The sequence below is a fragment of the Ovis canadensis genome, chromosome 13 (assembly GCF_042477335.2).
Source record: "Ovis canadensis isolate MfBH-ARS-UI-01 breed Bighorn chromosome 13, ARS-UI_OviCan_v2, whole genome shotgun sequence".
Lineage (NCBI taxonomy): Eukaryota > Metazoa > Chordata > Mammalia > Artiodactyla > Bovidae > Ovis > Ovis canadensis.
The window spans coordinates 58,458,126-58,513,086 of record NC_091257.1 but is presented as its reverse complement, the minus strand read 5'-3'; the positions used below and the strand labels follow the sequence as shown (position 1 = coordinate 58,513,086).

The following is a 54,961-nucleotide window of genomic DNA, read 5'->3' as shown; positions in this document are numbered from 1 at the left end:
TCTCTATTTCTCTCACAGTAAAGTCTTTTTAAAACCTATATGACAAGGACCCTCTGCCCCACCAGCTCTCTGACTTGCCTTTAGCTCCTGTCTCCCCACCTCACTAAACTCCACCCACATCAGCAGACTTATTGGCTCTTAAATGTTCCATGAACACTCTTCCTTCCTGGAATAAGCATTTTCTGTTTCAGAGAAATGCAGGGAGCCACTTTCTCTATGTTTCAAGGCTGTTTTGTACAAATGAAAAAGTTGTGTGGAATGAAGTGTAGTTGATACCTCTGTCTAACAGAAGTACAGAAATGGGAGAGATTGTGCTGAATTATCTCAACAGACATTTCTAACAGTTAAATTCTCCTGATTTCATTCACAGAAATGGGAGTACAGAAATGAAAAGTTGTGTGGAATGAAGTGTAGTTGGTAACTCTGTCTAACAGAAGTACAGAAATGGGAAAGATTGTGCTGAATAATCTCAACAGACATTTCTAACAGTTAAATTTTCCTGATTTCATTCACAGTCTCATTCTCCATGAGACTAATGACTCAAGACATTTCTCATTTCACTTATTTACATTTGTTGATATGACAATGTCTTTCTAAAGAATGTTCAGTAAAGTTTTGCTGAATGACCACTGAATAAACTCAAAATATGTAAAGATTCATCAAAATGCTGAGCACAGGCAGACAAATAAAAAATTACATAAATGACTAAGATGTGCTGCTTGCTATACAGGAAGCAAAATATATTGCTAGATTTTTTAAATCATATTTTTAGCTTACCAAGATACTTAGGCTATGTTTGAAAAGAAGCATACAACCTGTAGAATGAAGTTTATTTGTCTTTGTAAATTAAAAAAATGCACATATGTGTCTAGGAAAATTACAAGGTAAATGCACCAAAGGTAAGTATTATCAAATGGGTAAACACGACTGATCTTTATTTCCTATCCTGTCCATTTTCTATCTAAATATTCTGTCATATATATGTATTATTTCAATGACAGGAAAGAAAGAGCATTCTTACTTTAAAGTCTATGCTGTTTCATAAACTGTTTATTTTTAAAAAGAAAGGCATGGTTTCAGAAGTTCAGACACTTTATTTAAACTTCTTCATCAAACACAAAAATATTCACCACCCAGAAGTAAAAAGTTATCGAAGAACCACAGTGAGTTGATCAATATTCTTCAGAGAATGGATACTCAGGGTGACCGACACCACTGGAAGACAAAGAGATGGACTCATTTATGAAATCTGGCTTCATAATAATATAGTTATTATTAATATAATAACTATATTCTTTTTATTCTTATATAATAACTAATTGTTTTTCCTTATGTAAAAAGAATTAAAAATTAAACATGTTCACTGGTCGCTGAAAGAATAGTGGGCTGCAGGCTTTGTGCCCTTTGTGTTTCCTGGCTCCCTGGGCTCTGAGAGGAGGTACACCAGGCACAGAGATTAGGGACACAAAGTAGTGAATCTATTCACCACAATGTCAACTGTGGGAATTTTACTGATGGGCTCTCCTGGTCCCCAATCACATTTCTGTTGATCAAGGATGGAGCCCTGGAGGAAACCTCTGGGCTGAGGTCTGCAGGAAGCACCTGGTTCACCCCTATGCTAGAAATCAGGACTCTTTCTAGACTTAAGCTTTTAAAAAGCTTAGTTCCCCTGCTCATCTCTCTGCTACAAAAAAAAAAAAAAAAAAAAAAGACTGTGTTTGTGAAACAGTCACTTACACAAGAAATTCATAGTATCTTATATTTCTGTTGAGGCCATCGATTGCTTTCATGTCTTCTGGAGTCAGTTCAAAGTCAAACACCTGGAAGGAAGGAACAATCATGTTAACTTCTCCCCCAGGGACCCAGCATCCTCCTGGGGACTGGAGGACTTTCCAGCTGGATGGAGACAAGAGGGGACAAGGAAGACGTGTCTGTTCTCAGCTTCCAGGAGAACAACCTGTGACCCTTGCTGAGTTCTCACCTCTTCTTCCCATACCTTCTCCTACTCTGTCCACCTCACTAACATTACCGTGTATCAATCCCTTATCTTTCTAAGTTAATCACTTGCGACAGGAAACAAACTAAAATCTTCTTTTTCCAAACAAACAGCTGTGGACACTCCTGACTCGATACCTGAACCTGAGCTAACATTAGACTGATTTCCTCCCCCCAGCACGCCCTAAGGGTGATAGCATTCAGCTGAAGCAGTGCGGGTGGAGGCTCCCCCTTGAAAGCCTATTCAAGAATCTGACTTCAAACTTACTCCTTACCTATGAATAAATCTAACAAAACCTATATGTCAGTGCCTTAGTGGAGAAGATCTCTGTATTGGGAAAATTCCCTGGAGAAGGAAATGGTAACCAACTTCAGTATTCTTGCTTGGAGAATCGCATGGACAGAGGAGCCTGATGGACTACAGTCCATGGGGTCGCAAGGAGTCACACACAACTGAAGCAACTAACACTTTAGTGGAGAAAGTTATGAAAAGTGTTTAAAATGTTAAAGAACAGCAACTTATTAAAAATTAACATCACAGTCATGAAAAGAAAAGCTCAATTTTCTAAAGAAATGTATTTCTCCAGAGTGATCTAGTATTTCAGTGCAGCATGATCCAAGGAGTTAAACAAATATTCTTTTGTGGAAATCAGTAAAGTGATACTAAATTTTAAATAAAAGAACCGTCAAGAGCAGTCAAGACATCTTTAAAGACAAATGTACCATTCTGAGAAAGAACACTTATTTTCCATTTTAAGAACACAGTACAAAGAACTGAATTAATAGAAGAGAAGGGCCAAGGCAGCCCTAAGATGGCAGAGGAATAGGATGGGGAGACCACTTTCTTCCCCACAATCATCAAAAGATCATTTGAATGCTGAGCAACTTCCACAAAACAACTTCTGAATACTGGTGGAGGACATCAGGCACCCTGAAAGGCAGCCCATTCTCTTTGCAGGGGGATAGGACAAAATATAAAAGACAAAAAGAGAGACAAAAGAGTTAGGGATGGAGACCCATCCTGCAGAGGGAGTCTTGAAGGAGAGGTCTCCAAACACCAGGAAACCCTCTCATCAGCAGGTCTGTGGGGAGTTTTGGAATCTCAGAAGGCAACATAACTAGGAGGAAAAGAATAATCCACAGAATACATGCCTTAACTGCAATTCCCAGCAAAGAATAGCCCAGATGCTCATGTCTGCCACCAGTGCGTGGGGGCTGAACAGGGAGGCGGGGGTTACATTCTTAAGGTAAGGACTGGGCCTGAATGCTCTGAGGACAATCTGAGGGAACTAACCTGAGATAGCAACCCAAACCGTGGGTTAGCCAGAGAGAAAAACAAGAGAGAGTGAGGGAGAGAACTTTCCTGCAAAAAGCTCTAACCAAAGGTACAGCCTGGCCTACTCCCAGAACAAAGGACTGAGCAAATACCAAAGGAAAGCTAGCTGGCTGTGGATAGACCCATCCCCCTGCCAGAGGAAGATTGGCTGGCAGGCAACAGCCAGAGCCAGAAAGTGAGGGGCAATCTCAGCCCCAGAGATGGCATCCTCCACCAAATTGTGTGCAGGCTTCCAGTTGCTAACAAAGTCTTCCTGGGTTCCTGGAAGGTTGACATCTGCCAGGAGGGTTGCAGCCTGAGATCAGCTCCCCAGAAGAGACACAAGGCACACATGAGAGGCGCTTTCACTGTGTACCCTGGAAACCGAGCAGCTGGGACCAGGGAGGTGATTAAGATGCACAGCCCCCCTGGGACAGTGCACTCACCATGCACCTGGTCACTTGAGCTCCTTGGACCTGGGAAGGGCATAAAACGAAGGCCCAACCAAGTCTGTGCCTTTGCTAAGTACACAAGAACCTGAACCTGAGCAGCTTAGACCCAGGAAGTGCATGCAACCCCAGGCCCTCTTTGGACAGTTCCCCTGCACAGCAACCTGGAGCCTGAGCAGTGTAGACTGGGAAAGCATGCACCGCCGTGAGCTGGGGCAAACCCAGTGTAGCCCAGACACTGCAAGCACTCCCCATACATACCAGTGATATTTGTTTGCAGTGTTCCGCCCTCCCCACAGCGCAACTGAGCAAGTGAGCCTAAATAAGTGACCACTTTCACGCCCTTGTGTCAGGGCAGAAATTAGACACTGAAGAGACTTGCAAACAGAGGAAGCCAATAAACAAAGAAGAGGGAACCGCTCTGGAAGTGAGAGGTGCAACAGATTAAAACCCTGTAGTTAGCATTGACTGGCCATTGGAAGGTGCCTATAGACCTTGAGAAGAAGTATAAGTTGGAACAAGGAACTATCTGAAACTGAACTGACCCCACACTGCCCTCAAGCGCTCCAGAGAAATTCTTAGATATATTTTTAATATTATCATTTTTTAGTTTATTTTTATTTTTTATTTTTAAGTTCTTTATTACTCCTTTAATTTTCATTTTTATAACCTACTATTACCTTGCACAAAAAAAGACCCTATTTTTAAAGCAAATTTCACATTTTTTAATAGTTTTTGTGATTGCTTTTGTTTTGTATTTTTGATATTGTGTTTTTGAGAGTCTAACCTCTACTCTAGATTTTTAATCTTTGCTTTTGGGTATTTGTTATCAATTTTGTACCTTAAGAATCTAATCTTCAGTATCCATTTTCACTTAGGGGTGTGATTACTGGCTTATTCGCTCTCCTCCTTTTTGACTCTTCCTTTTCTCCCCCAGGTCACCTCTATTTCCTCCCTCCCCTTTCTCTTCTCTGCTGAACTCTGTGAATCTCTCTGGGTGTTCCAGGCTATGGAGAACACTTAGGGAACAGATTACTGGCTAGATTGTTCTCTCCCCTTTTGACTGCCCCCTCTTCGCCTCATTTTTACCTCTATCTCCCTTCTCCCTCTTCTCTTCTCTCCTCTCCTCTATGTAACTCCATGAACCTCTCTGGGTGTTCCAGACTGTGAAGAACACATAGGGAATTGATTACTGGCCAGATTGTTCTCTCCCCTTTTGATTTTCCCTCTTCTCCTTTTGATCACCTCTACCTCCCTCCTCCCTCTTCTCATCTCCACGTAACTCTAAGAAGTTCTCTGGGTGTCCCTCACTGTGGAGAATCTTTTCACCATTAACCTAGATGTTTTATCATCTATGCTGTATGGATGGAGAAGTCTTGAGGCTACTATAAGAATAAGACTGAAAGCCAGAGGCGGGAGGCTTCAATCCAAAACTTGAGAACACCAGAGAACTCCTGACTGCAGGGAACATTAATCGATGAGAGCTCATCCAAAAACCTCCATACTTACACTGAAACCAAGCTCCACCCAAGAGCCAACAAGTTCCAGAGCAAGACCTACAATGCTAATTCTCCAGCAATGCAGAAACATAGCCCTGAGCATTAAAATGCAGGCTGCCCAAAGTCACACCAAACACACAGACATCTCAAAACTCACTACCAGACACTTCATTGCACTCCAGAGAGAAGAGATCCAGCTCCACCCACCAGAACACTGGTTCAAGCTTCCCTTTCTCCCCTTGTCAAGGAAACTTTGACAAACCACTAGTCCAACCCCACCCACAGGGAGCAACCTCCACAATAAAGAGGAACCATAAACTTCCAGGATACAGAAAGGTCACTCCAAACAGAGCAATCTAAACAAAATGAAAAGGCTTAGAAATATTCAGCAGGTAAAGGAATATGATAAATGCCCACCGTACCAAACAGAAGATGAAGAGACAGGGAGTGTACCTGAAAAAGAATTCAGAATAATGATAGTAAAGATGGTTCAAAATCTTGAAAACAAAATAGAGTTGCAGATAAATAGACTAAAGACAAGGATTGAGAAGATGCAAGAAATATTTAACAAGGAGCTAGACAAAATAAAGAGTCAATCAATAATGAATAATGCAAAACTGAGATCAAAAGCACTCTGGAGGGAACAACAGTAGAATAACTGAGGTGAAGATAAGATAAGTGAGGTGGAAGATAACTGAGGTGAAGATAAGATAAGTGAGGTGGAAGATAGAATGGTGGAAATAAATGAAGCAGAGAGGAAAAAAGAATTAAAAGAAATGAGGACAATCTCAGAGACCCCTGGGACCATGCTAAATGCCCCAACATTCGAATCATAGGTGTCCCAGAAGAAAAGGACAAAAATAAAAGCCATGAGAAATTACTTGAGGAGATAATAGTTGAAAACTTCCCCAAAATGGGGAAGGAAATAGCCACCCAAGTCCAAGAAACCCAGAGAGTCCCAAACAGGATAAACCCAAGGTAAAATACCCCAAGATCCATACTAATCAAATTAACAAAGATCAAACACAAAGAGCAAATATTAAAAGCAGCAAGGGAAAAGAAACAACACACAAGGGGATTCCCATAAGGATAACAGCTGATTTTTCAATAGAACCTCTTCAGGCCAGAAGGAAATGGCAGGACATACTTAAAGTGATGAAAGAGAAGAACCTACAACTCAGATTACTATACCCAGCAAGGATCTCATTCAAATATGAAGGAGAAATTAAAGGCTTTACAGACAAGCAAAAGCTGAGAGAATTCAGCACCACCAAACCAGCACTTCAACAAATGCTAAAGGATCTTCTCTAGACAGGAAAGACAGTTTATAAACTCAAACCCAAAACAATAAAGTAAATGGCAACAGGACCATACTTATCAATAATTACCTTAAAAGTAAATGGGATGAATGCCCCAACCAAAAGACAAAGACTGGCTGAATGCATATAAAAACAAGATCACTATATATGCTGTCTACAAGACACCCACCTCAAAACAAGGGACACATACAGACTGAAAGTTAAGGGCTGGAAAAAGATATTTCACAAAATTGGAGACCAAAAGAAAGCAGGAATAGCAATACTCATATCAGATAAAATAGACTTTGATAAAGGCAGTGAAAAGAGATAAAAAAGGACACTACATAATGATTAAAGGATCAATCCAAGAAGAAGATATAACAATTATAAATATATATGCACCCAACATAGGAGCACCACAATATGTAAGGCAAATGTTAACAGGTATGAAAGGGGAAATTAACAGTAACACAATAATAGTGGAAGACTCTAATACCCCCCTCACACCTATGGATAGATCAACTAAACAGAAAATTAACAAGGAAACACAAACTTTAAGTGATGCAATGGAACAGTTAGACCTAATTGATATCTATAGGACAATTCATCCCAAAACAATGAATTTCACCTTTTTCTCAAGTGCATACGGAACCTTCTCCAGGATAGATCACATCCTGGGCCATAAATCTATCCTTGGTAAAATCAAAAACATTTGAATCATTTCAAGCATCTTTTCTAATCACAATGCAGTAAGATTAGATGTCAACTACTGGAAAAAGCTATTAAAAATACAAACTATTGAAGGCTAAACAACACGCTTCTGGATAACCAACAAATCACAGAAGAAATCACAATATGCATAGAAACAAAATATGCAGAGAAAATGAAAACACAACCACCCAAAACCTATGGGATTCAGTAAAAGCAGTGCTAAGGGAAAGGTTCATAGCAATATAAGCTTACCTCAAGAAACAAGAGAAAAATCAAATAAATAACCTAACTTTACACCTAAAGCAACTAGAAATTAAGCACCCCAGGGTTAGTAGAAGGAAAGAAATCATAAAAATTAGGGCAGAAATAAATGAAAAAGAAACAAAGAAGACTATAGCAAAAATCAACAAAACTGAAAGTTGGTTCTCTGAGAAGATAAAATAGACCAACCATTAGCCAGACTCATCAAGGGGAAAAAAAAAAAAAGGAGAAGAATCAAATCAACAAAATTAGAAATGAAAATGAAGAAATCACAATAGACAAAACAGAAATACAAAGGATCATAAGAGACTACTATCAGCAACTATATGTCAATAAAATGGATAACTTGCAAGAAATGGACGAATTCTTAGAAAAGTATAACCTTTCAAAAACTGAGCCAGGAAGAAATAGAAAATCTTAACAGACCCATCACAAGCATGGAAATCGAAACTGTAATAAAAAATTTTCCAACAAACAAAAGTCCAGGACCAGATGGCTTCACAGGTGAATCCTACGAAAAATTTAGAGAAGAGCTAACACCCATCCTACTCAAACTGAAGAGGAAATTGAAGAAGAAGGTAAACTGCCAAATTCATTCTATGAGGCCACCATCACCCTAATACCAAAACCAGAAAAAGATGCCACAAAGAAAGAAAACTACAGGCCAATATCACTGATGAACATAGATGCAAAAATGCTTAACAAAATTCTAGTAAACAGAATCCAACAACATATTAAAAAGATCATACATCATGACCAAGTGGACTTTATCCCAGGGATGCAAGGATTCTTTAATATTTGCAAATCAATCAATGTGATACACCATATTAACAAATTGAAAAATAAAAAAACATGATTATCTCAATAGATGTAGAGAAAGCCTTTGACAAAGTTCAACATCCATTTATGATTAAAAAAAAACCCTCCAGAAAGTAGGCATAGAAGGAACGTATGTCAACATAATTAAAGCCATATATGATAACCTACAGCAAAGATTATCCTCATGGTGAAATATCCTCATGGTGAAAAATTGAAAGCATTTCCCCTAATGTCAGGAACAAGACAAGGGTGCCCACTCTCACCACTACTATTCAACATAATTTTGGAAGTTTTGGCCACAGCAATGAGAGAAGAAAAAGAAATAAAAGGAATCCAGATTGGAAAAGAAGAAGTAAAACTCTCACTGTTTGCAGATGACATGATCCTCTACATAAAAAAACCTAAAGACAACACCAGAAAATTACTAGAGATAATCAATACATTAGATTAAGTCAAGGCTATGGTTTTTCTAGTAGTCATGTATAGACGTGAGAGTTGGACTATCAAGAAAGCTGAGCACTGAAGGATTGATGCTTTTGCACTATGCTGTTGGAGAAGACTCTTGAGAATCCCTTGGACTGCAAGGAGATCTAACCAGTCCATCCTAAAGGCAATCAGTCCTGAATATTCATTGGAAGGACTGATGCTGAAGCTGAAACTCCAATACTTAGCCACCTGATGCGAGGTGCTGACTCATTGGAAAAGACCCTGCTGCTGGGAAAGACTGAAGGTGGGAGGAGAAGGGGATGACAGAGGATGAGATGGTTGGATGGCATCACTGACTCAATGGACATGAGTTTGGGTAAACTCCAGGAGTTGGTGATGGACAGGGATGCCTGTCATGCTGCCTCCTTGGGGTTGCAAAGAGTCGGACACAACTGAGAGACTGAACTGAACTGAACTGAATCAATGGATATAGTAAAGTTGCAGGATATAAAATTAACACAGAGAAATCCCTTGCATCCCTATACACTAACAATGAGAAAACAAAAAGAGAAAGTAAGGAAACAATTTCAATTCACCATTATGAAGAAAAGAATAAAATACTTAGGAATATATCTACTTAAAGTATCAGAAGACCTATATATAGAAAACTATAAAACATTGATGAAAGAAATCAAAAATAACACAAATAGATGGAGAAATATACCATGTTCATGGATCAGAAGAATCAATATAGTGAAAATGAGTATATTATCCAAAGCAATCTATAGGTTCAATGTAATCCCTATCAAGCTACCAACGGTATTTTCCACAGAACTAGAACAAATAATTTCACAATTTGTATAGAAATACAAAAAACCTCGAATAGCCAAAGCAATCTTGAGAAAGAAGAATGGAACTACAGGAATCAATCTGCCTGACTTCAGACTATAGTACAAAGCTAGTCATTAAGACAGTATAGTACTGGCACAAAGACAGAAATATAGATCAATGGAACTAAATAGAAAGCCCAGAGATAAATCCATGCACCTATGGACAACTTATCTTTGACAAAGGAGGCAAGAATATACAATGGAGAAAAGACAATCTCTTTAACAAGTGATGCTGGGAAAACTGGTCAACCACCTGTAAAAGAATGAATAGAACACTTTCTAACACCATACACAAAAATAAACTCAAAATGGATTAAAGATCTACACATAAGAACAGAAAAAATAAAACTCCTAGAGGAAAACAAAAGCAAAACACTCTCTGACATAAATCACAGCAGGGTCCTCTAGGACCCACCTCCCAGAGTAATGAAAATAAAAGCAAAAATAAACAAATGAGACCTAATTAAACTTAAAAGCTTTTGCACAATGAAGGAAACTATAAGCAAGGTGAAAAGACAGCTTTCAGAATGGGAGAAAATAATAACAAATGAAGCAACTGACAAAGAATCATTCGCAAAAATATAAAAGCAGCTCATGCAGCTCAATTCCAGATAAATAAACGACCCAATCAAAAAATGGGCCAAAGAATTAGACAGAAATTTCACCAAAGAAGACATACAGATGGGTAACAAACACAGGAAAAGATGCTAAACATCACTCATTATCAGAATAAATGCAAATCAAAACCACAGTGAGGTACCATTGGTTCCTCATTGGTACTGCTATCTCACGCCAGTCAGAATGGCTGCTATCACAAGTCTACAAACAATAAATGCTGGAGATGGTGTGCAGAAAAGGGAACCCTCTTACACTAAATTGGTGGGAATACAAGCTAGTACAGCCACTCTAGAGAACAGTGTGGAGATTCCTTTAAAAACTGGAAATAGAACTGTCATACAAGCCAGCAATCCCACTGCTGGGCATATACACCGAGGAAACCAGAATTGAAACAGACACATGTACCCCTATGTTCATTGCAGCACTACTTACAATAGCTAGGACATGGAAGCAACCTAGATGTCCATCAACAGAAGAATGGATAAGAAAGCTGTGGTACATATACATGATGGAATATTACTCAGCTATTAAAAAGAATGTATTTGAATCAGTTCTAATGATGTGGATAAAACTGGAGCCTATTATACAGAGTGATGTAAGTCAGAAAGAAAATCACCAATACACTATGTTAACACATATATATGGAATTTAGAAAGATGGTAACAATGACCCTATATGTGAAACAGCAAAAGAGACACAGATATAAGAACAGACTTTTGGACTCTGTGAGAGAAGGCAAGGGTAGGATGATTTGAAAGAATAGCATTGTATCATGTATATTATCATCTGTTAAATGGATTGCCAGTCCAGGTTCGATGCATGAGACAGGGTGTTCAGGGCTTGTGCACTAGGATGACCCTGAGGGATGGGATGGGGAGGGAGGTGGGAGGTGGGTTCAGGATGGGGGACACATGTACACCCATGGCTGATTCATGTCAATGTATGGCAAAAACCACTACAATATAGTAAAGTAATTCGCCTCCAATTAAAGTAAATTAATTAATTTTTTAAAAAGAGAGAAGAGCCAAAAATGTACTTATGGACACTTATTATATGACAGACTTGAAAATGAAAATTGATGAAATATAGAGACACTTAGATTTCCATTTAAATAAACATATAGGCAATCATTTATATCATGCCAGAAAATTCATTTTAGGTGCATTTCAGAGCCAAATTTGAATGGAAACAGGAAAACAATTCTTCAGGGGACCATATCCCTGACCCTTGACATAGCCTGACCTGAAACTTGCATTGGACAGTAAAATTTGCCAGAAGTGGTGACTTAGTTCTGAGCTGAGACAATGACATGGATTTTTTTCCCACTCCCTGGCTTGAAATTACAGTGTTGTCCTGAGATGAAAACCAAGTTAGTTGACCAGATTCTAGCCAAATATATATGAAAAACTGCATGGAGAAGCATGCAGTCTCCTCTGACAAGAGTCATATCCACCTGCTAAAGCAGAACTGCCCAGCTGCTCTGCACTGAACAGCAAATGCATGAGAGAGCCCAACCAAGAGGACAACAGTTGAGCTGACTGTAGGCAGGATCTCAAACCACAGAATCAAGAGACACATAACTGTTCTCTGCATTAAATCTTAAAACTGGAGAGAGTTTTCAGTACAGTTATGTCTAAGGGTACAATAATGGTCTCTTACACAGAAAACTAAAGACAGACACCTTGCAAAAGTGGACTTCACAAAGACAGAAACTCAAGAAGATTAAATATATGAAGGTGAAACCTTATGAATATTCAGGGAAAGGCAAAATAAAACCACTATGGTTTGGAGCTGAAAGATCACTGCCATAATTTTGTGCCCCCAAATTCACATATGGATGGTGTTAGAAATGGAGCCTTTGAGGGGTAATTAGGTCATGATGGTGAAGCCTTCATGAATGAGATTTCAACAATATCATATTCATATAAGATATTGGGAGAGCTCTGTTGGCCCCTCCACATTGTAAAGATACACAGAGAAGCCTGTGACCTGGAGGAGGGCCCTCACCTGACCAAGAGTGCACCCTGACCTCAGACCTCCAGCCTCAGAAATGTGACAAACAAATTTTCATTGTTTCCAAGATACACAATGTGGGGTGTTTACAGTCCAAACAGCGTAAAATAATCACATAATGCAATTTCATCCATCAGAAAGAAGGTAATAAGGCATCATCTGTACAAGGTGAGAGGATAAATTGCAGACATGAGCACTGGAACTAAAATCTTTTTTTTTTTTTTTTTGTCCAACTTTATTTTCTTGGGTTCCAAAATCACTACAGATGGTGACTGCAGCCATGAAATTAAAATACCCTTGCTCCTTCTATGAAAAGCTATGACAAACCTGCAAAGCATATTATAAAGCAGAGATATTACTTTACTAACAAAGGTTCATATAGTCAAGCTATGTTTTTTCCGATAGCCATGTATGGATGTGAAAGGTGGACCATAAAGAAAACTGAGTGCCAAAGAACTGATGCTTTTGAACTGTGGTGTTGGAGAAGACTCTTTTGAGAGTCCCTTGGACTGCAAGGAGATCAAACCAGTCAATTGTAAATGAAATCAGTCCTGAATATTCATTGGAAGGACTGATGCTGCAGGTGAAGCTCCAATATTTTGGCCACCTGATGCAAAGGGCTGACTCATTGGAAAAGACCCTGATATTGGGAAAGATGGAAGGCAGGAGGAAAGGAGGATGACAGAGGATGAGATGTTTGGACAGCATCACCGACTTAATTGACATGAGTTTCAGCAAGCTCCAGGAGATGGTAATGGACAGGGAAGCCTGACGTGCTGAAATCCATAGGCCATAAACGGTCAGACATGACTGGGCGACTTAATTGAACAGAACTGAACCCTCTCCAGGGAGGCCACCTCTCCTGCTGCTGCAGCAGGAAGAGAAAACCATCAGGAATACACACAAGGCATTCATGCACAAGGAAGAACAGGTAATTCATCTTGTCTCAAGGAAAGTCTTGAGATACAAAAAATGACCCTCATAAAGGATATTCCATAGGAGCCCTGTGCCGAGAGCCCCACTCATCACCTGTATGTTCTCTTTGATCCGCTTCTTGTTGTAACTCTTGGCCAGTACCACAACCCCACGTTGTATCTGGTAGCGAAGGGCAACCAGAGCTGGGGTTTGCTTATGTTTTTTGGCAATGGCAGAGAGAACCGGGTCCTCCAAGAGAACGGGGTGGTTCAAGTTCACCCTAGAAAAAAATTCAGACATCCACAGGAGCTGAGACTAAGTATGTAGATTGTGAGTAGTTTTCCCAAACAGATTAAGTAGGTCCACTCTATACCAGTGCTTCTCAAAGTGTATCAGCATCATCAGGATCACCTGTGATCTTGTCAGATATAAAAATTACATGGCTAGCTGAAGACAAACTCAATCAGAATTTCAACTGTGTTACATCCCATTCTGTGTTTACAAAGCTCTTCAGATTATTTGGATGCGTTATTGACCTGAGACCAGGATTGCTAAAGTCGTGGGTTTTTAAAAAAATTCTCAGAGGTTGTTTTGCATCTATAATCAAGGGCATGAACAGAGAACAGAAGGAAAAAAAAAAAACAGGGATTTTTTTAAAATTTCACTTTCCTAAGTGAATATTCCTAAGTGATAAATATTGAGTACTCTCAAAATCAGAGAAATCTGTTCTATCATTACTCTTCTTTAGATATATACCAAAATGGTTCAAGTTTAGTTTTTTCTATCATAATAGACCTTAGAATTGCATATTATTATGTCAATTTTAGAGATAAGGTAAGTGAGGCTTGGAATTTCTATTTTTAGAAATGTTTTATTAGTTAATATCTATATAAATCATGACATAAACTTGTGTTTCTGGTTTCAACTGGGGGATTATATATAGATTTTAATGCAGATATCTGTTAATGATGAGTCTACATGCTAATACAATGTAGATAAATGGCTGGGTGATAGGAAGATAGAAGAAAATATTCCATCTGTCCCCTCACTCCCCTTTGCTTATGAGAGTTATCTGAGTACTGTATTTTAAAATCTCATCAAAAATTGAATTTTAAGGAAACTCCCAGTTGTCTTCAGTAGTATTCAATACCATTCTTTTACTCGTTGGGATCCCAGAGCACCATAGGCAACAAGGACAATATCATGTGACTTGCAGAAATCCAACAGTTTGCTCTGGTTGAGATAAGGGTGACATTCCACCTGTAGAATGTCAACAGAGAAGAGTGTTAGATTATTTGAAAAGGTAATATTAATATGACAGAGGCAGATTAAAAGTTTTAAGTGCTTAAAGGAAAGGTTACAACATTAAATGTAAATGGAAATATCAACATCTAGAGAGCAATAGAGAAAAATGTGTTTATACAGTTAATTTTATGACAGAACCAGTCCAAGTTGAGTAATAAAAAGATGATGTACTCTATATTTGAGTAGATATTCCCAGGTAAATGTTTTATCTTCTGTTAGCATCACCTTGAACCTTTAACTTCACCCTCTAACCTGGATGACTTTCATCATCTCCAGCACATTATTCTGTTCTGTGCTCCCTGTTGAGACTCATAAATGTTGAGACACCAAGACTAAGGATTCAGCCATCAGAACCCCACACAAACCCTTACCACCCATTTCAGTTGATTGGTTACTTTATAAATTTACTTCCCATTCAATGTTTTCATGGCTTCCTTCGTACACAAAGTTCATTCCAGGGCACTTTTCCATCCAATCTTTTTCATCCTTTAATCTCAGGAAAACACATCCTACCTCTAATTGAAGGTTCTACCCACAATTTAGCAGGATGCCCTCCCTACCTTTTCCATCCAGACTACATCAGATAGAGATACCATTTGGGGTTCTATTCATACTACCCAGACAGCGACTCTACTCTCTAGAATCCTCTGTCCCACAAAGGTTGGATGAACAGGAGGGGAGCACAGACATTCATCAGGCTCCAGTGCAAGAAGGAGGTTGTGAAGAGCAGGAGGGAGAGGAGCCAAGCTGCTCACCTGATTGCAGACAGGCTTGTACTTGAGCCCTGGCTTGTTCAGGATCTTCTCCAGCTGCTTGTGGTTGAAGTTGGACACCCCAATGGACTTGGTCAGCCCTGCGTCCTTACACTTCTCCAGGGCCTGGGAGGGAGGGGTGGTGAGCAGTCATTTGAAATGAGTGATAGATCAAGAATAAATGCTGGAAAAAAATCTTAAGAAGTGTCTCATGTCAAGAATTTACATTGATTTTAAGAAATGAAAAAGGAAAAGAAGGTCATGATATAAGAAGAACAATTACCAACTCCTCCTTAGAAAACCCTGGAGAAGACATATCACAAGGAAGGAAAGAGATGCCTGTCTACACTGTCCCATATTCCCCTCCTCCGTTCTTTTCTATGAACATTTCAGCAATGGTTTCCTCACCACAAACCCAGCATCCCAGCCCTTAGATTCATGAACTGCTGAGTCTGATGGTCCACAGCCCATTCTCACAGGTAGAAGAAATGAAGGAGTTTCCCCCTCTCCTGGATCCTCCTCTGGTTCTCTCCTCTCTGGACTCACCTCCCATGTGTGACAGAGATCCACCGAATCACCTATCAGTTTTCCATTTTCATCTTTTGGAAGCAATTCCTCCCCTGGCTGGAATGGAGGCAGATATATTAGAGATGTGACAAAATGATTTCTCCACATTTAGCCAGGCTGCCAGGCACTAGGAATTAAACCTCCATGAGGTAGGTTTATAACTTTCTACATACTAATATTTGCAAAGTGATTTGTGTATGGAGTTGTAAGCAATGTCTTTTGAGGTAGGCTTATTCTAATCTCTTACGCTTATTATATGTTGCAATAAATATAATTTTTCTATGTCCTAAAAGGGACTTCCAGTAACTTCTGTTAATTTTTTGTGTTCCCTGTACTTGGTTCTTTTGAAATATCTCTGATCTGAGAATGGCAGTAAGTTATGTGCCATAATTTCCAGAATAAAAATTATAAACTAGACCTGGGCTAGATAATCAAATTTCCTTTACCCTTCTAGCATTAGATGCCCTGGGACAGGCATGTGAACCAGCAAGGCTCTCATTAAGTTTATATGGAATGTGAAAGATCCAGACGTGCTCTCAAATGTTTATGACCCTGAGCTTTGAAATGCCCCCAAGGTCATATTTCCCACCAATGGAAAATGTTCATTAAAAATAAAGTAATTCTCTTATAAGGGATAGAAAAAAGAGATTTCTGAGGAGCCCTGCAAATCCTCAAAACTCTCTGTGTCTGGGACTTGCCACCTACATACTCCACTAAGTTTGCATTAGATGGCTTGAGTTGATTTCTATAACTAGAAATCAAGATTTCTAAGTAAACCATTCTTAATGACTAAGTGCAGTCTACAAAGCTCTTCATAAAGTCAAGCAAGACTGTAGACAATATCTCCCAACTCCTTATAAAGGTACAAAGTTTAGACGCACCCAGAGGGAGCAGCACCAAATCTGCTAACCTTGAAAGGGTGAAAGACAAGATTAACTCATCATGTTCAATATGAGGCAGTCCCAGGTTCACCACGGCTCCACCAAACTCTTGGTCCACGAAATCCCCAGACACTCAGGAGTCATAATCAAGACTGTGTGCAGAACTTGCCTATTTCTACTTCCTCAAGTTTTTCTGGCAGAGAGTCTCAGATTGTTAACTCATTTGTCTGGGGGGCATGTAACAGATTCAAAGAAGCTCAGTAAAAGGCTGATCACAAATTATTATTTTGGGGATTCTACTCTGGTATAATCATCCCTTCAATCTACTAAGAAAAATCTTAATTCAACCATCCATTCCAATTGATGCACATTCTAACACAAGATTTAAAATTGATGTGATCACACATATATCCAACCTTCGTAGCCAGTGGAAAATGAATAATATAGAGATCGACATAGTCCAGTTGAAGATTTTTCAGTGACTTTTCCAAGGCTGGTCTGACCAACTCTGGTCGAAGGAAAGTGCACCAAAGCTGAAAATATTAAAGAATAGAAATTTTATTAATAATAATTTAGGAAATTTTCTTTTGGTCTTACTGCATGGCTTGTGGGATATTACTTCCCTGACCTATGATGGAACTGGGGCCCATGATAGTGATGTGCCAAGTCTTAAACACTGAACACCAGGGATTTCTAATACCTAAAGAATATACCAAGAAGCATAGTTCACCAATCAATTCTTTTTTTGTGTGTATTATTATTTTATTTTATTATTATTTTTTTAATTTTTATTTTTACTTTATTTTACTTTACAATACTGTATTGGTTTCACCAAACATGATCCTATTATATAATAGTGATCTGGGCACACTCACTAGTACACATGTTCAACATACAACATGCAGCACCTTTGAAGTGTAGAATATGTCTTCTCTCTTCACAGTGCCATCTGAAATCTTGCTTTGAATGGCCTGGCCAACCTGTTCTTCATTTTGGTACACATAAGCGCAGTCAATATGGCGGAACCCAACCTCTATAGCGAATTTGGTGACTTCCAGAGCTTCACTCTTAGCAGCCTACATAAGCAACAAAGGTAGATGAATACCCACATGATTAAGAGAGTGCTAGCACAACCTTTGATCTTCCAAAACTTTTCTTCATATCTTTGATTAGTTCTCTATGTCTAGTGCTGAACACATGATAGTTTCCCTGAACATTCCTGGTCAGATTTTAAATACACACCCAGTAACCCTTACATCCCAAATGATCTGTGGTCGATCACAGTCATCGGAGGACCCCAAGACCACCTCCAGGTTCAGTGGACCCAAAGGACTCAGCATTAAGTTGTAGTCATGAATATGATTTGTACTACAAGATTCTTGAATCAAAATCAAAAACGTATAAGGTATATGGTAAAGACATTAAACAACAGGAGACAGTGAGAGACAGGGAGCTTGGCCTGTTGTGATCCATAGTGAGAGGGTAACAGGCAGGAAGGCCAGGGGTCTGCAAACGGAGGAAATAGCCTGCAAGTGTCAGACATTTTTATCTCTCTTAAGCAGCAGGAGGAAACAAACTAGAGATATTTTTCCCTTCTCTATACAAATTTAAAAGAAGGTTTCTCTTAAAATACTGTGTTGCCATGACACCTGGTTTCACCTGAAGTTAACTATACTCAAACCTGGAGATAATCAATGCCTTTTTCTTATGGAAATGTTTGTCTTAAGCTATGCTAACCCCAAACTCTGTCTTCAAGTTGGTTCCACCTCTTGGCTCAGAATCCACTTGACAAACCAGTATGTTATACTCAGATATTGTTCCCCTAATCTATGTAAATAAAACTATTTGTATGGTGATCTGCCCTTCTTCAAGATTCAAGTTAATCATTTTATGGCCCATGATGAACCGTTTGGTGCCAAGATTATCCCAAAATGCATTTTATGGGTGAGAGGCCTGGTGCCAGTCTGAGTTTTAAGACATTCCTTTCTTTCATTAACAGACTGCTAGTGACTATATAACTTCCAGCTGAAGACTAGCAGGGGGTACTCTTTCTGCCCCCTTCTGATTCCTATGTCAAAAGCTTTCTCTATCTCCTTTATACTTTAATAAAACGTTATTACACAAAAGCTCTGAGTGATCAAGCCTCGTCTCTGGCCCCGGATTGAATTCTTCTCCTCTGGGGGCCAAGAATCCTGGCATCTTTGCGTGATTCAACAACAATCTTTCAATAGGATCACAAAGAGTCAGACATGAATTAGTGACTGAAAAACAACAATAACAAAAAGCATCAAGAAGCAAGGTGAAAGCTTCTAAGACCCCTGTCTACCAGTGAAGCTACTTGGAATACACCAAATATAAACTGTATCTATTCAAGGTGTAAAAAGTGATGTTCTCATATAAGGATCCATTGTTGATGATCACCAAAATCAAGCTATTTAGCAGACCCCTTATTTCACTTACTTTACTTTAGGGGTTTTGTAAGAAAACTTCAGATCTAATCTCTACAAAATCTCAGGGTATCACCCATTATTTATAACTATAGGCACGGTGCTGTGCATCAGGTCACCAACTTATTCTTCATATCACTGAAGGTCTAGACTGTTGACAAACATCTTTCCATTTTTCACAGATTTATCTCCAGCTTCTGGTCTTCATTTCTCTACTCTTGGTTTCTATAAGTTCCACTATTTTAGATTCCACCAACAAAGAGACTTCCTTGGTGGTTCAGACAGTAAAGCATCTGCCTAAAATGAGGGAGACCCAGGTTTGATCCCTGGGGCAAGAAGATCTCCTGGAGAAGGAAATGGCAACCCACTCCAGTGTTCTTGCCTGGAAAATCCCATGGACAGAGGAGCCTGGTAGGCTACAATCCACTGGGTCACAAAGAGCTGGACACGACTGAGTGACTTCACTTTCACAAAGACATCATGTAGTATTTGTCTTTTTATTTCTGGCTTACTTCACCTAGCTAAACTTCTCCCGGTTCACCTGTGTAATTTCAAATGGCAGTATTAACTTTGTTTTAAACGCTGAATAATATTCTATTTCTTTTTCATGTGTCAGAATCTTTTCTATTTCAAGGAGGTAGATAATTAGGGTAACTGTTCTTTGTTGGGTTCTGTCCTGGTCTTTCTTAAACACTTTGGCATTCAGGGATGTACTAGGAATGGGCCAGTGAACTTTAGTACTAGCCTGGTCACTTTACTTCCTGCACCCTACTTTGTGAAGTGCTGTCTTCTCTTTCCAAAATGCCTCTGAATATTTCCTTCTGTTCTCCAAATGATAAAAGTGAGACCCAAAGTTTCAGGACCAGAACTTGTCACAACTGCATTCTCTAAAGACAAGATGGACAGCAAACTTTCTGGCTTCAGGTCTAGAGATTTGTCCGCTAGTCCCTTTTCTGTCCAAGCACTGAAAACTACACTTTAATAAAATGACATTACAACACCCAAGGATACATTACACAACATGGCCTGTGAGATGGTAGCTTATCCCCTCAAGTGACACCATATTTTCCATTGGAAGAAGTTTCCAAGGAGCAGCTGAAGTACAAGGCAAAACACAGCTGGAGTGTCTTGCCTGGCATCTACGAGGCACCCCATGGTAGAGAACCATTTCTATCCCATTAGTTCATATTCACCTCATCCTTAAGAACTTCCACCTCAAATACTTCTCTGGGTCACATCATTTTTGAAAGAGTTAACAGTTCTGGAACTAATGAAATACACAGAGAAACCAGCCATTGCAATCGCCCTCAAAGCAAAGCAGTTTACAGTCAGTGATCTTGACAGCCAAGTCTCACCTCTTGTGCCAAGCTGGGAAAGAGACAGAAACTGGAGGGGAACCCAGAGTAATCTGCAGGTGAGCACAGCCTCAGACCCTGATGCAGAGTGAAGACTGGATACTCTCTCCCTTTTCACAGGACATGGTTCTAGCCTGGTTAGTGGCTAAAGGAGCTAGGCAGAAGCTCAGTGCTTGACAACCCAAGTCCCTTTCACTCATGTTACATCCACTACTATTTATATCTCAACTCCAAACCACCTCTGTTACCTCTTTAACTTCAGCGGTGCCAAATCCTAGGACAGGAATGAAGTGGCCGTCATTAAGCTTCGCTCTCTGGCCTTTGGGATCCATTGCCTGTTTTACCTCTGAATAAGCAGATTGATCTTTTCCTCTGCCTTCACAGGTTATAAATAACAGGAAGTTAACACCCTAGCTGACTGTCCAATGTTAGCAGATACATTGGAGGAGGAGAGGATTAAACCAGTGCCCATAGGGTAAGAAGAGAAATTAAGCCAATTACATTGGTAGTTTTTTTTTTTTTAATCAGAATAACTTCAGTTATATAATGATGAAATGTGCCAACAATTATTGACCAAATGTTACACAGAAACCTCCACATACCAGTCATTTCACTTTTCTAATTATGAAGCCCACTTTTGATCAAACATCAATTGAAACAACTACTTCATAGTATAGGAAGGCACACTTATCACACAATTAAGAAGTGTTGATTATTAAGCATTTTCCAAAATGTAATCTCTTAATAGAGAATCAAAATGTGAAACAAAGCAAATTTGCCTTTTAAATTTTCCAGCAGCAAAATTATTTTGCTGTACATACCTATGGTGGTAGAGGTATTGTCAGTAAGTCATGGCTGACTCTTTTACAACCCCATGGACTACACCCTGCCAGGCTCCGCAGTTCATGGAATTTCCCGGCTAGAATACTGGAGTGGGTTGCCACTTCCTACACCACAGTTTCTTCCTGATCCAAGGATCAACCCTAAATCTCTTGTGTCATTATTTAGCAGGTGAATTCTTACCACTGGGCCACCTGAGAAGCCTTTACAGACCTGACTAGGGTGAAATTCTGAAAAGGATACCAAAACCAGACATTTTGGCAAAGTGTTTATTGATGTCAATTATTAACAATTTGTGGATACCATGTGCAGGTTCAAACAGACTCTTGAGTGTTTATACCTTGAACTAAGTTACATAACTTTTTAGATTACTCTTATTATATAACCAACACATATTTTACACAGTTTGTTATCGTGCTAAACATTATTCATAAAAGAAAAACCAATAAACAACTGAAATTGCAACACATTTAGGAAGAGTAAGGGAAACCATGATGCACTGGTACAAGCAGATGTTGTTAGAGTGATGTCAGCAAAATAATGAGCTAGGAGGAGTGAAGTCTCCCTCGAAAAGGGAAGTATGGAAAAAGAAAGCAGCTGAAAAATGTCGTCGGAGTTCTGGGAACCAGTCAAAAAAACATCTACAGCAACAAAGTGAACGCAAAACTAGGGAAGATCCAAAAGACTGGAAGGACATTTCCGTATGTTTTATTTACACTCATCTCTCCCCTGACTTGAACAGAGCCATCTTGATCTGTAAAGGTCAGCGGGTCAGCACCCTGCTGCCTCCCTCAAAGGAGACTCATTGCAGAAATCCTTATATGCGATATTCTCCACTACTTGGAGCTTGCCAGGAAAATGGTGTCCATTTCACTTAAGTCTGAGCTTGAACTGAAGAGCAGCTGGAGTGGCTCATTACACCTGCAGGGGGAATAGATATGTATGGGACCAGGGCCAGGGACTAAGGGTAGGGACAGACACAGACCATGTAAATCCATGATAGAACTGGGGTGTGGATTTGGGGGGTAATAAGACGTTCATAAACAATCATTAATTTCCCAGAATCAGAAAGCCACTCATGGGCCAGTAAGTTGTTGACTCAGAAATGACTTGAGTTTCCCTTAGATTCCTGTTGGGCTGACCCCAGAACAGGGACATGCCACGTCAACTAGCAAAGGACAAACTGGATGTGGTACAAATCCGCAAACAGTGGGTATGCTGTTCTTGTCCAAGTACCCAGTTAGGAACACACAGAAGGAGAGAGAGAAAAGGCATACAATAAAGAAAGGTGAAACAACAAATCTGAAAAAAGAGAGAGGGAAAAAAGAGAGAAAAACATGAACCATGAAACTATTTTTGCTACTGTTTAGTTGCAAAGTCAAGACCCCTCTATTGTGACCCCCATGAACACCACAGTTTTCTCTGTCCATGGTATTCTCCAGGCAAGAATACTGGAGTGGGCTGCCATTTCCTTTTCCAGCGGATCTTCCTGGATCAGAGATGCAACTCATATCTCCTGCACTGTCAGGCAGATTCTTTACCACTGCCCTACCTGGGAAGCCTGATCCATGAAAGGAAGAAAAGAAATCAGCACGTACTCTTCCTGAACAATCACAGGAGCCACACTTGGAGCACAGTGAGTGTCACACACTGACTGTCCTGGGGAGGAGCTCCAGGTGGGCAAGAGGATGCTGAGCTCAGCTCCCCCAGAAGCACATTAGGGGGTCCCATCTCTTGAAAACACACGGCACAAGCAGGAAGACTCCTCCACACCAAGGCTGTAAAGAACCATCCCTATTGAGCTGGGTGGGAAGGGAAGAGAAGCTGGCAGATCAGGACTGAGCCCACAAGAGGGCCCCAGATGAGAAGGGGGGACAGGGCCTCAGAAGTCCTCCCTAGAGAGACCTGTGCATACCACACACTGGGCACTGCAGCCCTGGGATTACCCCGGGAGGTCGCAGCCCCGCAGCTACTGTGAACCCAGCTAGACCCAGGCGGTCCGGGAACCTGACTCCTCTCCTGAGACATGCACCCGCTTATGCTCCTGGAACAGGCTGAGAAGGTGGCTGGACATTGTCCAGAACTTGGCCAGTTTACTGGGCAGCTTGTGTGCCCCCCAGCCCACAGACACCCCTTCAGTGCCTCTGGATCCAGTTTACTCCCCCCAGGGCGAGGGCTGCCCATGCTGGGCAGAGTGGGCAGTGTAGGGTACAGAGCCAGCTTAGACAGGCAGGATGTCTGGACGGGCCAGTGTGGCCATCGGCTATCAGAGAGTAGCCCAAAGAGCAGTGTTCTGGAAGTATCCTTCTCCATTTCCCTCACAGCAAAGTCCTTTAAAAGCCTAGGTGACAAGGACCCCCTGCCCCACTGGCTCTCTGACTTGTCTCCAGCTCCTGTCTCTCCACCTCACTAAATTCCACCCACATCAGCCAACTTGCTGGCCCTAAAATGTTCCATGAACACTCTTCCTTCCTGGAATAAGCGTTTTCTGTTCCAGAGAAATGCAGGAATCACTGTCTCTATCTTCAAGGCTGTTTTGTAGAAATGAAAAGTTGTGTGGGATCAAGGGTAGTTGGTGTCTCTGCTGAATAGATGTACAGAAATGCAAGACATTATGCAGAACTATCTCAACAGACACATAACCATTTCTAACAGCTAAATTCGCCTGATACCATTCACAGTCTCATTCTCCACGAGACTAAAGACTCAAGAATTTATTTCACTTATTGACATTTTTTGATGAAACAATGTCTTTCTAAAGAATGTTCAATAAAGGTTTGCTGAATGACCAATGAACGAACTCAAAATATGTAATGATTCATCAAAATTGTAAGCATGGGCAGACAATTAAGAAATTATATAAATGAGCAAAATGTGCTGCTTTACAGGAAGTAAAATACAACACCCGATTTTTAAAAATCATTCTTTTAGCTTACCAAGATACTTATGCTAAGTTTCAAAAGAAGCATACATTCTGTCGATTGAAGTTTATTTGTCTTTGTAAGTAAACAAATGCACATATTTGTGTAGGAAAATCACAAGGTAAATATACCAAAGGTAAGTATTTTTAAATGGGTAAACACAACTGATCTTTATTTTCTATCTGGTCCCTTCTATTTTCCAAATTTTCTACAATTTGGAGGTATTATTTTAATGATCAGAAACAAGAATCTTACTTGAAGTGTTTATTGCTCATTGTTTCATGAACTTTTTATTTTTATTTTTTTTCTTCTTATTTTTTTTTCTTTTTTTTTTAATTTTAAGTTTTTTTATTTTTAAAATTTTAAAATCTTTAATTCTTACATGCATTCCCAAACATGAACCCCCCCTCCCATCTCCCTTCCCATAACATCTTTCTGGGTCATCCCCATGCACCAGCCCCAAGCATGCTGCATCCTGCGTCAGACATAGACTGGCGATTCAATTCACATGATAGTATACATGTTAGAATGTCATTCTCCCAAATCATCCCACCCTCTCCCTCTCCCTCTGAGTCCAAAAGTCCGTTATACACATCTGTGTCTCTTTCCCTGTCTTGCATACAGGGTCGTCATTGCCATCTTCCTAAATTCCATATATATGTGTTAGTATACTGTATTGGTGTTTTTCTTTCTGGCTTACTTCACTCTGTATAATTGGCTCCAGTTTCATCCATCTCATCAGAACTGATTCAAATGAATTCTTTTTAACGGCTGAATAATACTCCATTGTGTATATGTACCACAGCTTTCTTATCCATTCATCTGCTGATGGACATCTAGGTTGTTTCCATGTCCTGGCTATTATAAACAGTGCTGCGATGAACATTGGGGTACATGTGTCTCTTTCAATTCTGGTTTCCTCGGTGTGTATGCCCAGCAGTGGGATTGCTGGGTCATAAGGTAGTTCTATTTGCAATTTTTTAAGGAATCTCCACACTGTTCTCCATAGTGGCTGTACTAGTTTGCATTCCCACCAACAGTGTAAGAGGGTTCCCTTTTCTCCACACCCTCTCCAGCATTTATTGCTTGCAGATTTTTGGATCGCAGCCATTCTGACTGGTGTGAAGTGGTACCTCATTGTGGTTTTGATTTGCATTTCTCTAATAATGAGTGATGTTGAGCATCTTTTCATGTGTTTGTTAGCCATCCGTATGTCTTCTTTGGAGAAATGTCTATTTAGTTCTTTGGCCCATTTTTTGATTGGGTCGTTTATTTTTCTGGAATTGAGCTGCATAAGTTGCTTGTATATTTTTGAGATTAGTTGTTTGTCAGTTGCTTCATTTGCTATTATTTTCTCCCATTCAGAAGGCTGTCTTTTCACCTTGCTTATATTTTCCTTTGTTGTGCAGAAGCTTTTAACTTTAATTAGATCCCATTTGTTTATTTTTGCTTTTATTTCCAGAATTCTGGGAGGTGGATCATAGAGGATCCTGCTCTGATTTATGTCTGAGAGTGTTTTGCCTATGTTCTCCTCTAGGAGTTTTATAGTTTCTGATCTTACATTTAGATCTTTAATCCATTTTGAGTTTATTTTTGTGTGCGGTGTTAGAAAGTGATCTAGTTTCATTCTTTTACAAGTGGTTGACCAGTTTTCCCAGCACCACTTGTTAAAGAGATTGTCTTTACTCCATTGTATATTCTTGCCTCCTTTGTCAAAGATAAGGTGTCCATATGTGTGTGGATTTATCTCTGGGCTTTCTATTTTGTTCCATTGATCTATATGTCTGTCTTTGTGCCAGTACCATACTGTCTTGATGACTGTGGCTTTGTATGATTATCTCAATAGATGCAGAGAAGGCCTTTGACAAAATTCAACATCCATTTATGATAAAAACTCTCCAGAAAGCAGGAATAGAAGGAACATACCTCAACATAATAAAAGCTATCTATGACAAACCCACAGCAAACATTATCCTCAATGGTGAAAAATTGAAAGCATTTCCCCTAAAGTCAGGAACAAGACAAGGGTGTCCACTTTCACCGCTACTATTCAACATAGTTCTGGAAGTTTTGGCCACAGCAATCAGAGCAGAAAAAGAAATAAAAGGAATCCAAATTGGAAAAGAAGAAGTAAAACTCTCACTGTTTGCAGATGACATGATCCTCTACATGGAAAACCCTAAAGACTCTACCAGAAAATTACTAGAGCTAATCAATGAATATAGTAAAGTTGCAGGATATAAAATCAACACACAGAAATCCCTTGCATTCCTATACACAAATAATGAGGAAGTAGAAAAAGAAATTAAGGAAACAATTCCATTCACCATTGCAACGAAAAGAATAAAATACTTAGGAATATATCTACCTAAAGAAACTAAAGACCTATATATAGAAAACTATAAAACACTGATGAAAGAAATCAAAGAGGACACTAATAGATGGAGAAATATACCATGTTCATGGATTGGAAGAATCAATATAGTGAAAATGAGTATACTACCCAAAGCAATTTACAAATTCAATGCAATCCCTATCAAGCTACCAGCCACATTTTTCACAGAACTAGAACAAATCATTTCAAGATTTGTATGGAAATACAAAAAACCTCGAATAGCCAAAGCAATCTTGAGAAAGAAGAATGGAACTGGAGGAATCAACTTGCCTGACTTCAGGCTCTACTACAAAACTTTTTATTTTTAAAAAAGGAAAGGCAAGCTTTCAAAAGTTCAGACACTTCATTTGAGTACCTCCACCAAGTACAAAAGTGACAAAAGAAAATCTTGAAGAATCTCAGTGAGAGTTGAGAGTCAATATTCTTCAGAGAATGGATACTCAGGGTGACCAACACCACTGAAAGAGAAGGAGGAGGATTCATTTATTAAATCAGTCATGTCATTAAATCAGTATTACTCTATGATGCAGTCAGGATGGGCTAAAACTCTAAATCTACAAACACGTCCCTCCTTCTCCCCCGACAAGCACACATGCGGTGTCTGCTCCATGTGCACACGGCACCTGCACATCCAGTCCCAACATCCACATGTGACATTCACTCCACAGTGACAGGTAGTTTGACTTGTTATAATTTATATAAGAGCACAAGACCTGGCAGTATAACTGTAGTGATCATCTCAGACACAGGTGTAACTTCTGCTCCTAGATGATGAAAAGGTGCCCAGTGAATAAATTAGCTGCCCTTTTTCATACACCCATGGATAAGCTAGTGAACACTCCATAAATGCAGAGTGCCTGCATTAAGGAACTTGTCATCTATTGAAGAGCTACCACAAGCACTTGAATAATCACACAGCTCAAAGAGGGAATATTCCTTTCTTAATTTATAATACATTAAAACACTTGTTACTCAGAAATTAGTATTACTGCTGTTTTCCTTTTTTTCCATCTTTTTACTTTTCTTTCTGAATTTGTCCTTTTCGATTAATTAAAAAGTGCACTCTGAGCGATTCCAAGTGCCAGGAGCTGTGCCATTGACCCAAGCCCACAAAGAGGAGTAAGTCTAGGCATTCACAGCCTAATGAAGAACATAGAATTATACTTAAAAGCTCCTAAGTACAGAAAAATAACCTTTCACATTTTTTTTCTTTCATCATGGCTTTCCTCAGAAGCATGATACAGCTTACAAGCAATAGGGAGAGTTTTGAGATCCTTTGTTGGAAACAAAAGCTTCATTTCACCAATAATTTGTATTCCCTTCTCTCTAAACTCCCTTCCAGCTTCTCCCTGTTTGATCAGTCATCTGTCTCTTGAGTCTTGACATCCTCCTGCAGTAATTAGGCAGCTGGAATCCCATGTTAGTGACTAAGTCAAAGTACGGGAGGTAGGGACCCCACAGTGGATGAATCACTGATGAACAGATGCAACACAGGTGTGAGTCTTTACTCAAGAAAGCAGAAGACCCGGATGATCTTACCTGGGTGTGTCCTGCTAAGGACACAGCAGTCACTCACAGGAGGGTCAGTTAAGCTCATGATCTACAGGTAATTCAGCTTTGTGAGATAACAAGGGTGAGGATGTAGGAGTTGCAACAGGGGAAAAAAAGGCCAATGAGGAAACCAATTTGAAAGAAGTGGATGATGTGTTGGAGAAAAAAAATGCCCATTAGGAAGAAAATCCACCAGACACTTAGGGGACAGGGTAGAAGCAGGCCCCCTGTGACTTCGTAGCACAGATGCACATTGGGTTTCATGGGACCATCCTTCATAAAAAATATCAACAATACATTTTGTAATTTTGTTAGGCTTAATACGAATGCCTTCTTCCCAGGTGGCTCAGTGGTTAAGGATCCACCTACCAAGCAGGAAACCTGGGTTCAATCCCTAGGGTAGCAAGATCCATTGGAGAATGAAATGACAATCCACTCCAATATTATTGCCTGGGAAATGTCAAGTGCAGAGGAGCCTGTTGGGCTGTAGCACATGGGATGGTAGACAGTCATACAGGACTTAGAGATTAAACAAAAACAACAAAACAAGAATGCAATGCATGATGGAGTCATTATTATATAGTTATTATTAATATAATTATTTTCCCCTGATGTAAAAAGAATTAAAGATGAAACATGTTCACAAGTCCTTGAATGAACACTGGGCTGCAGACACTGTGCCCTCTGTTTCCTGAGTCTCTCAGCCCTGAGAGGAGGTACACCAGGCACAGGAATCAAGGGCACGAAGTAGTGAATTCACTATGATGTGAAGTCGGGATTTTATTGATGCGCTGTTCTGGGCTCCAATCACATTTTGGTTGGTCTGAGATGAAGTCCTAGAGGAAACCTCTGGTGTGAGGTCTGCAGAAAGCCCCTGGTTTATTCCTATACTGGAAATCAGGACTGTCTTCCAAGAATTAAGCTTTAAAAAACTTAGTTCCCCTACTGAACTGCCTGCTACAGAAAATAACATATGTGTGAAACATCTGCAAGTCACTTATGGTAGAAATTCATAGTATCTTCTATTTCAGTTGAGGCCATCAATTGCTTTCATATCTTCCAGAGTCAGTTAAAAGTTAAACACCTGGAAGAAAGGAAAGAACCATGTTTACTCCCCCAAGAACTGGCGTCCCCCTGGGGACTGGAGGAGTTTCCAGCTGGATGCAGACAAGAAGAGGGGACAGGGAAGCCGTATCTGTGCTCAGCTTCCAGGTGAACAAGCCTAGGAACCTCTGCTGAGTTCTCACCTCTCCTTCCCACACCTTTTCTTTCACTGTCCACCTCACAAACATTACAGTGCATCAGTCCCTTATCTAAGTGAATCACTTAAAAAAACAAATTAAAATCTTTTACCAAGCATGGTCATTGGACACTCCTGACTCGATATTGAATCTGAGCTAACATTAGACTAATTAACTCCCCCCAACACACCCTAAGGGTGACAGCATTCAGCTGAAGCAGAGTCAGAAGGAGGCTCCTCCATGAAAGCCTATTTAAGAATCTGATATCAAACATACTCATTACCTATCAGTTCAGTTCAGTTGCTCAGTTGTATCCGACTCTTTGCAACCCCATGAATTGCAGCCTTTGCAACCCCATGAATTGCAGCACGCCAGGCCTCCCTGTCCATCACCAACTCTCAGAGTTCACTCAAACTCACGTCCATAGAGTTGGTGATGCCATCCAGCCATCTCATACTCTATTATCCCCATCTCTTCCTGCCCCCAATCCCTCCCAGCATCAGAGTCTTTTCCAATGAGTCAACTCGCCGCATGAGGTGGCCAAAGTACTGGAGTTTCAGCTTTAGCATCATTCCTTCCAAAGAACACCCAGGACCGATCTCCTTTATTTATTTATTTATTTTTCTCAGCCCATGCTGCTTTATTGCCAAAATATATATGTACACAGGTGCAGAGTTTCTAACTCTTACAGCAGTTCCTTTTTACAGCAAAGAATAAAATTTAATCTATAATCCCAAAGATGCATAGATTAGAAAGTAAGTGGCCTTTTGTAAAACTCCAGTCAATGAAAGTCTTTTAACATTATCTTGTATACCATGGGAAGGAGAAGATGCTGAACAGTAAAAACAAGCTACTGAAGTAAGTCTCTGTGAAGGTTATTCTAATATGAATCTTTTAAAATTACCAGTGATAGGTGGTTTTAAGGTAAGGGTGAAAACATTACTGTTGCTTAAGGACTGATGATAATTTATTGCCAGAATACTTATCCCTGGGAGAAAAACATTTTAATCTATGGTGTGGCATACCATCACCAAAGGAGACAAAATCTTCTGAAAATTCTAACCTTTACATATCTATTCTGACTTAAAGGTTGGAGAAGTATGAGTTCCTGGAGAAATATGTGAGTTCCTGGAGAAATCTGTGATGTTTGGATTTCTAATATTAACATTTTAATATGCCCTAGTGGAATAATGGAAGCAGAGATTAGAGAAACTCTGTCCTTCAATCTTTACTGGTTTGTTTGGCAGACATGTTATTATTAAGTACCAAAGAGAAACTTTACATATGGGATATGACATTTCACTTCCTGAACTGAGTCAAATGACTATTAGTAATTCAATTTTTAACTACTGGAAAGTTATCCAAAGGTATTTGGAATCAAATCCCACAGCAAAGATTAAAGTCAGGTAGAAATAATTTTCAATCACTGAATGTGAAACTGGATGGTGCCTAGTGAAAACCAGTCTAATTCTAAATTCTCTTCTACTTAGGCCTCTTTCAGATACAATGAATCCCATTTGTACATTTGTCATGATCACATGTTCTTTCATGGGTTATTTCAAAATCAGAAATCATCTCAAAAAATTGTAAGCTATCACAATAAACTGGTCTATTTTCTACATCAAGAAAATAAATGACAAGGTTTTTCTTCAAAATGGGAAAAGCTGCTCCTTTTTACCTGGCATAAAAAACTTTAAGCAACAAATTATAAAACTCTGGCTATAAAACTTTTCTTTGAAAATTTGAATACAGGAACAACAGAGAAACCAAACTACAGGTGTGTGAGTATTTTAAGGACTATCTCCATAAAATGTAAAGGGCTCCTTTGCTGGAAGGAACTCTTACGGCTGGTTAATAGCAGTACCATCCAAAGAGCTGCCCAGTTACCTGAAAATCCTGGAACATCTGAAGTACGTGCATTATTGTCTCTCTTCACTTTCAAGATTCTAGTCTTAAAGAGATCCAAAGTTAAGCCACATAAACTTTATCAGACAAATCCCATTCCTGGTTACATCTTCCACACTGGCACTCCATACCCTTTCTGAAACTCTGCACTTGATTATTAGAGCCACAATGAAGCAGCATTGTGATAGATGTGGAGCAGCTGCCTGCATTTCTAAGCAATCACTTTATCAACCTATATTTTCAGTGGAAACTGCATGTATCCTTGTAATTTCCCCTAATTCCTTAGTCAAAGAGTTTACTCTGCATGTTTATTAAAACTGGGTCTGAATGAAAGTACGAGCAATAGTGGCAGGCCCATAACTCTTTACAGTATAATATTCCTAATGCATGGTTGAAAATGTACAGTGTTAATGTGGTTACTAGTAATTATATATATCCATTTATTAGTAATGAAGCAATAGAGACTTAAACCACTATCTTGAATTTATTGTTTGGATCATTAGTTTTCATTTTCTAAGTAAAGACTCTTTCTTCCGTTGAAAATGGGAGCTAGAACAGGGGCAACCACAAGACATTCAGACTGTCAAGAAGAGAGCATAACAGTGCTCACCCTCTAACTTCTTGCCTGGTTCCATTAGTCCCCAAACATGTTTAAAAACAAAGCACAAACTAAGCATGTTGAATAAAAAGCTGTTGTGGCTCCGATCTCCTTTAAAATGGACTGGTTGGATCTTCTTGCAGTCCAAGGGACTCACAAGAATCTTCTCCAACACCACAGTTTAAAAGCATCAATTCTTCGGCACTCAGCTTTCTTCACAGTCCAACTCTCACATCCATACATGACCACTGGAAAAACCATAGCCTTGACTAGACGGAACTTTGTTGGCAAAGTAATTACCTATAATTGAACCTAAAAAACTTTATGTAAATGCCTTTGTGGAGAAAGTTATGAAGTGTTTAAGACATTAGAGAACACCTAAATAATTAAAAATTCATATCATAATTTTGAAATGGAAAGCTTAATTTTATCAAGAAATTCATTTTCTCCAAAGTGATGTAGTGTTTCAGTGCAATATGAACCAAAGACTTAAACACGTATTATTTTGTGAAATTCAGTGAAGTGATACTAAGTTTGAAATAAGAAATAGCTAATCAAGAGCAATCAAGATATCCTTAAAGAAGAAAAATATGCCATCCTGAAAAGCAAGACTTATTTTATACTTTTGTAACAGAGTACAGAAAACTGAATAGTTAAATATAAGGGAGAGACCAGAAATGTATTTATGAACATTTGATATATGAGACAGTTGGCAGTGAAAATCTGTGGAAAAATGTAGACACTTAGATTTCCATTTAAATAAAAAAAATAGGTAATCATTTTAGATCGTATTAGAAAATCAGTTCCAGTTGTATTTCAGAGCCAAATTTGAATGCAAACACAAAAACAATTTTTCAGGGGACTATATAATTGACCCTTGACTTGGCCTGACCCATAACTTGCATTGGGCAGTGAAATTTGCCAGAAGAAATGGTGAGTTAGTTTTGAGCCTAGACATGAAGAGGATTTTTTCCTACTCCCTAGCTTGGGATCATAATTGGGAAATTAAAAGACACTTGCTCCTTGAAAGAAAAGCTATGACAAACCTAGGCAGCATATTAAAAAGCAGAGACGTCACTTTTCTGACGAAGGTCCATCTAGTCAAAGCTATGGTTTTTCCAGTAGTCATGTATGGATGTGAGGGTTGAACTATAAAGAAAGCTGAGTGCTGAAGAATTGATGCTTTTGAAATGTGGTGTTGGAGAACACTCTTGAGTCCCTTGGACAGCAAGGAGATCAAACCAGTCAATCATAAAGGAAATTATTCCTGAGTATTCCTTGGAAGGACTGATGCTGAAGCTGGAACTCCAATACTTTGGCCACCTGATGCAAAGAACTGACTCATTGAAAAAGACCCTGATACTGGGAAAGATTGAAGGCAAGAGCATAAGGGGACAACAGAGGATGAGATGGTTGAATGGCATCACTGACTCGATGGACATGAGTTTGAGTAAACTCCAGGAGTTGGTAATGGACAGGGAAGTCTGGCGTGCTGCAGTCCATGGGGTTGCAAAGAGTCGAACATGACTGACTAACTCAACTGACTGACTGACTAGGGATCATAGGGCTGTGCTGAGATAGTTGTCACAGTCTAGCTAAATATATATGAAAAAATATACAGAGAAGCATGCAGGCTCCTCTGACAAGAGTCACATCCAGCTGGTAAAGCCCTGAACTGCAAATGCCCAAGAGAGCCCAGCCTAGAGGACAACCACTTAGCTGAGTGCTGGCTGATTGTCAAAGTACAGAATCGAGAGATGCAGAAATGATCTCTGCATTAAATAGTAAAACTGGGGAGAGTTTCCTGTACAGCTACACCAAGGGTACAATAATGGTCTCCTAGACAGAAATTAAAACACAGACAGCTTAGCAATAATAGGCACAGTCTTGAACAGGAACTTTGCAATAGCAGAAACTCAAGGAGATTAAATATGTGAAGTAAAACCTTATAGTATTCATGGAAATACAAGATAAAACCACAATTAGGAGGTTAAAGATCACTGCCATAATTTTTGTACCCCCAAATTCACATCTTGATGGTGTTAGAAAAGGAGTTTTTGACAGGTTATTAGGACATAATCGTAGAGCCCTCATGCATGAGATTTAAACAATATCATATAAGAGACTTGGGACAGCTCTGGTGGCCCCTCCAACATGTTAAGATACAAGGAGAAGCCAGTGACCTGGAGGAGGGCCATCACCCAACCACATGGGCACCCTGACCTCAGAACTCCAGCTTCAGAACTGTGAAAAACAAATTTCATTTTTTTCTCAGTCCCTCAGTGTGTAGCATTTTGTTAAAACACACAAAATGGCCTAAAAAGAATCACATAATGCAATTTCATCAATTGAGAAAAAGACAATAAGATATCATTTGTACAATGTGACATAATAAATTGGAGACATAGCATTGGAGCTAAAATCTCTGTTTTCTGTTCAACTTTAGCGAAAGTGAAAGAGGAGAGTGAAAAAGTTGGCTTAAAGCTCAACATTCAGAAAACTAAGATCATGGCATCTGGTCCCATCACTTCATGGCAAATAGATGGGGAAACAGTGGATGACTTTATTTTGGGGGGCTCCAAAATCACTGAAGATGGTGATTACAGCCATGAAATTAAAATACTTTTACTCTTTGGAAGGAAAGTTATTACCAACTTAGACAGCATATTCAAAAGCAGAGACATTACTTTGCCAACAAAGGTCCATCTAGTCAAGGCCATGGTTTTTCCAGTGGTCATGTATGGGTGTGAGAGTTGGACTGTGAAGAAAACTGAGCACTGAAGAATTGATGCTTTTGAACTGTGGTGTTGGAGAAAACTCTTGAGAGTCCCTTGGACTGCAAGGAGATCCAATCAGTTCAACCAAAAGGAGATCAGTCTTGGGTGTTCATTGGCAGGACTGATGTTGAAGCTGAAACTCCAATACTTTGGCACCCTGATGTGAAGAGCTGACTCACGAAAAGACCCTGATACTGGGAAAGATTGAGGGCAGGAGGAGAAGGGAACAACAGAGGATGAGATGGTTGGATGGCATCACCGACTCAATGGACATAGGTTTGGATGGACTCCAGGAGTTGGTGAATGACAGGGAGGCCTGGCGTGCTGCAGTTCATGGGGTTGCAAAGAGTCAGACATGACTGAGAGACTGAACTGAACTGAACTGAACTGTAAACCTCTCTGGTCATGCCAACTCTCCTGTTGCCACATCAGGTGGAGAAAACCACGAGGAATACGCACAAGGCTTTCATGCACAGGAAAGAACAGTTAACTCATCTTGACTCAAGGCAAGCCTTGAGAGACAGACAAAGGATGACCCTTGTGAAGGATATTCCCTAGGAGCCCTCTGCCCATAGACCCACTTATCATCACCTGCATGTTATCTTTGACCCACTTCTTGTTGAAACTCTTAGTCAGAACCACAACCCCATGTTGTATGTGGTAGCAAAGGGCAACCAGAGCTGGAGTTTGCTTGTGCTTTTGGGAAATGGCAGAGAGAACTAGGTCCTCCAAGAGAACAGGGTGGTTCAGGTTCACACTTGAAGGATATTCAGAAATGATGAGGACCTGAGACTCATTTGAGAAGAGACTTCCTAAATAGACCAAGAAGGTCCACTGTAGACAGTGCTTCTCAAAGTGTGGTCCATGGACCAACAGCATCGGCATCACTTGGGATCTTGTAAGAAATACAAGTTCCATGGCTGAGCTCAAGACAAGCTGAATCAGAACCTCAACTGTGTAACCTCCCATTCTGTGTTTACAGAGCTCTGCAGGTGATTCAAATGCATTATTGAGTTGAGACCAGGACTGCCAAACTCGTGGATTGTTCTTTAATTCTGAGAGGTTGTTTTTCTTCTATTATCAAGAGCATGAATAGAGAAACAGAAGGAAAAAAAAAAAAAAACAGGGATCGTTTTTAAATTTCACATTTCTGAGAACAGCATAAAGATGGCAGAGGAATAGGACGGGAAGACCACTTTCTCCTTCACAAATTCCTCAAAAGAACATTGCAACGCTGAGCAAACTCCACAAAACAACTTCTGTAGGCTGGCAGAGGACATCAGGCAACCAGAAAAGCAGACCATTGTCTTCAAAAACAGAGAGAAGAAACCCAGCTCCACCCACCAGAACTCCAACACAAGCCTCCCTAACCAGGAAACCTTGACAAGCCACTGATAGAACCCCACCCAAAGTGAGGAAGCTCCATAATAAAGAGAACTCCACAAATTACCAGAATATAAAAAGGCCACCCCAAACGCATCAATAAAACCAAGATGAAGAGACAGAGGAATACTCAGCAGGTAAAGGAACAGGAGAGTTGCCCACCAAACCAAACAAAAGAGGAAGAAGTAGGGAATCTACCTGAGAAGGAATTCCGACTATTGATAGTGAAAATGATCCAAAATCTTGAAATCAAAATGGAATCACAGATAAATAGCCTAGAGACAAGGATTGAGAAGATGCAAGAAAGGTTTAACAAGGACCTAGAAGAAATAAAAAAGAGTCAAAATATAATGAATAACGCAATAAATGAGCTCAGAAACACTCTGGAGGCAACAAATAGTAGAATAACGGAGGCAGAAGATAGGATTAGTGAAATAGAAGATAGAATGGTAGAAATAAATGAATCAGAGAGGAAACAAGAAAAACGAATTAAAAGAAACCAGGACAATCTCAGAGACCTCCAGGACAATATGAAACGCTCCAACATTCGAATTATAGGAGTCCCAGAAGAAGAAGACAGAAAGAAAGATCATGAGAAAATCCTTGAGGAGATAATAGTTGAAAACTTCCCTAAAATGGGGAAGGAAATAATCACCCAAGTCCAAGAAACACAGAGAGTTCCAAACAGGATAAACCCAAGGCGAACACCCCAAGATACATATTAATCAAATTAACAAAGATCAAACACAAAGAACAAATATTAAAAGCAGCAAGGGAAAAACAACAAATAACACACAAGGGGATTCCCATAAGGATAACAGCTGATCTTTCAATAGAAACTCTTCAGGCCAGGAGGGAATGGCAAGACATACTTAAAGTGATGAAAGACAATAACCTACAGCCCAGATTACTGTACCCAGCAAGGATCTCATTCAAATACAAAGGAGAAATCAAAAGCTTTACGGACAAGCAAAAGCTGAGAGAATTCAGCACCACCAAACCAGCTCTCCAACAAATTCTAAAGTTTTGGCCACAGCAATCAGAGCAGAAAAAGAAATAAAAGGAATCCAAATTGGAAAAGAAGAAGTAAAACTCTCACTGTTTGCAGATGACATGATCCTCTACATGGAAAACCCTAAAGACTCCACCAGAAAATTACTAGAGCTAATCAATGAATATAGTAAAGTTGCAGGATATAAAATCAACACTCCGAAATCCCTTGCATTCCTATACACTAATAATGAGAAAGTAGAAAAAGAAATTAAGGAAACAATTCCATTCACCATTGCAACGAAAAGAATAAAATACTTAGGAATATATCTACCTAAAGAAACTAAAGACCTATATATAGAAAACTATAAAACACTGGTGAAAGAAATCAAAGAGGACACTAATAGATGGAGAAATATACCATCTTCATGGATTGGAACAATCAATATAGTGAAAATGAGTATACTACCCAAAGCAATTTACAAATTCAATGCAATCCCTATCAAGCTACCAGCCACATTTTTCACAGAACTAGAACAAATCATTTCAAGATTTGTATGGAAATACAAAAAACCTCGAATAGCCAAAGCAATCTTGAGAAAGAAGAATGGAACTGGAGGAATCAACTTGCCTGACTTCAGGCTCTACTACAAAGCCACAGTCATCAAAACAGTGTGGTACTGGCACAAAGACAGAAATATAGATCAATGGAACAAAATAGAAAGCCCAGAGATAAATCCACACACATATGGACACCTTATCTTTGACAAAGGAGGCAAGAATATACAATGGAGTAAAGACAATCTCTTTAACAAGTGGTGCTGGGAAAACTGGTCAACCACTTGTAAAAGAATGAAACTAGATCACTTTCTAACACCATACACAAAAATAAACTCAAAATGGATTAAAGATCTAAATGTAAGATCAGAAACTATAAAACTCCTAGAGGAGAATATAGGCAAAACACTCTCAGACATAAATCAGAGCAGGATCCTCTATGATCCACCTCCCAGAATTCTGGAAATAAAAGCAAAAATAAACAAATGGGATCTAATTAAAATTAAAAGCTTCTGCACAACAAAGGAAAATACAAGCAAGGTGAAAAGACAGCCTTCTGAATGAGAGAAAATAATAGCAAATGAAGCAACTGACAAACAACTAATCTCAAAAATATACAAGCAACTTATGCAGCTCAATTCCAGAAAAATAAACGACCCAATCAAAAAATGGGCCAAAGAACTAAATAGACATTTCTCCAAAGAAGACATACGGATGGCTAACAAACACATGAAAAGATGCTCAACATCACTCACTATCAGAGAAATGCAAATCAAAACCACAATGAGGTACCACTTCACACCAGTCAGAATGGCTGCGATCCAAAAATCTGCAAGCAATAAATGCTGGAGAGGGTGTGGAGAAAAGGGAACCCTCTTACACTGTTGGTGGGAATGCAAACTAGTACAGCCACTATGGAGAACAGTGTGGAGATTCCTTAAAAAATTGCAAATAGAACTCCCTTATGACCCAGCAATCCCACTGCTGGGCATACACACCGAGGAAACCAGAATTGAAAGAGACACATGTACCCCAATGTTCATCGCAGCACTGTTTATAATAGCGAGGACATGGAAACAACCTAGATGTCCATCAGCAGATGAATGGATAAGAAAGCTGTGGTACATATACACAATGGAGTATTATTCAGCCGTTAAAAAGAATTCATTTGAATCAGTTCTGATGAGATGGACGAAACTGGAGCCGATTATACAGAGTGAAGTAAGCCAGAAAGAAAAACACCAATACAGTATACTAACACATACATATGGAATTTAGAAAGATGGCAATGACGACCCTGTATGCAAGACAGGGAAAGAGACACAGATGTGTATAACGGACTTTTGGACTCAGAGGGAGAGGGAGAGGGTGGGATGATTTGGGAGAATGGCATTCTATCATGTATACTATCATGTAAGAATTGAATCGCCAGTCTATGTCTGACGCAGCATACAGCATGCTGGGGGCTGGTGCATGGGGATGACCCACAGAGATGTTGTGGGGAGGGAGGTGGGAGGGGGGTTCATGTTTGGGAACACATGTAAGAATTAAAGATTTTAAAATTAAAAAAAAAATAACCTACCACCTAAAACAATTAGAAAAAGAAGAACAAACAAAATCTAAAGTCAGAAGAAGGAAGGAAATAATAAAGATTGTGTGTGAAAGTTGAAAAATAAATAAAATAAATTTCACTTTCCTAAGGTACTAATGAAAATTGAGAAGTCTCAAAGTAAGAGACATTTATTTCATTATTATTCTACTATCAGTTCAGTTCAGTTGCTCAGTCGTGTCCAACTCTTTGTGACCCCATCAACTGCAGCACGCCAGGCCTATAGATGTTTACAAAAATGGTTCATTGAAATTTTTTCTATCATGATTGATCTATGAGTTATATATTATTATCCTAATTTTAGACATAAGATAAGAGGCTTGGAACATCTATTTTTAGAAATGTGTTCCATGGTTAATAAATAAGTAAATCATGACATAATGTTGTGTCTCTGGTCTCAATTAGGGGACTATATGTAGATCTTAACACAGACATTTATTACTTGTGAGTTGACAAGCTAATACAATGTGGAAAACAGACTGGGTGATGGGGAAATAGAAGAATTCATTCCATCCCTCCCCGCTCTCCCCACTGCCTAGCAGAGCTATCTGAGTACCATACAATGTAAACTATTCCATCAAAATTTGAATTTTAGGGAAACTTCCAGTTATCTTCAATAGGATTCAGTACCATTCTTTTACTCGTTGGGATCCCAGAGCACCAAAGGCAACAAGAACGATATCATGTGACTTGCAGAAATCCAACAGTTTGCTCTGATTGCGATAAGGATGGCATTCCACCTGTAGAAAGCCAACAAGAAGAGTGTCAGATCAGGTGCATCCCAAACTATAGGTTAACTGTACCTAATACAACCAAGGTGATGTTAGTCAGACCACTGATGACCAATGTGAAGATGACTGTTAGAGACGACTATGCTGTTTCTGCATGTAACCACACACACACACACACACACTCTCTCTCTCTCTCTATAAATGGTCTCACCTACTCCTGGTCAAGCGTGCAGGGGAGTTGGCCTTTGGGCAGGTGTCTGCCACCCTCCCCTCCAGTTGCTGGCACCTGAAATAAAGCAAACTTTCTTTTCCAAAAAAAAAAAAAAGATTATATGAAAAGGTAATATTAACAGGACAGAGAATGATTAAAAAGTGAAAAATATGTTGAGGGAAAAACTGTAACATTAACCAGAAACTTGAAATATCAACAGCAAGAGTGAAATAGAGAAAAGTGTGTTTATATAGTTAATTTTATGATGGAAATGGATGGGAGAACCAGTCCAAGATTGAGTAGTCAAAATATGGGCTCTAGATCTGAGTAAAAATTTCAGAGTAAATATTTTATCTCCTGTTAGTTTCTCATGCATTGGAGAAGGAAATGGCAACCCACTCCAGTGTTCTTGCCTTGAGAATCCCAGGGAAAGGGGAGTCTGGTGGGCTGCCATCTATGGGGTTGCACAGAGTCGGACACGACTGAAGCGACTTAGCAGCAGCAGCAGCAGTTTTACCGTGAGCCTTTAACTTCATCCTCTAACCTGGACAGTTTTTATCATCTCCAGCACTTTTTATTTTTCTGTGCCCCCTGTTGAAGGCCCATAGAGGATGAGACCTCCAAGAATAAGGATTTAGTCATCAACATTCCACACTAATTCTTAAGCCAGTCTTACATGATTTGTATTTTTTATTTACTTCCCATTCCATCTTTTCATGGTTTTCCTACCCATACACAGTTTGCTACAAGGCACTTTCCAGTCTAATTTCTGGTCATGTTTTCATCTCAGAAAAATGCCTTCTCCTTATTCTAAGTTCTGGGTTCTATCCTCAATTTACTTGGAAGCTTTCCCCACCTTTCCACCCAAATTTATCAGACAAGGATACCATTCTGGGTTCTATGCACACCATCCAGACAGAGGCTCTGCACTCTAGAATCTTCTGTCCACAAAGGTCAGATGAACGGGAGGGGAGGAAAGATAGACATCAGGCTCCAGCGCAAGAAGGAGGTTGTGAAGAGCAGGACGGAGAGGAGCCGAGCTGCTCACCTGGTTGCAGACAGGCTTGTACTTGAGCCCTGGCTTGTTCAGGATCTTCTCTAGCTGCTTGTGGTTGAAGTTGGACACCCTGATGGACTTAGTCAGCCCTGCATCCTTACACTTCTCCAGGGCCTGGGAGGGAGGGGTGGTGAACAATTACATGGAATGATAGAGCAAAAATAAATGCTGAAACGGTAATCACCGTTATCCATCAAGAATTAATTAGCATTGATTATCAAGAAGAAAAAGGGAAATATCGTGACACAAGAATTACTGTCTCCTCCTGAGAAAAACTCTAGAGAAGACATATCACATGGAAGGAAAGAGATGCCTGCCTTACTGCCCCATATTCTCCTCCTTCGTTCCTCTCTGAGGAGCATTTTAGCAACGGTTTCCTCCCCACAACCTCAGCATCATAACCCTTAGATTCATGAACTGCTGAGTCTGATGGTCCATAGTCCATTCTCACAGGCGGAAGAGATGAAGGAGGTTCCCCCTCTCCTGGCTCCTCCCCTGATTCTCTCTTCCCTGGACTCACCTCCCACGTAAGACAGAGATCCACTGAGTCAAATATCAGTTTTCCATTTTCATCTTTTGGAAATAATTCCTTCCCTGGTTGGAAAAGAAGCCGGCATTTTAGAGATGTCACAAAATAATTTCCCAACATTTATCCAGGCTGATAGGCATCAGGAATTAAACATCCATGAGATAGGTTTACAACTTTCTAGATACTAATATCTGCAAAGTGATTTGTGTATGGAGTTGTAAGCAGCGTCTCTAGGAGGAACGTTTATTTTAATCTCTAATACTTAATATATGTTGTAAAAAATACAATTTTTCTAGGTCCTAAAAGTGACTCAGTGATTTCTGTGAATTTTGTCTTTTCTTTGTACTTGTCTATTTTCAAATGCCTCTCTTGAGTTAGAATTGGTAGTAAGTTCAGTTCAGATCAGTTCAATCACTCAGTTGCATCTCTTTGTGACTCCATGAACTGCAGCACGTCAGGCCTCCCTGTCCATCACCAACTCCCGCAGTTTACCCAAACTCAGGTGGCTCAGAGGTTAAAGCCTCTGCCCCCAATGCAGGAGACCTGGGTTCGATCCCTGAGTCGGGAAGATCCCCTGGAGAAGGAAAGGTAACCCACTCCAGTATTCTTGCCTGGAGAATCCCATGGATGGAGAAGCCTGGTAGGCTACAATCCACGGGGTCGCAAAGAGTCAGACACGACTGAGCAATTTCACCTCACCTCATGTCCATTTAGTCCGTGATGCCATCCAACCATCTCATCCTCTGTCGTCCTCTTCTCTTCCTGCCCTCAATCTTTCCCAGCAGCAGGGTCTTTTCAAATGAGTCAGCTCTTCACATTAGGTGGCCAAAGTACTGGAGTTTCAGCTTCAACATCAGTCCTTCCAATGACACCCAGGACTGATCTCCTTTAGGATGGATTAATTCGATCTCCTTGCAGTCCAAGGGACTCTCAAGAGTCTTCTCCAACACCACAGTTCAAAAGCAACAATTCTGCACTCAGCTTTCTTTATAATCCAACTCTCACATCCCTATATGACTACTGGAAAAAACCATAACATTGACTAGATGGACCTCACATGGGTTTTATTTCCAGCATAAATATTGCAATCACTTCCTTTTCCCTCTTGAGGATCTGATGCCTTAGGGCAGGCATATGAACCAGCAAAGCTCAAGTTAGGTAGATATGGAATGTGGAAGATCCAGACAAGCTCTCATATTCGTGACCATGAGCTTTGAACTGCCCCAAGGCCATATTTGCCACCAATGGAAATATTCAGTAAACATAAAACATACCATGAGTAGAGCCATGATAAATCATAGAAATTAGGAGACATTTCTGAAGAGTACTGCAACTCCTAAAATCTGTCTGTGATGGGACTTGCCATCTACATAGTCCATCAAGCGATTTTGCATCAGATGACTTGAGCTGATTTCTATAACTTGAAATCAAGAATTCTAAGTAAACTGTTCTTATTGGCTAAGTGCAATCTACAAATGTCATCTTGAAGACAGGCAAGAGTGTAGGCAAGGTCTATAAAGGTATGAGATTTAGACGCACCCAGAGGGAGCACCACCAAATATGCTCAACTTGAAAGGGTGAAAGACAAGGTAAACACATCATGTTCAATGTAAGACAGTGTCATGCTCACCACAACTACACCAAAATCTTGGTTCATGAAATCTCCAGAGACTCAGGAGTCATAACCAGGACTATGTGCAGAACTGGCTTATTTCTCAAGCTTTTCAGGTAGAAAAACTCATGTTATTTAATACTTTCCCTAAGAGTCATGTAAGGGATTCAAAGAAACTCAGTAAAAAGAGGATCACAAATGATTACTTAAGGGACTCTACTCTAGAGTAATCATCCATTAATTCAACCATCCATGCAAGTTGATGCGCATTCTAACACAAGATATAAAGTTGATGTGATCACACAAAGTTCTAACCTTCAGAGCCACTGGAATATGAATAACATGGAGATCAACATAGTCCAGTTGAAGATTTTTCGGTGATTTTTCCAAGGCTGGTTGGACCAACTCTGGTCAAAGGGAAGTTAACCAAAGCTGCAGAGGTTAAAGAATGAAAGTTGTATTAATAACACATTATGTAACTTTTTCCTTACCACTTGCCTTGTGAGATATCACTTCCTTGACCAACGATAGATCCGAGCACATGGTATTAAAGTACCAAGCCTTAACCACTGAATCACCAGGGAACTCTAATACTTCAGGAATGTATGTAAGAATACTTCACCAATCATTCACCAAACAATGATCCTATTATATAACTGTCACCTGGGCAAAATCACTTGCACACATCTGTACACACTCAACACACAGCACCTTTGAGGTGTAGAATATGTCTTCTCTCTTCACAGTACCATCTGCAATCTTGCTTCGAATGGCCTGGCCAACTTGCTCTTCATTTTGGTACACATGAGCACAGTCAATATGGCGGAACCCAACCTCTATAGCGAATTTGGTGATTTCCAGAGCTTCCCTCTTAGCCGCCTACATAAACAACAAGGTAGAAGTTGAATAGCTACATGATCAAGAGATTGCTAAGGCACAAGATTGATCTTCCCAAGAATCAACATTTCTTTGTGCTTTTAGTTCATTTTGCAACTGTTGTGATGAACTCATGACAGTTTCTCTGAATGTTCTGGCCAGAGATTAAATGGGCACTAAGGAAGCCTTCAATCCCAGATGGCCAGTGGCTGATCACAGGCCTCAGAGGACCCCAAGACAACCTCCAGGTTCAATGATTTGCTGGAAGACCCACAGGACTCAGCATAAAGTTGTAGTCATGGATAAGATTTATACTGTGAGATGTTTGAGGCAAAATCAACAAAGGTGTAAAATGCCTGGTAAAAGCATCAAGAAACATGTGAAAGCTACTAAGACTTCAGTCTTCAGTGAAGCCACACAGAATACACCAATTAAAAAGCATATATATTTAATAAAGTGATGTTTTCATATAAGTATACATTGCTAATGATTACCACAATCAACCTAGGCAACAGATCCATCACCTCACATACTTAAATTTATGGCATGTTTGTAAGAAAATTTAAGGTCTAGTCTCTACAAAATCTCAAGATATAGCCCATTATCTTTAACTATAGTCACTGTGCTATACAACAGGTGTTCAGATTTATTCACCTTAGGACTGAAAGTCTGTACCCTTGACCAAAATCTTTTCATTTTTCCTAGACTTGTCCCCAGCTTCTGGTCACCATACCTTATTCTTTCTTCTATGAGTTCCACTGTTTTAGATTCCACCTATAAGGAAATTATACAGTAATTGTCTTTCTGTTTATGGCTTACTACACTTAGCTTAAAGTTAGTTCATCTGTGTGGTTCAAAATGACAGGATTAATTTCATTTATAATATTGAATAATATTCCACTTCTTTTTATGTGATTCAGACTCGTTCCTATTTCAAGGAGGTAGATAGTTGGTGTAGCTTCTCTCTGTTAGGGTTGGTCCTGGATTTTCTTAAATGCTCCAGTATTTGTGTGTATACCAAGGAATGAACCCAATGAGCTTCAGTAACAGCCTGGACTCTTCCCTCCCCTCACCCCAATTTGTACTACAAAGTTCTGTCTTATGTTTCCAAAATGTATCTAATTATTTCCATCGGTTTTATAGATGAAAAAGTTGAGGCTTAAAGTTTAACGACCAGTCCATTGTCTCAACTACATACTATAAACACAAGATGGATAGCAAATTTTCTGGCTTACAGTATAGAGACTTGTCCACTAGCTCCTCTTTTATAACCCAGCACTGAAAACAATACTTAAATGAAAACGCATTACAAAACACAAAGATACATTACAAAACCTAGCCTGTAAGATTGCATCTCATTACATCAAATGATACTATAGTTCCCATCAGAAGTTTCCAAGCAGAAACAGAAGCACAGGGCAAAATACAGCTGGAGTGTTTCTGCCCTGGCACCTACCAGGCACCCCACAGTAGAAAAACGATTTTCTGCAATTATTTTTCAGTCACTTCATCTTCAAGACCTTCCACCTAAAAGCTTCTCTGGGTCATGTGTTTTTGGAAGGAGGAAAGAGTTCTTGAAATAATAAAATCTACAGCGAAACCCCACCATTGCAATCACACTTAAAGCAAAGCAGCTAACAGTCAGTGTTCTCTACAGCCAAGTCTCACCTCTTCTGCCAAGCTGGGAAAGAGATGGAAACTGGAGGGGAACCCAGAGTAACCTGCAGGTGAGCACAGCTTCAGACCCTGATGCAGAGTGGAGATTGGATGCTCTTTCTCCTTTCACAGGGCATGGTTCTAACCTCGTTAGTGGAATCACGTGACCCTCCCAGAGTCACACAGGAGCTCAGTGCTTGACAACCCAAGTCCCTTTTGCTCATGTCACATCCACTACTATTTATATCTCAACCCCAAACCACTACTGTTACCTCTGGGGGTGCATAGGTTCCAAATCCAAGGACAGGAATGAAGCGGCCATCATTAAGCTTCACCTTCTGGCTTTGGGGATCCATGGCCTGTTGTTCCCCTGAGTAAGCAGATTGATTTTTCCTTCTGCCTTCAGAGGTTAGAAATAACAGGAAGGTAACACCCCATCTGCACTGTCCACTGTTAGCAGATGCATTGCAGGAGAAGTGTGATTAACCTAATGCCCATGGAGTCAGAGAGTTAACTTGTTTGATTTTTTTTATCAGTATAACCTGAAGTTTTATATAAAGTGAGATTGGCTGAGCAATTAATGACCATTAGTTAAACTAGAAATTTCCACACTCCAACCTTTTATATTTTCTATTATAGGCCCAATCTCAATCAAACATAAACTGAGACAATTGTCTTACAGTACAAACAGCACACATACACATATCACAAAATGTAAAGTGATAACAGCATTTTTGAAAATGTTATCCCTTAATAAAGAATCAAAACTTCAAGTGAAAGTGAATTTTCCATTTTACATTTCCCACCAGCAAAATTATTTTGCTTTACAGACCTGACTGTGGTGAAATCCTGAACAGGATACCTAAACCAGACATTATGGAAAAGTATTTATTGGAGGTTAATTATTAATAGCTTTAGGATACCACTTGCAGTGTGCAAAGAGAACGTTGTACTTAGTTATATAACTTTTACAGTATGCTTGCTTTCCAGGTGGCCCTAGTGGTAAAGAACCTGGCTGCCAATGCAGGAGATGTACAGTTTCGATCACTGGGTTCAATCCCTGGGTTGGGAAGATCCCCTGAAGGAGGGCATGGCAACCCACTCCAGTATTCTTGCCTGGGGAATCCCATGAACAGAGGAGTCTGGCGGGCTGCAGTCCATGGGGTTGCAAAAAGTCGGATGGAACTAAAACAGCTTAGCACACACCCAGAGTACTTTCATAATGTAACTGATACATACTTTACATAATTTACTAACTTGTTGAACATTATTCATAAAAGAAAATGTAAGAAACTACATGTATATTAGTAGCTCAGTTGTGTCTGAATCTTTACGACCCCATGGGGTGTAGCCCACCAGGCTCCTCAAGCCATGGGATTTTCCAGGTAAAAATTCTGGAGTAGTTTGCTATTTCCTTCACCAGAGGATCTTCCTGACCCAGGGATAGATCCGAGTCTCCTGCATAAGTTACACAAATTATAACAAATTTGGAAAGAGTAAGGGAAATTGTGATGCACTGATATATGGGGGTGAGGTGAAGTTAAATAAAATTTAACATATATAGTGATGTCAGCAAAATGGTGAAGTAAGATGACTGAATTCTCCCTTGGAAAGGCTAGAAAAGAAAGAGAAAGCGGCTGAAAAACCTAGTCAGATCTCTGGAAAACACTCAAAGATCTACAGCAACAAAGTGAACACACAATTAGGAAAAATCCAGAACAGAATGGTAGGAAATTTCATCGTGTATTACTCACCTGTACCCTCCTCCTGCCTGGGACAGTGCACTCTTGATCAGCCCCCAGATGCTTCCCTCAATTCAGAGTGATCAAAGAAAACCAACTGTGCAATGTTCCAACCAACTTGAGGGCTGCCTGGGGACTGGTGCCTGTTCCACTTAACTCTAAGCTTAAACTGAAGAGCAGCTGGAATGGCTATTGCAGCTCGAGGGGAACTATATATATATATACACACACACACACACACACACATACATATGTATATACATATATGTATATGTATATGTATACATACATACACACAGAGCCAAGGACAAAGGAATAAGGGTGGAGCCATAGACTAGACCATGTATTGATAAAACCCTGAGTAGAACTGGGGTGTGGATTTGGGAGCCATAAGTCATTCAAAAACAGTCATAAGTTCACTGGACTCAGAAAGCCACCCATGGGCCAGGCAAGATGCTGACTCAGAAATGAACTGAGTCACCCTTAGCTTTCCTGTTGGGGTGAAAGAAGGACAATGTGAATGCCAGGCAAATAGTGAAAGCCAGTCAGGACAGGGAACAAGATCTACCAAGAGTGAGTATTTGCCTGCTGTTTCAGGTAGTCAATTATGAACACACACACACACAGGAACACACACACATCTGGATGGGGCAGGGAGGCCAGACGGGCCTGAGGAGCAGGGTCTGGGGCTCTGACGGTGTGCCAGGGATGCACCACAGGCACGGCTGCCCACACCAGGGGCTGCTCCAGCATTCCTCCCTCCAGCTCTGCCACCCTCTAGGGCAAAGGTGCCAGAGTGGGGGAGGGGGGTGCACACTTACAAGGGGTGGAACCAGTGTGGGCCCAACCCTCAGAGTTCTGCTCCAGCATATAGGGACCTGCCTGGCCCAGTAGGGTGGGGACAGCCACTGAGCACAGGAGAAGCCTTTGCTCACACTGGGGTCTGGCTTTAGTCTTCCCCTCCCCCTCCCACCAAGACGACAGTTGCCAGCACTCCCTGGGAAGGGGTGACCCTGCCCACCTCAGCTCCAGCTCTGCCCCAAAGCCTCTGGGCACACAGACTGCACAGGGACATGTCCACACAAGGACAGCCCCGCAAAACCAGGACAGGTAACTTTTTCACCTAATTTCATAGAGACAGAGGATGTTAAACAAAATGAGAAGACAGAGGTATCTGTTTCAAATGAAACAATTTAAAAAAAAGAAAAACCTGAAAAAAATCTGCTAATAAGATAGATATTAATAATTTAACAGAATTCAGAACAGTAATAAGAATGTTATTCTAACTAGGGAATAGAACATACTAACATTCACATGATATGGGTTCCAGAAAGAGAAGAGAGAGGAAAAGGGGCAGAAAATGTATCTGATGAAAATATGGCAAAAAAACACAAAATTTTTTCTGAACCTGGGACTTCCCTTGTGGTCCAGTGGTGAGGATTCTGTTTCCACTGCAGGGGGCACAAGTTCTGAAACTGGTCAGAGAACTACTTAGCAAAGGTGATTAAAACCATGAGATGGGGCCACGGCGTGCTGGCTCCTGTGCAGGCTTTGTCGGCCGGTCTGCGGGGCGTGCAGCTGGCAGTCCGCTTGTGGGGCACCAGCGTCCTCTCGCCCTTGGGCGCCGGGTCAGTGGAGCGTTCCGGGCCCCGAGCGGGTTGGCAGGGTCCTCTGGTCGGGTGGACGGGCGGGCTGAGCGCGGCCGGCCCTTCACGGGGGTCCCGGAGCCTCAGGCTCGGTGAGCCTGGCTCCCAGCAGCCGTCACGGCAGCTTCTCTCCCCAGGGAACGTCGTGTGGGTAAATTCCACTCTCTTGGTTCCTTTCCCTGGCTCCAGGGGCCACACACCCAGGCGTAGAGCCCCAGCTTCAGCGTCTGTGTCGCGGTTCTCAAGCCCACTGCCTGCTCTGGGGTGGCCTGGGGGTAGGTGAGGGGCACGGTGCGGGTAGTGCTGCTCTTTTGTTGCAAGCCAGCCGGCCTCTCCCTGGAGCCCGAGGGAGCTCTCCAGATGATGCTGGGAGACTGACCGGCGCCTCGAGCCTGCCTGTGCTGGAGGAGGTGCAGAGCCGGCACCGGTGCCCTGGCCGGGTAGAGGTGAAGAAGAGAATCCCCTTCAGATGATGGGCTACGCTGTCCTTTTCTCGAGTCGTATCAGTCCTGGAGGCCGTCTCTGCTGGTGCCCTGGACGTCCTACCCCTTATGCAGTGGCTGCTTCGTAGTCATGGGAGCCTCAGGGCCTGAGTAGCATGCCTTTCTGTATTCCAGGGAGTGTTAGCTGGAGACCAGTTTGAACTCTGGCAGTTTGTCTGTAGAGCTCATGCTCTTAATCAGGCCACAGTGCCCTCTCTCTGGAGCACATCTTTCCCCTGAGCTCCAGTCCCAGTGAATGACAGGACTTGGTCCTGTCCATGGAGGTGGGACTTAGATGTGACAATAACAGTATCTTAATAATGGCAATAGCTACAGCATCACTCATGTGGAAGATACCAGAGAAATGGGGCAGGGCGGGGCGAGGTTGCTATGTCTTTTCACAAGCCTAACTTCCTAGCTGCAGTGTCTCCTGGAGAGATGGGGATGGATTTCTCCTGCAAAGGCCTTAGGGATGGTAAGGCTTGCACGGTGGAGCTGAGAAAGCCCTAACCACATTCAGAAGCTGGTAATGAAAGAGGTGCTCAGAGAAGCAGCTGACCAAGAATACGCCAGGGCCTTGAAGCAGTTCGGGGAGCTGTCAGGCATGTCCAGTGCTGCCTCAGGTTGTGGAATATGACCGGTGAAAGGACACTGAACTGCTCAGGAAAGGAGAAGACCATTGACATCTGGGCAGAGCCCTGGGAGCAAAGCAGATGGCTGTGCGGTGGTTGGGGGAGGAGACCGCAGCTAGCAGCTGGCTCAGCTGTAAGTCAGTCACCTCCCTGAACCTCATGGATGATTGTGTGGCGAACACAAAAAATAAGAAAAGCATGTGCCGGGTACTTGGTCCCCGCTGTGGCTGTGGTGGCATGAGTGCAGGGTATTGACATGAGTGCAAGTTGGTGACACTGGCGGCCGTGGGGTTGCGCAGGGGTGCAGATTCTCCTTCAGCTCTAGTCCGTGTCTTCCTTGGGTGCCCTTTTACTATCCTTTTCCTCTGCTCCCAAGGGTGGAGCTCTGCACACCTACCTGCTTCCTTTCTTTAGACTGTAAGCGGCAGACAGTCACACTGGTAACTTGCAAGCCCAAGGCTTATAACACCCCTTTACTAGTGCGCATGCACAAACAGCTTCCTGCCCCTGCAGTGGGCACTGCCCTCTCCCATCTCAGAGCCACTCCGGCGGTTCATAGCCGTCACTCCCAGCTCTGAGGCTCGCCCCATCTCAACATCAACAATGTGTTATATTTTGTCCAGCAAGTTCTAACAGAAGCGAGGGCCATGTTAGCCCCAGACATTATGGAACCAGCAGTCTGATATATTTTTACTTCGTTTGCTTATTTCATTCAGGTTTCTTTAAATGAAAAAGTATCAACTTAACTTTATATGAATTCACAGGGAGAAAAGGCGTTAAGGAGAAACTGAAAGATTGCTGACATTCAGATAAATGTTTATTCAAAGCAAAGTATATTTAATTTTAAAAACTTCCTGAAAAGTTAAAGTTATGAAAATCACGAAAAGGCACACATTTTAAAGCTATATTCTTATAAATAGATGCAAGCCTGTTTTCAGGTGGTATAACAGTCCTTTTAAACAACAAAAAAAAATCAGGAAATATCACCTCCAAAACAAAAAACCGAATATACTCCCTTTTTTGGATTAAAACAATAACAAGATTTAAAATATAAGACTTTTAGAATACCAATCCCACCTGCTCTAAGCAAAATACCCTGTAACAGCAACATCACACTTGAGGAGGGAAAAACATCTTTGAGAATGGACTCTGGAGGCAGACAGGCCTGACTCTGAACCTAAGCTCTGCCACTGACTGGCTTAGCAGCCTTGGGTAATTGACTTTCTCAGCCTCTGTAAAATAGAGTAAACAATCGAGGTCATGGCTGCCTTGCAAGGTTTGGAGCTGTGCCTGAGACTGTGCAGGCCAGTTCAGCAGTGCCTGGTTGGGGTTGAGGGACACTCATCAATAGCACCCCTCCTGCCCTCCCAAATCTGCACCAGTGAGGCCCATGAAGAGTGAAAGTTCAGCTCGCCACTTGTCCAAGCCTTGGTTGGAGTGATGCTGGACCTCTAGACCAAGTGCGGGTTAGGCTATGTCCTGCCTGCCCACAGGGGGCGCTGGATTGCCACAGCCTCTCCACAGCACTGCACTCCTGGCCCAGAGCAGCAGGACCTGTGCCCCAGTGGACGAGGCTAGGTGCTACATGCCTAGTTATTCTCCCACCCTTTCATTCGGTTAACTCCTTCCCCTAGTCTGGGGAAGGGACGTGGGCTGAGTACTTCAAGGAATGTCGTTCCTCATGACACCAGGGGCACCTCCAGCATCTGAAGTGTAGTGGGACCTCCGAGCACCAGGGCTCCATGTGAATGAACTTGAAGGATGTGGGGATGTGTTAGAAGTCGGGGGAAGGTGTACAGATGGACAGGTATATGTGACCCCATGTTTATACCTACAGATGGCGTACATGGAAGTAAATGTGTTGTTTTTGCTTAAGCAGAAGTCTGGATGAATATGTATAAACTGAACAGCTTGCAGTGGTCTCTGGGATTGCTGAGGATTATCCTTGTTTTTGTTTACCACTTGAAGTGTTCTTGCAGTGTGGGTCTTATGTCTGTAATTGCTCAGAATGGACAGTATAAAAGTGAAGTAAAATAGGATATGAGACTGAGGAGTGTGATCCTCATTTCATAATACATTGGTGCAGAAAAAAACACTAGAGGAAAACGTCACTGTGTAATCTGAGTACTGGGGTTAAGAATAATTTTATTTTTAGTCTTAAAGTTTTTATCAACTAGCATAGTTTACCCTTATGCCTTGAAAAAATAACTAATTTCTGTAAGCAGGAAAAAGATTTAAATCAAGTTAGTGGGCCTTTAACTCAGAAGAACAGTGTCAGTGAATGTCACCGGGCAATGGTCAGAAATGCTGTGTCACAGGGCACCCAAGAGGGCCACTGCTCCAGGAAGCTGTGTTGCAAAACTCACATGGAGAGAAACGCCTCACATAAATTTGCAGCTTCTCACTCTTACTGTCAACTGTTGGTTCAGTGTCTTCATCATCACAGGGAGCGTTGCATCTGAATAGTCAGGTTATCTAACAGCATTATTTAAGCAAGGGTTCCTCTTGCTGTAACGGAGATTCAAAACTAGTTTTCCCAATAGGAAACTTGGTTTCTGGTATCCCATCTCAGAGGCAGGGGGAGGGTCCTGCCCCCCAGGAGCCTGCAGTACGGCCTCGTGCACATCCCACGGGCTGGGCAAGAGGGTGGCATGCTGGAATCAGTCACAGGTCACCCCTGATGTCAGGGGACTTCAGGAAACATGGTGGTTTGCTGCTGGCTCTGTGTCCACTGAAATTTCTGGAGGGATTTCTGTCACTCAAAGCAGGGACATTGGGCAGCTTCATGTTTGCTGTAGCTGACCAGCTGACCCTCTGGCCCTCACACTAGGCTGTGCTCAGTTGCTGCCTCCAGCCGGAGCCAGGATCTCTGGCCTGTGGCCTTCTCTCAGCACCAGTGCATATCCACACAGCCACAGTCTAAACTCGACAAGTTCCGGCCTCCCCAGATGCTGCTTCCTCCCCCAGCAAGAGCAGATGACCATGTGAATGCATCCACTCAGGAAGAGGAGGAGCCCCGAGCGCAGGCAGTCGCTGGTCCACAGCTTCAGCAGTTCCCGGGAGTCTCCAAGGGTGGCCTGAGCTGTAGCCACTGAAACGAAGGAATTCCAGGGCTCAGCAGGAATGAAGACCTCTGTCGGCCAGAAGACAAGCACAGGACCGTGCCCAGCCCTGAGCTGCCAGTCCCTTGGGGTGAAGAGCAGAATCGTGGAAAGGACATGGGATTGTGCTCACACAATGAAGGCTGCCCATGCTGAGGTACACGCAACATAGGCAGCCTCCCTGATGTGGTGCTAAGCATCAGCAGACACCTGGGGGGGTCCTGACAATGCTCAAATTAGTGTGAAAAGTCCTACAACCTTAGAAATATGCTAAGAAGCAGTGAACTGTATGCTTTAAAATGGTGGATTTTATGATGTGTGAATTCTAGCTCTATAAAAAGTGGGTGCCTATTGAATAAAAAGCAGGTACAAACAAATAAATAAAACCATGAGATGGGGATGTTCCTGGATTACCTGGTCACCCTGGTGTAATCACAAAGTCCTTATACGTGGGACCTGTCAAAGGGTTGTAGCCAAAGAGAAGGTGGGAAGATAGGAGCATTAGATAAGAGACTCGAAGACACTATGTGCTGTCTCTGAGATGGCTGGAGAGTCTACAAGACCAAGAACAGAGTGTTCTCCTGCTGTTCAGTCCCTCAGTGTTATCCAACTCTACCACAGCATGGACTGCAGCGCACCAGACACTTCTGCCCGTCACTGTCTCCCAGAGTTTGCTCAAACTCATGTCCAGCGAGTTGGTGATGTCATCTAAGCATCTCATCCTCTGTCACCGACTTCTCCTCCTAATCTTAATCTTTCCCAGCATCAGGGTCTATTCCAATGAGTTGCCTCTTCTGGTCAGATGACCAAAGTATTGGAGCTTCAGCTTCAGCATTAGTCCTTCCAATGAATATTCAGTGTTGATTTCCTTTAGGATTGACTGGTTTGATTCCCTTGCTGTCCAAGGGACTCTCAAGAGCATTCTCTGGGACCACAGTTTGAAAACATCAATTCTTCGGCACTCAGCCTTCTTTATGGTCCAAATCTCACATCTGTACATGACTACTGGAAAAACCAGAGCTTTGACTATATAGAACTTTGTCAGAAAAATGATATCTCTCCTTTTTAATATGCTGCCTAGTTTTGTCATAGTTTTTCTTCCAAGGAGCATTTAATTTTATGGCTAAGGTCAGTGTCCACAGTTATTTTGGAGCCCAAGAAAATAAAATCTGTCACTGTTTCAATTGTTTCCCCCATCTGCCATGAAGTGATGTAACCAGATGCCATGATCTTAGGTTTTTGAATGTTGAGTTTCAAGTTGGCTTTTTCACTCTCCGCTTTCACCTTCATCAAAAGGCTCTTTAGTTCCTCTTCCCTTTCTGCCATAAGGATGGCATCATCTGCATGCATGAGGTTATTGATATTTCTCCCCAAATCTTGTTTCCAGCTTGTGATTCATCCA

The 54,961-nt window shown here is 41.0% G+C and overlaps 2 protein-coding genes across 2 annotated transcripts; both read right to left on the bottom strand.

The window, feature by feature from the left end:
- Positions 1–1,074: 1,074 nt before the first annotated feature.
- On the bottom strand, positions 1,075–21,606 carry LOC138417520 (dihydrodiol dehydrogenase 3-like). The gene is made up of 10 exons (XM_069547885.1): positions 21,338–21,606; positions 20,765–20,892; positions 17,623–17,790; positions 17,131–17,247; positions 15,813–15,890; positions 15,270–15,392; positions 14,360–14,469; positions 13,324–13,489; positions 1,738–1,820; positions 1,075–1,215 (listed from the first exon to the last, which is right to left on the bottom strand). The coding sequence occupies exons 2-10, from the start codon at positions 20,846–20,848 to the stop codon at positions 1,173–1,175; spliced, it is 972 nt and encodes a 323-aa protein (XP_069403986.1). The 5' UTR covers positions 20,849–20,892; positions 21,338–21,606; the 3' UTR covers positions 1,075–1,172.
- A 5-nt stretch (positions 21,607–21,611) lies between these two features.
- LOC138416856 (dihydrodiol dehydrogenase 3-like) lies at positions 21,612–41,728 on the bottom strand. The gene is made up of 4 exons (XM_069546344.1): positions 41,606–41,728; positions 41,275–41,397; positions 39,915–40,024; positions 21,612–22,277 (listed from the first exon to the last, which is right to left on the bottom strand). Exons 1-4 carry the CDS (start codon positions 41,726–41,728, stop codon positions 22,193–22,195), a joined length of 441 nt encoding a protein of 146 aa, XP_069402445.1. The 3' UTR covers positions 21,612–22,192.
- Between the last annotated feature and the right edge of the window lie 13,233 nt (positions 41,729–54,961).

Coding starts and splice junctions, on each gene's coding strand:
- LOC138417520 (XM_069547885.1), bottom strand. CDS start 20,848: ATGGATCCCAAAGGCCAGAGAGCGAAGCTTAATGACGGCCACTTCATT. Junction 15,393..15,812: donor ATCTCTGTCACACATGGGAG/GTGAGTCCAGAG, acceptor CCTCCCTCCCAG/GCCCTGGAGAAGTGTAAGGA. Junction 1,216..1,737: donor AGATACTATGAATTTCTTGT/GTAAGTGACTGT, acceptor TTTGTCTTCCAG/TGGTGTCGGTCACCCTGAGT.
- LOC138416856 (XM_069546344.1), bottom strand. CDS start 41,728: ATGGACTATGGACCATCAGACTCAGCAGTTCATGAATCTAAGGGTTAT. Junction 40,025..41,274: donor ACAAGCCTGTCTGCAACCAG/GTGAGCAGCTCG, acceptor GGCTTTCTACAG/GTGGAATGCCATCCTTATCG. Junction 22,278..39,914: donor TCCCAACGAGTAAAAGAATG/GTACTGAATCCT, acceptor TTCCCCCTGCAG/GTGTAATGAGCCACTCCAGC.